Source organism: Garra rufa, chromosome 24 (assembly GCF_049309525.1).
Source record: "Garra rufa chromosome 24, GarRuf1.0, whole genome shotgun sequence".
In the NCBI taxonomy this organism is placed as follows: domain Eukaryota; kingdom Metazoa; phylum Chordata; class Actinopteri; order Cypriniformes; family Cyprinidae; genus Garra; species Garra rufa.
The window spans coordinates 31,286,897-31,358,985 of record NC_133384.1 but is presented as its reverse complement, the minus strand read 5'-3'; the positions used below and the strand labels follow the sequence as shown (position 1 = coordinate 31,358,985).

Sequence of the window (72,089 nt, the reverse complement as noted above, 5' to 3'; positions counted from 1 at the left end):
ATGCAATATTTACAGCAAAATCCAAATATTGCAAATAAAGTTGATTTTTCTATTTAAATTGGATATTTATGTCTTTTTTAACCTTCAGTTAAATTTTTTAATGATGCTGAAAATTCAGCTTTGCATCACAGAAATAAAATCAATTTTTAAATATTTAAAAATAGAAAATAGTTCTTTTAGATTATATTTTTGATTAAATAAAACTAAAAAAAAAAAGCTCAAACAAAAAAAACCTCATAACTACAGTGTTCTTATTTAGACCCTGGTTTGTACACACCATGCCAGGGCTGTGTATGGACAGTGAGCGTTTTAGAGAATGTTTAACCTGGTTTTTGGCTCAGCAGACATTTGCAGGAGTTGTTGAAGTGCGGACTAGTTAAAGATGGCTGTGCTGCTGTGGGTCGTGTTGTTCTCTGCTGGAGTGTCATTCAGTGAAGCGCAAGAATCCTTTAGCAAACTCCCAGATGTCTACAAGAAAGGAGTGGAGCTGGTTTTACATATGATCAACTCCCATGACACCATCCAGAACCATTTTCTCTTCTTGGAATCTATTCATCAGGCAGAAATCAAGGTAAATCCATTCTTCTCTCATTCTGATTTATTCTCTTTTCTGAAATTTGTTTATCTGTCATCTGTCATGCTATCCATCTATTTTTTGTCTTTCTGTTGTTCATATGTCTATCATTTGTCCATCTATCATTCCTCTGTCTGTCGTTCATCTATTTAATGTTCATCTGTCTGTCCACTGTCCATATATGTCTTTCATCTGTATATCTATCATTCCTCTGTATCATTCGTCTGTCTCCGTCTCTTTCATCTATCAATCATTCATCTATCAATCATGTATATCTATCATCCATATGTCTATTGTTCATCTGTCTCATTCTATCGTTTGTCTATCTGTCTTTCATCTGTCTATCAATCATTTGTCTGTTTATCTATCATTTGTTTATCTGTCTTTCGTCTGTTTATCTATCAATCATTCATCTGTCCCTGTTTATCTGTCAGACTATATATTTTTGTCTTTCTGTTGTTCATATGTCTATCTGTCAATCTATCATTCATGTCTATTTATCTTTCGTCTGTCTGTCTATCGTTCTTCTATTTATTGTTCGTCTGTCTGTCCATCTATCTCTTTCATGTCAATCATTTGTCTATCTATCATTCGTCTGTCTATCAATCGTTCATCATCTTTCATATGTCTGTCTATCACCTGTCTGTCAATCTATATTTCGTCTATCATTCATCCTTCTATTTTTCATCTGTTTGTATATCATCCACTTGTCTATCTATCGTTTATCTGTCATTCTATCATTCGTCTATCTGTCTTTCATCTATCAATCATTTATCTTTTGTTCGTCTGTCTATCATTCTCTTGTCTATCGTTCATCTGTCCATCTATCATTCATGTTTATCTATCAATCATTAGTGTGTCTCTTTATCTATCATTTGTCTGTATCAGTTGTTTGTCAATCACTCATCTGTTTATCTATTGTTAGTTTGTCTATGCATCTATTATTCATCTGTCATTTGTCTATCATCCGTCTGTCAATCTATCATTTGTCTGTCCATCTGTCTATCAATTGTGTTTCTGTCTACCATCTGTCTGTCAATCTATCATTTGTCTATAGTTCATCTGTCTATCATCAGTCGTATTGTATCAAATGTATTCTTTAATCGAGGAGATCATCATTATCTATCTCTTTTATCTGTCTGTCATTTGTCTATCTATCGTTCGTCTGTCTATCATTCATCTGTCTCATCTATCGTTCGTCTGTCTGTCATTCATCTGTCTCCATCTATCATTCGTCTGTCTCCATCTGTCGTTCATCTGTCTCCATCTATCGTTCGTCTGTCTATCATTCATCTGTCTCCATCTATCGTTCGTCTGTCTATCATTCGTCTGTCTATCATTCTTCTGTCTCCATCTATCATTTGTCTGCCTATCATTCTTCTGTCTCCATCTGTCGTTCATCTGTCTCCATCTATCGTTCGTCTGTCTGTCATTCATCTGTCTCATCTATCGTTCGTCTGTCTGTCATTCATCTGTCTCCATCTATCGTTCATCTGTCTGTCATTCATCTGTCTCCATCTATCGTACGTCTGTCTCCATCTATCGTTCGTCTGTCTATCATTCGTCTGTCTTCATCTGTTGTTCATGTCTCCATCTATCGTTCATCTGTCTGTCATTCATCTGTCTCCATCTATCATTCGTCTGTCTCCATCTGTCGTTCATCTGTCTCCATCTATCGTTCGTCTGTCTGTCATTCATCTGTCTCATCTATCGTTCGTCTGTCATTCATCTGTCTCCATCTATCGTTCATCTGTCTGTCGTTCATCTGTCTCCATCTATCGTACGTCTGTCTCCATCTATCGTTCGTCTGTCTATCATTCGTCTGTCTTCATCTGTTGTTCATGTCTCCATCTATCGCTCGTCTGTCTGTCATTCATCTGTCTCCATCTATCGTTCATCTGTCTGTCATTCATCTGTCTCCATCTATCGTTCATCTGTCTGTCATTCATCTGTCTCCATCTATCGTTCATCTGTCTGTCATTCATCTGTCTCCATCTATCGTTCATCTGTCTGTCATTCATCTGTCTCCATCTATCGTACGTCTGTCTCCATCTATCGTTCGTCTATCATTCGTCTGTCTTCATCTGTTGTTCATCTGTCTCCATCTATCGTTCATCTGTCTATCATTCATCTGTCTCATCTATCGTTCATCTGTCTGTCATTCATGTCTCCATCTATCATTCGTCTGTCTCCATCTGTCGTTCATCTGTCTCCATCTATCGTTCGTCTGTCTATCATCTGTCTTATCTATCGTTCATCTGTCTGTCATTCATCTGTCTCCATCTATCGTTCGTCTGTCTATCATTCGTCTGTTTCCATCTGTCGTTCATCTGTCTCCAACTTTCGTTCGTCTGTCTGTCATTCATCTGTCTCAATCTATCGTTCATCTGTCTATCATTCGTCTGTCTCCATCTGTCATTCATCTGTCTCCATCTATCGTTCATCTGTCTATCATTCATCTGTCTCATCTATCGTTCATCTGTCTGTCATTCATGTCTCCATCTATCATTCGTCTGTCTCCATCTGTCGTTCATCTGTCTCCATCTATCGTTCGTCTGTCTGTCATTCATCTGTCTCATCTATCGTTCGTCTGTCTGTCATTCATCTGTCTCCATCTATCGTTCATCTGTCTGTCATTCATCTGTCTCCATCTATCGTACGTCTGTCTCCATCTATCGTTCGTCTGTCTATCATTCGTCTGTCTTCATCTGTTGTTCATGTCTCCATCTATCGTTCATCTGTCTGTCATTCATGTCTCCATCTATCATTCGTCTGTCTCCATCTGTCGTTCATCTGTCTCCATCTATCGTCCGTCTGTCTGTCATTCATCTGTCTCATCTATCGTTCGTCTGTCTGTCATTCATCTGTCTCCATCTATCGTTCATCTGTCTGTCATTCATCTGTCTCCATCTATCGTACGTCTGTCTCCATCTATCGTTCGTCTGTCTATCATTCGTCTGTCTTCATCTGTTGTTCATGTCTCCATCTATCGTTCATCTGTCTGTCATTCATCTGTCTCCATCTATCATTCGTCTGTCTCCATCTGTCGTTCATCTGTCTCCATCTATCGTTCGTCTGTCTGTCATTCATCTGTCTCATCTATCGTTCATCTGTCTTATCTATCGTTCATCTGTCTGTCATTCATCTGTCTCCATCTATCGTTCGTCTGTCTATCATCTGTCTTATCTATCGTTCATCTGTCTTATCTATCGTTCATCTGTCTGTCATTCATCTGTCTCCATCTATCGTTCGTCTGTCTATCATTCGTCTGTTTCCATCTGTCGTTCATCTGTCTGTCGTTCATCTGTCTTATCTATCGTTCATCTGTCTGTCATTCATCTGTCTCCATCTATCGTTCGTCTGTCTATCATTCGTCTGTTTCCATCTGTCGTTCATCTGTCTCCACCTTTCGTTCGTCTGTCTGTCATTCATCTGTCTCCATCTATCGTTCGTCTGTCTATCATTCGTCTGTCTCCATCTGTCATTCATCTGTCTCCATCTATCGTTCGTCTGTCTATCATTCATCTGTCTCCATCTATCGTTTGTCTGTCTGTCATTCATCTGTCTCAATCTATCTTTCATCTGTCTGTCATTCATCTGTCTCCATCTGTCATTCATCTGTCTCCCTCTATCGTTCGTCTGTCTATCATTCGTCTGTCTCCATCTGTCATTCATCTGTCTCCATCTATCGTTCGTCTGTCTATCATTCATCTGTCTCCATCTATCGTTTGTCTGTCTATCATTCATCTGTCTCCATCTATCGTTTGTCTGTCTATCATTCATCTGTCTCCATCTATCGTTCGTCTGTCTATCATTCATCTGTCTCCATCTATCGTTCGTCTGTCTGTCATTCATCTGTCTCCATCTATCGTTCGTCTGTCTATCATTCATCTGTCTCCATCTATCGTTCGTCTGTCTATCATTCATCTGTCTCCATCTATCGTTCGTCTGTCTATCATTCGTCTGTCTATCATTCTTCTGTCTCCATCTATCGTTCGTCTGTCTATCATTCATCTGTCTCCATCTATCGTTCGTCTGTCTATCATTCGTCTGTCTCCATCTGTCATTCATCTGTCTCCATCTATCGTTCGTCTGTCTATCATTCATCTGTCTCCATCTATCGTTCGTCTGTCTATCATTCATCTGTCTCCATCTATCGTTCGTCTGTCTATCATTCATCTGTCTCCATCTATCGTTCGTCTGTCTGTCAAAGAAGATAGAAGTGAGTTGCAATGAGTTCTACGGAAATGTAGAAATGTTCTACACATTTAGATGAATATCTATCGTCTCTCTCTATAGGCAAAGTCTGATGTCACCCACATCTACCACAACTTTTATCTGAAAGCCACCAAGTGCAAAAGAGGAACTGAGAATGCAGATACGACCACATGTGTGTTCAGGAATGATCGGGTAGGTGTGAGTTATATGCCCTATCATGCACAATGTTACTAGGTTTAATACAGAAATTATATGTACATTATATTGGTGGAAATATTAAGATCTATAGTATATATCAAGTGGCCACATCGCAGATTTTTAATTTTTCTTAAACTTACCGTCTCAATTTCCGTATTTCTCCAGCCTCTTGTTGACTGTCTGATCTGCTACAAAATCTCTGCAGGAGAAATTGATGAGAAGTCTAAACCTTATTTAAACTGTATGCTTCCACGATTGCTGTCAAAGGTATTCCCTCGTCATTTTGATGACAGATTCATTTCATTACCTGGAAAAATACTTTAATAATTGCCATAAAAGTGTCTATTAAAATGAACATTTCATGAATTTACTCACCCTATTCAATATTTAGAGTGTTTCTTCATCAGAACAGATTTGGAAAAATAAAGCATTATACTTGCTCACCAAAACATCCTGTGCAGTGAATGGGTGCCATCAGAATCGGAGTACAAACTGCAGATAAAAACATCACAGTAATTAACAGGACTCATTTTTAATTTGTAATTACAATATAGTAATTGATGGACTAGAGCTGTGTGAATTATGATTTTTTTTTTATCGGCTGTTTGGACCAGAGTATGTGAGCGGAGTGGAGCGGCAACAATTTCCCCTCCGCGCTCTGTGCATTTAATAATCGCTCCGCTCCGGGTTCACAATTTCCCGCTCCCGCTCCACTCCTCACTCATTGATATCAGAAACACCGCTACGCCTCCGCGAAAAAAAAAAAATCAGAAATAATGTTTGAAATATAACGGTCCTGTTCATAACACATATTAAAATAAAAAATACTAAAATAAAATAACAGGAGAGTTTGGAAAACTAGTGTGCAAACTTTGTTCCAACCACATACCAAGCTAATAACATTGTCAGCATTAAAAGAGTATAACTGCTGCTTTATGCCGTGCAAAGTTTGTAATGAAAATAAAAATACATTTTCGTCAGTTATTTTACCTACGGATCGCTGCATTTCTTAACAATTTCTGCTCATTCGAAATCAGATACCATTACATTTGTTTTAAGGTATTATTGACAGAGCGATTGCGTGTGAACTAGTGTTGTACCTGTTTAAATCATACCTTCGCCTGAAAATATTCAGTATCTAGAAAGAACAAACTAATTTCTTGTGAACTATAATTTACCGCCCATCCATTGCCGTCGTCATAGTCTTCACATTCTTTCTGATTTGAGTGATCCATCTCTATCAAGCAAGCTAAATATGTTTAACATATGAATTCCTGCTTAATATGCAGTTATATTACGGACCGTTGGCATGAATTGTACTCATGATGGAGCAGTGGCGGAGCGCTCTTGGAGCAAGTGAAAACCACAACGCTATGACTTTTCAAAAATCCGCTCCTCCCTCCATTCAAAATTACTCCACTCCGCTCCGCTCACATACTCTGGTTTGGACTCTCATTCTGACGGCACCCATTTACCACAGATGATCCACTGGTGAGCAAGTGTTGTAATACTAAATCTCTCCAAATCTGTTCAGATTAAGAAACAAGCTCATCTCTATCTTGGATGCCCTGAGAGTGAGTCAACATAATCTTTGTGTAATTCTTTGAACACAAGGAAAGCAAGAGAGAGAGAGAGATCGGCTGTTTCCATGCTGGTTTTGGCCATCTGACCCCAACTCCTCTGCCATTGACCAGGTCCTAGAAAACAGCTGAGGAGAAGCATCATTTAACATCTGATGTTATGGAATCTACCAGCTTCACGATCTCAAAGATCTCTATGCCCAGTCAATTCTTCTCTCACATTTATCTGATTGTCAAGAACTAAAGAGAGCATTGCACAGTTGAGCTCACATTTAAATCACTTTAAATCAATACCTAATGTGTTGCATAAGAGTTCAATGTTTGCCCGGAAAGAAGAGTTATTTTCCACACAACACACAAGCAGAGCTCTATAAGCTCTTTAACTACTTTTAAATATGAATCAATTATAAATGAATGATATAAATGCAATTACATTATACAATGAATTAGTTTATCAGTGCAATAAAATACTTTACAAATAATACATTTTTCAGTATTGCTCTTTTTATTTACCATTAGAAAGTTATGGTATGTTTTTTTTTTGTACTCGCTCACCACTGTTTATCTTTGACATTCCTTCTTCTGTTCCAGATTTGTGTTGTGTCTAGGCATGTTTAGACCTGCAGAACAGATTAAAATCAAAGTAAATGGAGCAAAGGATCACTACAAGGAGAACTATATAATTCAAAAACATCATACTTTTTGCTTATTTGAGTTAATGTAAGAAAACAATCAAGCTAAGCAAGTTGTAGTACTAACGGTGTCGTGTAAACATGTCTGAAGATGTGAATAGAGGAACGGATTGAGTCATTTACGCTGGAACCGCTCCGACTGATTCAAACGCATGACTTCGATCATTCATTTCAAGCGATTTACTAGCAAAAACTAGATCAAATTAAAGGAGGCATTCATTTTCGAATTTCGACCTGGATTGGAGTGTCGAATCATTTGATTCAGGTGGTGACTTAGGGGCATGTATCGCAAATCATTTGATTTAGATTGGAAGAGTTTGTGAATCCTTAAGTGAATTGAATGATTTAGATCAAATGATTCACGATCGGTGATATGAAGTCCTGATCTAAATAAAATTCAGATTGGGACTTAAGAGCATGGATCGGGACTTGTTTGAATTACATTGGAACTTCGGAGCTGGTTCGTGAATCTTTTGCTTTAGATTGGAACTTCAGAGCGTGGATCGCGAACCACTCGGGACTTTGGTGAGGGTTGCAAATCATTTCTTTCATATCAGGAATTCGGATCGATGTCGCAAATCTTTTTTTCTGATTTTCTGACAAAACATCAAACCATTAAGGCAGTAGTTACAAAAACAAAGTATATAAAAATCCCTTAAGAAAATTAACTGTGGCTTTACTATAGTAAAAGTGTAGTATACTTTTTACACTTTAGTAGTACTACTTTGCATGTGATTCACTTTATTTTTTGCCATTTTGTATTGGTATATTTTTATTTATCTATTTCTCTTTTTAATGAGATAATCGAGACTCTGATTTAAGTCTTTGAGAAACAAAAATGTAGTGCTTGAAAATTCCTGGAATTTCATTTTACAGTATCTGTATGAACCCTGTTATCCACCTTATTCTTCAAATGTGGGCGTAAGCCTGTGGGCCAGACCAAAGATTGTTTAAACTGATTTAAAGCTAAAAGATTATATTTGCTTGCGCGAACTCATCCAGGACTGTTGAATATTCCCTTTCGGCGTTTGCGTATACCACGCCAGAGCATGTACACATACGCACCGGATGCTGAGCTCGTGCTCAGGACATTTCTGTGTATCAAAGGTAAAAAATTATATAAATACTGTTCAGTTTCTCGCAAAAACTGATGGTTTCATGTCTTAGGACATCAATGTATCGTCACAAGCCGCAGGGTGTAATTTGGATTTGTCTACATGTTTGTTTGTTTTTTTCTTTCAAAGGTTTGGTTCCCATCCACTGCCATTATATGACTAACAGACTGCACCGGTTTGAGTTAAAAATCTTCATTTGTGTTCTACTGAAGAAACAAAGTCACCTACATCTTGGATGCCTTTAGCCTGGCTAACGCCAGACCACGTTATGACTTTGTCATGATTCGTGGTCTGGGAACCACATGTTCATTTTCTCGTATTTGAGGCGTGGTTTACGAATGTCCAGAGCCGTTTATTGGGCGTTACGAATGTCTATCAAATGCGCCTGTGCGTAGTTCATCATAGCCAATCGTTTCAATTATACCGGATGACGTAGGTAGAGCGAACGCCAAAAGTTGCTCTTTTTTCAAAATAAACTTGCGTTCTAAACTACTACGAACACTACACCGTGTCTACACCGGACGCGACAGTTGCCGCGCCGCAACAGCTGAAGTCTGTCTACACTGGACGCGACAAGGCGACCGTTGCAAATAGGGGTGTGCGATATGACGATTTTTGATCGTGGACGATTAAAATGTCTCCACGATCTGCTTTTGAATAAATATCGTAGTATCGTGCTACAGTGTGCCTCCGTCTTAATATACTGTACATTCACTCACGGGACACTGCACTTATTCATATTCGCGATCACAAAAGTACATTATTTGAATGTGCTTCAAAGTCTTGCCGGTAAAATAACGCCATTTGGTCCGCGCGCTGTTCTGGCATGCGCTTCATGAGCGCGTAAACCTGAAGCACGTGCGCTAAAAGCCTGTCAAACAGCACCTGATTACTAAACTGAGCTATCTTTGGCGCTTAATTTGCTTATACTGTCAAAAACACGCAAGGATTACATTTAAACACAGTTGGTTGTCTAAAGTGAAAGTACACAGTTAAGAGAAAAACGGATGCGCGCCTGTATAGATGCGTGCAGCTCTGTGACAGAACTAAACATGCTGCCGATTGTCATTAAAGGGACAGTACACCCAAAAATGTTGTCACTCACATGTCCTAAATCTATATTAATTTTTTTCTTGTGCTTAACACAAAAGAAGATATTTTGAAGAATGTGGGTAACAGTAGCTGGTCCCCGCTGACTTAAAATAAATAAATAATATATATGGAAGTAACTGGGGACCCAGCAACTGTTTGGTTACCCACATTATTCAAAATAAGTTTTATGTTCAGCATGTTTTATGCTTAAAAAAATGCGAGAGTGAGTAAATGATGACAGAATTGTCATTTTTGGGTGATGATACGCTAATAAAACAAAACAAAGGAAAATCACTCACTGCTCTTGACTGAAGAACTTCAATAAAGTTGCTTTAAATGTTGCTTCTATGTATAATTTATGTATACAATGTATATAGTGTTTTATTTTTATATTTGTTAATTAAATTTCTTGAATGCTACTGATAAATACACCGACTGTACCTGAAAATTAAAGCACTGTTTGTTTTATTTGTATAGTATGTGTATTTGTAACATGTAGCTTATCTTTGTTCTTATTTTTTAAATACAAAGAAAATAATGACAAAGATTTTTTTGTCTTCGCCCACTTTGGCTTAAATATTTGCCATTCTTTTTATTTTATATTTTGTTACCTTGTAAGGTTTTGGTTTTAAAATAGAAAAAATAATTTAGCTGTACTACTCAGACAACTTGTAAAAAAGTAAAACCAACATGACAAAGAATCGGGATAAAATCGTGAATCGTGATATTTCTTGAAAAAATCGTGATATGATATTTTTACCATATCGCCCACCCCTAGTTGCAAATCATTTAAACTTTTGTGTGAGCACGTCATAAATAGAACGCGGCAGCAGATTACTGTCGGGATTTGCCATGTCTCGCCGCATCCAGTGTAGACCGCATAATAGGTTCTAATGTCATTTGTCGCGTCGGGTCACGCCGCTCGCGTCCGGTGTAGACACAAAAGATAACTTCGCGGCTGCTGCCATGCTGGATCCATAGTAACAAACTGCTTCGGTGAGTCGCATAGAAGGCGTCATCGTCTTGCTGCTCCCTCCCCGTTCTGTGATTGGTTCCCTATCTTAGGTGAAAATTAGGTCCATGGTTTCCAGACTAGACTAGAAGCGTGAATAAAATCGCGCTGCGCAAGGCAGGATGGGGAAACCCAGGCTAGGATGCCTTGGCAGTAAGCAGATAAACATCAAATTTTCATTTTTGAAAATCATGAACTATCCCTTTAAGACGCACCAATTTGCGATATCAAGGAGCAAAGAGAACTAAGGCCCATTTAGGTCAAATTATTTTATTTATTTAGTTTTTTTTTTTTATGTGTACAGTGCAACTGATCTGCAGTGTTTTAAACATTACAGATTTGGTAAATCATTTTATATCTGAAGTTAACAAATAAAAGCGACTAAACAAACAAACTAGTTCTTTTACCTCACTACCAGCCGTATTATTCACCGTTACACAACAACGGCACAAAAACAGTCCAGACTTCCTGGAATGAGGCTGTTTTTGAGCGCCTGCAGCGGGAGATCGTGCTCAGACTGGTTGAAGATGCCTCTCCTGCTGTTTGCTCTGCTGCTCGCCGCCGGAGTCTTCCTGGGCTCCGCCGAGGCTCAAACCTCCTTCAGCAAACTCCCAGACGCCTACAAGAGAGGAGTGGAGCTCGCGGTGCAAAATGTCAACTCTTTCGATGGCGTCCAGCATCATTTTCTCTTTTTTAAAACCATCCAGAAGTCGCAAATTGACGTAAGCCCTTCTATTTGTTTGTTTCTCTCTTCTCTCAGACTGATTTCTTCAAGTTGTGACTCTGTCTGACATCATACTAAGTTTCTTTTCTTATCTCTTATATTTTATTTCAGTTTATTTATGGTTTTAGTGTTAGCTAATGGTAATACCTTGCGTTTGTCTGTTTATTTGATGAATATATCTGCTGTTTCTCTATAGGCAGGGTTTGATGTTGTCTACATCTACCATAACTTTTTTCTGAAAGCCACCAAGTGCCAAAAAGGAACTGAGAAAGCAGATACAACCACTTGTGGGTTCAGGAACGATCGTGTAGGTGAAGTTTATAAAGTAACAGAAAATAATTTGCACATACCTGTATAATTAATAGAGCTTGAGGCTTGTTGAGCATTGCACAAACAAGTATGCGTTCATTTCTATAACATGCATGCAATGCCATAAGAGCAACATATTGTATCTTATTATGGAATGTAATTAAACTTGTGCTTATTTCTTCCTCCAGCCTCTGATAGATTGTGCCATCTGCTATAAAACCTTTGCTGGAGCGATTGAGGCCGATCCCATACCTTATGTGAGCTGTGTGCATAAACCCGCTCTCACTGAGGTGTGTCCTTCTCACAGACTTGCTCTGAACAAAATTTGAGTTTAAAATTTGTTTACCATTGCACATTGGCTAATGAATTTTACATAAGGTGCATTCAGCAAATGCATATTAAACATCTGTATTTTTGCTCAGATTCTAATGGATATACAGGTTTTGATTGTGTTTTTCGTAATAAACTAACACTGTCTATTTTTTTAACCCAAGGACATTAAGAAAATGAGAGTAGATCACTGTAATAAGATGGGCTATAGCAGCGGATCCCCCACCCTGCTGTCTGTCGTATCGTGAGCGGCTGGAGAAGACATCTGCTGTTTTTTTTGCTCTGAAGAGCACAATGTCAGTGACTTTAAATGTCATATTGTTCCCTTTCTGTGCCAAATCCACTCTATCTTTATGCATATTTTATTCACAAGAGCTAAAGTGACTAATTATCAAAAGTGTGCATCACTGTGACCCTGTAAGCTTAACTTTTTTCTAACCTATTATTTTTCATTTTTATACATGCATTTCCCATAGATTTGCCATTCATCATTTTTGAAACGTAAGATTTTTTTGTTTTTAAAATAAGTTTCTTCTGCTCGCCAAGCCTGCATTTATTTGATCCAAAGCACAGCCTGAAATATTTTTGTTATTTAAAATAGCTGTTTTCTATTTGAATATTTTTTGAAATGTAATTTATTCCTGTGATTTCAAAGCTGAATCTTAAGCACCATTACTCCAGTCACATGATCCTTCAGAAAGCATTTGTATTATTATTGATAATTCTTGAACAGCAAATCAGCATATTAGAATGAGTTCTGAAGGATCATGTGATACTGAAGACTGGAGTAATTATGCTGAAAAATCAGCTTTCGTCACAGGAATTAATTACATTTTAAAATATATTCAAATAGAAAGAGATAAAAAATCTAAATATTACTGTTTTGCTGTATTTTGGATCAAATAAATGCAGGCTTCATGAAAAAAAAAACATTAAAAATCTTACTGTTCAAAAACTTTTGACTGGTAGTGTATATTCTTAAAAGCTACAAACCATGTATAGGTAAATATTCAAATTATATCTATAGCTACATGTATTCAAAAGAACATACAAATGACTATAAGACATTGCAATAAGTATGACTTTATATGCAGCTTCAAATAAACTTACATTTTTTGTACAGGCTTTAATATTGTCTCACTAACATTTAAAAAGATAACACTTTACAATTATGTTTCACTGGTAAATATGAACTAGCAATAAACAATATGTATGCAGCATTTGCTAGTTCTACATTTGCAAATACATTTGGAAAATCAAAAGCTAGTGCTTTTATGAACTAACAAAAAGAAAGATTCATAAATAGGGTCAAAATATATTTCTGCATTAAAAAAAGAGAATCTTATGAGGTGATATCATTAAAAAATCATTGTATTTTCTAGACTTCTTTCTTAATAAATGCAATTTACAACAATATTAATGCTTGTTTTGTTTTCGGATGATTTCCAAATAATAAAATTATATCACTATAAATGATCTAAGATTTTGTTTTTTGGTTTAAAAAAGGTTATTGAATTTTCCTGGATCTTTGTACTTGCATAGATCAATTAATGGTAGTTTAGTAGCTCAAAATTATATATCTTAAGCATCACATCACTTGTACACCAATGGATCCTTTGCAGTAAATGGATGCCATCAGAATGAGAGTCCAAACAGCTGATAAAAACATCACAATTATCCACAAGTAATTCACACCACTCCAATCCATCAATTAATGTCTTGTGAAGTGAAAAGCTGCATGTTTGTATGAAACAAATCCATTATTAAGACATTTTTAACTTCAAACGTAGCTTTATATACAGTGTTTTGTTGCAGCATTATGTTAAACTGCTTTAAATTAGTTTTTCCCCACATCAATTTACACTCCATACACCATAATAATGACAAAGCAAAAACCAGATTTGCTAATTTTACAAATGTATTAAAAATAAAACACTGAAATAAGTACAATGCATAAGTATTCATACCCTTAACTCAGTACATAGTTGAAGCACCTTCAGTCTCAAGTCTTTTTGGGTATGATGTGACAAGCTTTGCACATCTGCATTTGGCAATTATCTGCCGTTCTTTGCCTCACCTTTTCACCTCTCAAGCTCTGTCAGCTTGGATGGGGGCTGGCTCACATTTTCTAGAGTCCTAGTTGTTCCAGTCGTCTTCCATTATGGATAATGGAGGCTATATGCTTCTGTGAACCTTCAATGCAGCAGATTTTTTTCTGAACTCTTCCCTAGATCATTGCCTTAACACAAGTCTGTCACTGAGCTCTACAGGCAGTTATCTTGACCTCAGGACTTGGTTTTTGCTCTGATATGCATTTTCAGCGGTTAGACCTTTTCTGAGAGGTGTGTGCCTTTCTAAATCACACTCATTTGCCACAGTTTATCTCCACTCGAAGTGTAGTAACATCTAGAAGCAATATAAATGCTCCTGAGCTAAATTTCGAGTGTCCCAGAAAAGGGTATGAATACTTATGCAACGGGATCTTTTCAGTTTTATTTCTAATACATTTTCAAAGTTGTTACAAACCTGTTTTGTGCTTGTCATTATGATGTATGAGATGTAGATTGATGTGGAAAAAATTAATTTAAAGCAGTTTAACATAATGCTGCAACAAAACAAAATGTGAAAAAAAAATGAAGGGGTATGAATACTTTTGCAAGGCACTGTATGAGTGCTCTATCTATAATACTGCTTTTGGCAGAAAAAAAAAAGTTGTCTCTGAATCAGGAGAGAAATCTGCACACATTAAGTTCCGTACCTAGATTTTTTTACTGGAGGAAGCTTATTATGGATTATGTAAGGGATAATGTACAGGCAGCCGGTAGTTATCGCAGAAATAAGCCCCGACAGTGTGATCAGGACCCGACGCCAAGCGGAGGGTCTTGTATCACACTGAAGGGGCTTATTTCGCGATAACTACAGGCTGCCTGTACATTATCCCGCTTATTACACGGCTACTTGCCACATAAGGAAGAAAACTGGGCATGAATATGAATTTGAAACCTTTTATTGACATATTTGTTTTAAATTAACATTTTTATCCTTCCGCGGAGCGATATAGTACCACGTGACTAACATTCAAACTATGTACGTTAGTAAGACAATTTAAATAGATTAATGTTGAAATTTTCCATTGTAAATTGTGGTTTTCCAGTGTTTGTCACAAGATGGCGCCAAACGGTTATCTTTGTTGGCACGGAGGGATTTTAAACATACAAGTAGTACCGGCTATGCGTTATTACTTTGGAGCGGTGATTATTTGAAAAGAACGAACCTGCAAATGTCTCAACTGACCAATCAGAATCAAGCATTCCAAAGAGCCGTGTAATAAGGGAACATAGCCAGAAGCAATGCTTTGACGTTAAAAATGTCTTAATAATAGTTTTATTTCTTACAAACACATTGCTTTTTGGAGTGGTGTGGATTACTTGTGGATTATTGTGATGTTTTTATCAGCTGTTTGGACTCTTATTCTGACGGCACCCATTCACTGCAGAGGATCCATTAGTGAGCAAGTGATGTAATGCTACATTTCTCCAAATCTGTTCTGATGAAGAAACAAACTCATCTACATCTTGAATGGCCTGATTGTGAGTAACTTATGTGAGAGAACTCTAATGAAGTCTCTTATGGGAAGGCAATTCTTCAACCTTTTGTTCATCATTTCATGACCCAACTAGTCAGTATGTGAAGCTGGATCACATCCAGTCCCATGTACGGAGTTCACTGACTTGTATTTAAGTTATGTTTGTCATTAAACTCAAGCTAGCATATTGTTTAAAGATTTTGACTGCCATAATTTAGTATTTTGTTTCATTAATCTTCAGTTTTTAGTGTTTGTTCTCCACTGGATGGCAGTCCGTTCGCTCAGACTGCCTGATTTCACATTCCCTCTGTATGTGAAAGCAAAAACACACAGACAAAAAGAAGACTCACCCCACAAAAACATCCCCTGATTGCGCAATCTCTCCCTCTATTCTCTCACTCCTTCAGCTACGCTGATTTAGACTCAACACATCCATCAGTGTTTACGTTCTTTTGAAGTTTTGCACTTTGTACCTCTGTATAATCTAAAGATAAGTCAGTTTGAGGAGTTTTCTGGATTGTGCAAAGATGGCTGTGTTTTTGTTCCTCGTCCTGATCAGTGCCGGAGTCTTTTTGGACTCAGCGGAGGCGCAGGAGGATCTCAGCAAGCTTTCTGAAAACCACAGGAAAGGTGTTGAACTGGCTTTGGAACAACTCAACTCGCACCAGACAATCAAAAACGTTTTTCTGTTCTTCAAGAGTCTGGACAAATCTGACATTGATGTAAGTATCTTACCTTCTTTTTTAGAAGTAGTTTTGTGATTCAAACTGCAATGTTTTACATTGTTAACCATTATGTTGTGCTTTGGGCTGGCCTTTTTTTTTTTTTAATATCTTGTAAATAATGTCATTAATGTGATATTCTCATCAAATTTTGGATTTAATATTTTGGTTAACTCGGTTTCTTTCACTTAGCACAGGTCTTGTATTTCTTTTTTAAAACTGATCGATCATACCTTATTGTTCTGCATTATTTGTGAATAATTATGCCAATTTTCACTCAAACGCTTAAATTTCTAAGCAACTTTAGTCATTTTTAATGAGGAGTAACAAGGTGGAAAAAGAAAATCCTAAAAAAAAATCCTGTGTGTTAGGAAGTTTCAGTCCAATGCGATATAACATAACCAGCATTTTCAGGAAGAAGAATATTCTTGCAGGTCAAAATGATCAAAAAGCAACATGAGGGTACAGTTAAATGCATTTTACTTTGGTGATATTCATATCTGAGTTATGTTTGATTTATGTTTTTGTTAATTGAAATAATGCTGAGTTTTAATGTGCCATAAAATTATGACCGGCCTTTTAAAAATAGCTTGTAAATCTCACATTAATGCGATATTACCACCAAATTTTGGATTCAATCTTTTGGTCAACTTGTTTTTTTTTTTTTGTGGAGCTGATTGTTCATAGTCCTTATTGATCTGCTCCTCAGTATTTTGAGTGAAAAAAGCATTGTTTGTGGTTAATTTTTCAAATTTTTACTCAAAAACTCAAATTTAAATAGCTTGTAAATTTCACATTAATGTGATATTATCACCAAATTTTGGATTCAATCTTTTGGTCAACTTGTTTTCTGTATTTTTTTTATTTTTATTTTATTTTTATTTATTTTTTTGAGCTGATTGTTCATAGTCCTTATTCATCTGCTCCTCAGTATTTTGAGTGAAAAGAGGATTATTTGTGGTTATTTTTTAAAATTTTCACTCAAAAATTCTAATTTCTAAGCAATATTTAGTTATTTTTGATAAGGATATTTTAACCCTCCCAACATGAGGGTTAAATTAAATGCATTTTACTTTGGTGATATTCATATCTGAGTTACAAAAACATTTAAACAAAGGGATGCACTGAAGTCGGATTTATCTTTTTGTTCACTGATATAATGCTGAGCTTTAATGTGCCTTAAAATTATGACCGGCCTTTTAAAAATAGCTTGTAATTAAGCAATAAGGTACGAGAGGCCGTGCTGTATCGTGAATAAATCACGGCTGAAGGGCGTTGTTAGGCACGACGCGAAGCGAAGCGGTATTAATTTATATATATTAAGTTGTATGTTTTCATAAAGTAAAATCATTACCTGCCTTCCGCTGTAAAAAGTAGTCCCTAATTGCTGCAGCTTTGTTTACGTTGCTAAGGGTGGTTGCTAAGGGGGTTCAATGATACACAAAACCGTTGAGTGAAGCGGTCATAGCAGTGCCGTATCATGAATACGACACCGCTGCTGACCAATCAGAATTGAGGAATGGAACTAACAGTTTTATAAATCTCTTGTAAATAATATTAACACCAATTTAATCTTTTGGATCAACTTGTATTCTTTCACTTAGAACAGGTTTTTTATTTATTTTTGGAGCTGATTGATCATAGTCCTTCTGCTAGATCTGCAAGTTTTTGAGTAAAAAAAAAGCATTATTTGTGAATAATTTTGACAATTTTCACTCATTTATAAGCATTTTTAGTCATTTTTGATAAGGAGTAGCAAGGTGAGAAAAGAAAATCCTAAAAGTCCAATGCAATATAACCTAAACCAGCATTTTCAGCAAAAAGAATGTTTTTTCCAGGTCAAAATAACCAGTACCATTTAACCAAAGGGGTGGACTGAGTCTGGTTTATCTTTTTGATCACTTAAAATTATGACTGGCCTTTATGACTGGTATTTATTTTTAGAGCTGATTGATCATAGTCCTTAATGATTTGCAACTCAGTTTTTGAGTAAAAAAAAGCATTCTTTGAAGATAATTTTGGCACTTTTCACTCAACTCACTTTAAGCAAAGTTTAGTCATTTTTGATGAGAAGTAACAAGGTGAGATAAGAAAATCATAAAAAATCCAATGCTATATAACACAAACTGGCATTTTCAGAATTTTTTTTTTTTTTTTTTAATTTTTCAGGTCAGAATGACCAGATCGCAACATGAAGGTTAAGTTAAATGCATTTTACTTTGGTGATATTCATATCTGAGTTACAAAAACATTTAAACAAAGGGATGCACTGAAGTCTGATTTATTTTGTTCATTAATATAATGCAGATCTTTAATGTGCCTTAAAATTATGACCGGCCTTTTAAAAATAGCTTGTAAATCTCACATTAATGTGATATTATCACCAATTTTTGGATTCAATCCTTTGGTCAACTTGTTTTCTTTCACTTAGGACAGGTTTTCTATTTATTTTCGGAGCTGATTGATCATTGTCCTTAATGATATGCAACTCTGCATCTTTTGTGAAAAAGGCACTATTTGTGGATAGGTTTGACAATTTTTACTCATTTATAAGCAATTTGTAGTCATTTTTGATAAGGAGTATAAAAGTAAAGGTGAAAAAAAAAAAAAAAGAAAATCCTAAAAGTCCAATGCAATATAACATAAACCAGCATTTTCAGCAAAAATAATATTTTTTTCCAGGTCAAAATGACCAAATTGCAACTTGAGGGTTACTTGAGGGTGATATTCATATCTGAGTTACAGAAACATTTAACCAAAGGGATGCACTGATGTCTGATTTATGATTTATTTTATTTTTTGTATTTTTTTTCTTGTAGGGCGGGTTTGGTGTCAGTTTTCTCTACCATCACTTCAACCTTAAACCCACCAGATGCCCTAAAGGAACTCTCAATGCAAACCCGACTAAATGTGCTTTCAGAAATGACAGAGTAAGTTGCTACAGAATTTCAAACTTCACACGAGTTTATTGCTTTATATTGCTCCTTTTTTACTACTTTATAAAAATGCATGATGTAAAGCTAAAATGCATTGATGTATATGTCAAATATATAATTATTAAACTAAATTAAATTACATTTCATCTTTACAGTCTCAAATTGAGCTAAAAAGTGATTGATTGATACAATGCTCCTCATTTGTCTGTTTTTAGCCTCTGATTGACTGTGGAATCTGCTATAAGACCTACGCTGGAGAGATCCAGAACGACCCGAAGCCTTACGTTCACTGTGTTCACAAACCGCAGCTCACACAGGTCATTCATCCCAAATGCATGTAAACATCACGTAGAATTTGTTCCAAAGTAAACATTGCAAACAGTCTGTGAACTCTTAGAGTTGATATACAGTTATATGTTGTTGATGTGAGCTCTTCTATGTTAAATCCATGGATATACTTTACCATAGACATAAAACTAGCTAAATTTGAACTTTTTTGGATTGTTTGGTTTAGTATTCCTGATTTTTTTTTTGGTACATATTAAGTGAAAGCAAAGAGAAACTAAAATCAGGCACGTTTGATGAAATAGTCCAATTTTCAAAGAAATGGCGTTGTGCAATATTGCAATGTCATTTCTAGGAAATCAGGTCCATCATCCCACCACAATGAAAGAAAATCAGATTCACTGTCCAACATTAGGAAAAGAAGAACTTGTATATTTTATTTTTTCAGATATTTAATTTTATTCTGTGATTTTATAAGGAAACTGTCCTAAAATGGTAAAAAAAAAAGAATTCTAATATTTGTATTTGTTTCTAATTGTAGTAAGTAGCAGGGGTATATTTGTATATAAAACTATAAAATTTTATTTTAAGCCAAAAATCATTAGGATATTCAATAAAGATCATGTTCCATGAATATATTTTGTATATTTCCTGCCATAAATGTATCAAAACTAATTTTTGATTAGTAATATGCATTGCTAAGGACTTCATTTGGTCAACTTTATAGTCGATTTCTCAATATTTAGATTTTTTTTGCACCCTCAGATTTTCACACAGTTGTATCTCGACCAAATATTGTCCTATCCTAACAAACCATACATCAATGGAAAGCTTATTTATTCAGTGTTCAGATGTATGAATCTCAATCAATTAAAAAAAAATGACTCCAATGACTGGTTTTGTAATCCAGGGTTAGATTTGTTCTCAACCTCTTGGAATTATTTAATATTAACTGCTCTTCTTATTTCAGGACTTGTTGAAATCGAGAGTTGAACACTGCAACAAAATGAGCTACGCTAATGGATCTCCATCTCTCCTGGCAGCAAAGAGACCATAGAGGATGAAACGTATCACATATCCTTATTATCACTGTTAATAATTGTATGAATTCATTAATAGCTATAGGGCAACCTGCAGAATATATGTGCACTGTTCTGTTAACTCTTATTTTTTGAGCATCTAAAATTAGTGTCAGATATTATGAGTGATGCTATTTGTTTATCATGTATCATTAAAAACAGAATTCTTAGAGTGAATTGTGAATATGATTTTTTTGCCGTATGCAAGGTCCAGTTAAAAGTTTTTGGACAGTATGATTTTCTCTTCTGCTCGTCAAGCCTGCATTTAGTTGATCCAAAAGCAGTACAGCAAAAGCAGTATTTTTTTAAAATATTTTTACTATTTAAAATATCTGCTTTCTATTTGAACATATTTTAAAATGTAATTTATTTCTGAGATGCAAAGCTGAATTTTCAGCATAATTACTCCAATATTCAGTGTCACATGATCCTTCAGAAACACTTCTAATATTCTGACTTGCTGTTCAAGAAACATTTTGTCTTATTATTATTAATATTTAAAACAGATGAGTACATTGTTTTCAGGATTTTTTGAACAGCAAGATTCAAAAATCAGCATTTATCTGAAATAAAAAGCCTCTTAACATTACACACTATTCCATTCGAAAGCTTGGAGTCCGTATAATTTTAATATATTTTTTAGAAATTAATATTTTTATTTAGCAAGGATGCTTTACATTGATCAGATGATATAGACATTTATAATTTAACAAAAGATTACTATTTTGGATGAATGCTGTTCTTCTGAATTTTCTATATATTTCTAACATATAATCTAACGTAACTAATAATAAATGTTTTTTGTGCAGCAAATCAGTATATTAGAATGATTTCTGAAGGATCATGTGACTGGAGTAATGAGGCTAAAAATTCAGCTTTGAAATCACAGAAATAAATTATATTTTAAAATATATTCAAATAGAAAGCAGTTACTTTAAATTGTAAAAATATTTCACAATTTTACCGTTTATACTGTACTCTAGATCAAATAAATGCAGGCTTGGTGAGAAGAAGAGACTTTACATTACAATGTACTGTTCAAAAACCTTTGACTGGTGTATACAGTAGGTGTGTGTTTTGATCATTTTTTAATATATTCATTACTGATCGTTGATTTGTTGGAAAAAGCTGATTTTAAAGAAAAAAAAAAAAGAAAAAAAAATAGCTGGTTATAGTTGAGGCCAAAATATGGCCTTATTTAGACACAAACTGTCTTTCAGCACTTCATTAATGCTAATGAGAGGAGACTGCTTTGACCCAGAAGTGCTTTGACAGTTCAGTTCATGGTTTATGAAATGTAACAATAACAAGTGCATTTTTTAGCACAGCATTTGTTTAGCCCTTGGCTGAACTGTTGCTCTTTTGTAACGATGTGCTGGCATCATGCAGGGTTTGTCTCTTTAGGGTCATTCTGTGCTCTAGATGCCGATTAGAAACTGGGTTTGTGTGTGCTGCTGTTGCATTCGTGACCTCAAGATTAGAAAAGAACAGGATGGGGAAAGTATAAATACAAATATTTCTAAAATATGACCAAAATAAATATATAACCTATACATATGTGTGTGTTTGTGTGTAGCTATTCTAATGCTATCTTTATTGTGCACATCTAGGAAATTTGATGCTTCTGTTGAATAACAGTAATCTTATAAAGGAAATGTAACATTGAATCTATCTCTGTCAGGGGTTGATCAGAACCATGGACAGCACCTGTCTGCAAACCTGTATGACACATTAAAAATGAACTTAATTATGCCTGTTAGAGATGCTGAAGGTGATTTCAGCCAATTTTGCTGGTTATGTTGAGATACTTTTTATTTCTTTGTCCTCAAACAGGCTTTGCTTTATTAGAGTGAATATAATTGACACAAAATATATTCTTGAAAATTCTCAAATCTCCAGTAGACAAGAGTGCAAAAATTTTAGCATCATTAAGATACAATTATCTATTAACTATTACATACCATTATAGTAAAAAAATTATAATGATAATATATATATGTATGTATTTGTAGTGTTTTAGTTAATGTTTTTTTTAAATATCAATATATTTTTATTGTTTTTTTTTAATATTGCTATATAATATATTTAAAACTAAGTTGAATATTTGTGGCAAAAATGTCCAATATTTTTGTCAGCTTTTTTTTTTTGTTGTAAATATTCACAAATAGTAAAATATTTGACAATAGGTATAGTAGATAAATCTCTGTGACAATGTTATTTTAGTAAGATACCATACATTAAGACATTTACATTAAGCTACTATTATCTATTAACTATTATAGACATTATAGTTTTTAAAATATGTTATTATATAATTTTTTGGTAGTTATTTTTTGTAGTTTTAGTTCAGATTTTAGTAATTTTGTTGTTTTTGTCAGTTTATTTCGTTTAAAAAAAGTTAATTTATTTTAAATATTTTTTTTAATTGTTGCGTATTGAATAAGATTTAAAAAATGTTGTGCACAAAAATTTCCAGTATTTGTGTCAGATATTTATTATAAATTTTAACAAAGATATTTGACAACAAGTACAGTAGTTGAATAAATAACCATAGTTTTTAAATATATACATTACTTTTATATTTAATTTTTTTATTGTTTTGTAGCTTTAGTTACTAAATTTTGTTGTATTTTACAACAAAATCACTAAAACCTTAGCTAAAACTACAAAACGATACATATATATATAATTGCATATTTAAAATTGAGTTGAATTGTTTTTTTTAAATTAGCTATTATTATAGAGTTTTAAATTATTTATTTATTTTAAATTTTGTATTTATTTGTTGTATTGTTTTGTAGTTTTAGCTAATGTTTTACTGATTTTGTTGTGTTTTTGTCAGTTTAGATTTAGGTTTTTTTTTTTAATTCATCAATATATTTTTAATTCCTTTTTAAATTATTGCATATTGGCTAATATTTAAGATTAAGTTGAAAATTTGTGCGCAAAAATGTAAAATTTTTGTGTCAGGTTTTTATTATAAATACTAACAAACAGAAAAATATTTGACGACATATAAAGTATTAAATCATTCTTAAATATAATTTTGCAATTTCTTTATTTTATTTGTTCACAGTCACGATCTTCAATAAGGTAAATTGGCTGTAAAAAAACAAAGAATAATAAATTTAAAACATTAAGTAACAAGTAGATTTTTTACCTATTCACTTAAGAAAAGGGGAGATAACTAACTATTAAAGGGGTTCATTAGTATTATCATTATAAAATTACAATTATGTAATGTTATGGCAAGCTTTTAAATCAATATTGTGGTAAGGGACAGCATGTCGGGATGGTTGCAACAGTGTGTTGCAACTGTCCCTACAATCATAGCCATGATAAAAATTGGTATATTAGCTTGACAACATATCATTGGCACATGCTAGCTATGCCTATTAGAAACTAAGAACGCACAGATTAAAATGTTATGTTTTTACAATTCGTCACACAAACAACTTAGACACTATGACCAAAAATCTAATCTTTAAAAGAATTACTTTTTTACCAAGAAAATGATTTTGGGTAGAAGGAATGATCACATGTGACTGATTTCTTCCAGGAAGTATGAGGGGCCAATAAAGCATGTGCAGTATGAATATTATCACTGTATCTTATTCCTGCTTGGAGAAATAAGCAATGTTGCAACTGTCCCCACTCTCCCCTAAGCTTATGGGTTCATTAGCCACTATAGGGAAATAATGAGAAGAATAACAACATGCAGTAAATGTTAAAACGATTTGAACTACAAACCAGTGTGTTCATAAATAAGACAATTCATTAAAATAATGGTAAAACACAGCAATTTGCAATATCAAGCTGGACGCCGATAAGACCGGAAGCCAAACCCATATATGGGTATACAATTTACAAACGACCGCGCCCACTCTTACCTGAGGAAAAATGTAGAGAAAAGAATATATATCATATAGATTGTGAGTATCTCTGAATCATTTCATAAAGTGAACGTGGTTTAGCACTGATGAATGTTGTGTAGTCGTGTTTTCTCCAATCATTACGGTAATCTCTGAGCCAACAGTTGCGCTCGATGTGTGTGTGTCGTTTTAAAGCGGTAAACTGCTGAATGAGAGGACGTTTATTTTTAACGGCTCTTATTTTCAATATGGAAACCATATTATTTTTTTTCCCCCATTACATCGGATTTAAAATTAACGACGCGCTTAGGGAACCGACATCAATTGTTGCTGACAGAAAATAATGTCCCTGGTCTGTGGCGTATTGAACATTGAGTCATCTCGCGTGGACGTCCACAAAGCAAAGCAGCGCGTCATTTCAACGCTGTTTTGAGGTGTTTCCTTCGCAACGGACAAGCGGCGTTTGTGCGACGGTCATTCCGTGACATATAATGACTATGTCAGTCCCGGAGAGAAACTCCGGTTCCGAGGAGAAAGAAGAAGAGAGCGAGGATGAGAGTGAGATCGTGGAGGAGAGTCCATGCGGCCGCTGGCAGAAGCGAAAAGAGCAGGTACTTACTGCAGACACGCATGACAATCAGTCACAGAGTTTATCGTTAACCTTCCCAGCCGCCTAAATTATCAGCTGGCGATCGCTAATGTGCATATTTTGGACGCGGTGCCCAGAAAAGCTGCCTAGGTAGGCAGCTCACTGAGATGCTGAAGTAGGCAGGGCGCTGTAGGCGATGTTGCCATGCTGTCTAGGCTCACTCTGATGCCAAAAACGCTGTCTAGGTAGGTGTTGAGCCCACCACTATGAGGGTTAAAAATTCTTCTTGAGCACCTACTAAGACCCCCACAAAGGAAGGACCCACACTAGTCTAGGTAGCAAAGGAGTAGTTCACTTTCAGAACAAAAAATTACAGATAATGTACTCATCCCTTGTCATCCAAGATGTTCATGTCTTTCTGTCTTCAGTCGTAAGGAAATTTTGTTTTTTGAGGAAAACATTTGTGACCCTGGACCACAAAACCAGTCATAAGGTAAAATTTTACAAAACTGAGAGATATACATCATATGAAAGCTCAATAAATAAGCTTTCTATTGATATATGGTTTGTTAGGATAGGACAATATTTGGCTGAGATGCATCTATTAAAAAATCTGGAATCTAAGGGTGCAAAAAAAATCAAAATACTGAGAGAATCACCTTTAAAGTTGTCCAAATTAAGTTCTTAACAATGCATATTACTAATCAAAAATTACATTTTGATATATTTACAGTAGGAATTTTACAAAAAAATCTTCATGGAACATGATCTTTATTTAATTTTCTAATGATTTTTGACATAAAAGAAAAATCAATAATTTTGACCCATACCATGTATTTTTGGCTATTGCTACAAATATACCCCAGCGACTTAAGACTGGTTTTGTGGTCCAGGGTCACATTTCAGGATTTCTCTCCATATAGTGGACTTCTATGGTGCCCCCGAGTTTGAACTTCCAAAATGCAGTTTCAAAGGGCTCTAAACAATCACAGCTGAGGAAAGAAGGTTCTTATCTAACAAAATGATTGGTTATTAAATAAATAAATAAATAAATAAAATTATATACTTGTTAACCTCAAATGACCATCCTGTCTAGCTCTGTGTGTACTCTGTGTAGAGAGTACACACAGAGATATTTTAGAAAATATTTTATATATATATATATATAGAGAGAGAGAGAGAGAGAGAGAGAGAATTTTGCTAGATAAGACCCTTCTTCCTCGGCTGGGATCATTTATAGCCCTTTGAAGCTGCATTTTGGAAGTTTAAACTCGGGGGCACCATAGAAGTCCACTATATGGGAAACATTCCTGAAATGTTTTCCTCAAAAAACATAATTTCTTTACGACTAAAGAAAGAAAGAAAGGAAAATCTTGCATGACAAAGGGGTGAGTACATTATCTGTATATTTTTGTTCTGAAAGTGAACTACTCCTTAAGTAGTCACTACGCTGCACAAAAGTGATGTTTAGTTAGTAGGCTCACTCTTAGGTATCTCTTTTTTGGATATATGGAGGCAACTTATCTCAAAATGATGGCCAAGAATGCAGCTTACTAGGGCTGCACGATTAATCGTTTTTAAACCGAAATCGCGATTTGAAAGGGTGCGATTTTCAAATCGCAAGAGCTGCGATTATTTCGATTGATTATCAAATGTGGTAACAAGCATATAAGTCATTTTTGACAGGTCGCTTCATGTGCATATTACGTCTTCATGCTTATATTACGTTTGATGCAGAGTTTAACCAATAGGGGGCATTTTAACACTGCATGTAGAGACATGCACGGGACGGATTTTTCAGTCCCGCATCCGCAGAAATATGTTTATCTCGTTCAGTTCCCGCCTCGACATTCATGTTTTGTCCCGCTCCTGCCCGCATAAAAGTAACCTATATAGTTTTTTTTCAGTACATCAAGTGAATTTACATGAAACAGTTTTGTAACATCTCGTAATTTCACAAAACCCCAGCATAAACGCTCCTGATAAAATATTTGTTATATAGGCTAAGCATCAACATTCACAAACCACTGTTATTCTTAACAGAAGAGCAAGCATGAGCTACTGTGTGTATCCATAGCAGAATGCAAGCAAACAAAGCTAAAGTTGACATCTCAGTTCATATGCGATCTCATAAAGCTCTAACACAATGAATATTATGCACAATGAATCTTTCACAATGTCTACACTTCGTGTGTTTTAATTCGCGAGCACGCAATATTCAGCACTGTGCAAGAATGTTTGAGCAGTGAGTGGATTCTAACTTAAACACCTCTGATGACTGCCTATCCTTGTGCTTACTAATCATAGTTGTAAGTTGTATACTAGTTGTTCTTGCTGCTTTTGTGCAATAGATGAATAACAATATTTTGCTTTTTAGATATTTCTATTTTGCGGGGGTCCCGCGAATCATTTTATTTTCCCGCGTCCCGAACAGCCGCACTCGCCCATCAAGTTTTGTCCCGCGCCGCAGTCGGTTGCCTCGGGTCCCGCTATACTCCCGTAGGAGTGCAGGTCTCTACTGCATGTACTGAGCAAATAACGTTAACGCCATTTGGAAAAGATGAGCGGGAGCAGCGGCTCAACTTCCCAACAAAGTGTCTCTTAATGTAGGTTATCATCAGTGTTTTACTGATGTAAAATTGTTTACAGTGTGTTTGGATTCCTAAAAGTTTAAGATTTTAATTATATTTTATTATAAAATTATATATATATATATATATATATATATATATATATATATATATATATATGTAATATTTATTTATTTTTATTATAAAAGATTTTAATAATATTTTATTATATAATTTTAATTGTTAATTTTATTTTATTTAAGATACTGTAGTTATTTTCTTAATTTGTCATGATAACTGACAACTTTATTTTAAAAAAAGGCAACAATGTTTAAGAGGTTTTAAATAAACTGTAGAACAGTGTAGCATACTTTGTGATTATGCTTGGTCTTTCTTTGGTGCTTTTAAAACCACCATATCAAACCTGTAGCTCTTTTATGAAATAGTAGTAAATCGCATTTTAAATCGCAAATCGCAATTTTGATCAGAAAAATCGCAATTAGATTTTTTCTCCAAATCGTGCAGCCCTACAGCTTACTCATGTAGACAGCTCCCTATGATGACCTAGAATGCTGTCTATGTAGGCAGCTGAAATGTTTACTGTGTTGGCAACTTGATGCCTTGGTAAGCTTGTTATGATGGCTGTAAATGCTGTGTATGTAGGCAGCTCAGTATTTGTTATGCATCTGACAAGGCTAACATGATTATTGGATAATTTTAGTGATGTCATGGTTTAGGTTTTAGAAAGACAGAAATGTTAATTTGAGACTGAAATTAACTGTTAAATTTGCAGAATTTTTATTAAATTAAAGGTACATGAAATATATGTATTTGAATGTTTTGTTTAGTTTGTGTCTTCATATACACAGTGTATATATATATATATAAGTGTATGACTATGTATATTATATGTATATTTTACATAGACATTATATATATATATTTTTATATGTCTGTGTATGTTAAAATATTTTTTAATTTCTATATTTAATGATTTAATAAGCTTTTAGAATGAAGAAAATATTTAACTCAAAATATTGTGTGTAATATAGGTTTTATTTCAAATGAATAATTATGTTAATTTAATTTTCAAATACATAATATACATACCTATATAAATATATAGTTTGCATAGTGCATTATTTTATTGATTTAATAATGTTTTAGAAACAATAAATAATTAAATTTAATTTATTTTATACACAATTAAAAAATAATAAAAAAATAAATACAATAAAACATTTGCAAATTCAGATTTTTTCAGATTTTTTTTTTTGCATGAAGACTGAAATAAATATAATTTGGGTTAAAATATGAGTAACAATTTTACCTGATTTGTATAATTTATGGTTAAATTATAATTTAGGATGATGTGTTTATTTCATTTTTAATACATAAATATAAAATTAATTAAATATACATATATATATATATATATATATATATATATATATATATTTAAATACAATAAATTATATTTCAGTCTTCATGCAATATAAAAAACAGAATAAATATGAATTAGCAATTTATTGTATTTTATTTATATATATATATATATAATATGAATAATTCATATTCTGATTTTTACAGTGCATGAAGACTGAAATATAATTTAGGTTAAAATATGAGTACTTTTTTGTTTATTTCATTTAATTTGTGTAATTTATAGTTTAATTTAATTTCTAATTATGTGTTAATTTATTTTTAAATACATAAATATAAATTAAATATATAAAATTATAAATATATATTATTTAATGATTTAATAAAGTTTTAGAAACAACAAAGTATTTAATTGAATTTATTTCACACACACACACACACACACACACACACACACACACACACATTAAAAATGAGTAAACATTTAAATTCTGGTTTAATTTTAATGTGTTCATTTAAATTTGAAATACTTTTTTTTTTCATTTTAAATATACATTATTTAATGATTTAATATGGTTTTAGAAAGAAGAAAATATTAAATTTATTATATATATATATATATGTACACACACACACACACACACACATACAAGTACGAAACAAGTAATAATAAATTCAATTAAATATTAGCAAATTCATATTTATTCAAATGTGTATATTGCATGAAGACTGAAATGTAACGTTGGTTAAAATTAAAAGAATAACACAAAAACACATACAAATTGAATGGGAATTCCACCTCATTAGTGTCAGAATAAATGTACTCTTTGTCTCTAAAGTTTAGTGCTGATAACAACATAAGAACTTACTGAAGTTTATCACAAGCTTCCACACGTTCTTATCAATTATATTGATGAGTGCATTATTTTGACACTCCCCAGTGTTGTTTTTTTTTTCATTCATCGGCAAGCAGATGTCATAAAAAACCATGCTTTGCTTGCAGTAGTTGAACTACTACTTTATTGGAAAAGTATGATTAATTTTACTTGTAAGATTTTTGATGGAAAAGCTTGTCTGGGTTTCTCCACAACAGTGAGCTTATAGATGCATAAAATTTTATTACAGTACTTATTTTAAAGCATCTTTGATTTCTTTGATGCTTCTAAAAAATCACATTTAAAGTAGGACAAATTTCCTCATTCTAAAAAAGAAAGAGGAAAAGTCTCTCGGAAAGACTTCTGCATACTAGATGCACTGGGTTTTGCTCAGGTATAGCATCAGGAGAAACCAAGGCATGATGAAACAACTTGTTTAATTATTAAATGATCAACTGGGCGTGAGCATGGAGCTCTGCACACACCGAAATGCACATTTTCCATCATGAAGATATTTTTAAGTCTTGTATCAGTGATCTAAAGAACATTTGCTGTCATCTACATTTATGAAGGATCAAATTCCTGCATAGACAGACAGTTTAGACCCAGTCGGACTAGTTTAAAGCTAGAGGAGCTTGTCAGTGGTGTTAGAAACTCACTGACACACTAATGCAGCAGCACTTAGATGTTCTGATAGCACATTATCTCGTCTGCTGGAGTGATGCTTTCTCATTACGCTGCTTGGCGCAGTAATCGGCCATGACCGGATACTTAGCATGAGGATGTCTGACTCTGTTAGTATTGATGGATCTTTCATGACATTACAGAAGCAACATATATCATATATGATGCAGTGTAGATGAGTGTATAGCACTCAAAAATTCCATAGTACAATTTAGACTCCTCTGTATAATAATATCTAGCACAGTAAGTGCCAACTAGTGGAAAATATATATAACTAGCATGATTTTTGTTTAGAAGGCAATTTTAAATCCATGGTGAAAGTTTCATATTCTTGCATGAAACTGGGAATGAAATTGCACTTAAATATTGTAAGGTCAAGATCAGTCAGACAGGTGCACAAGAGTGGATACTGTCGCCAACACACACCATGAGCTCTGATCCCGCTGGAGCTGTCAGCTGAACAAGCAGTGCTCTCGGCTGGTGTTAATTAAAGAATCAGCCCTTTCTCCGCTAATGCTATTGAAGATAGCAATTTAAACGTCTCTTATCGGCATTCCCAGTAGTGAATTAAACCCAGGGAGTTTTCAAAGCTTAAAGTGCTTAAACGTACAGCACAATTACAGAGATGGCAGAGTTTGCATTAGAAATCACCAGGAAGTAATTGTGTTATTGTATGCTTTGACATGCAACCAGCAGTAGCTTTTTCTACCACTGAGAAATGATTTGAAAGAAATTCATTTTGAAGTCAAGAGTTGCTCACAATTCAGACTTTTGTACTTGGAATTCCAAGTTTACATCTCACAATTCTGACTTTGTCCTTGGAATTCTGTGTTTATATCTTACAATTCTGACTTTTTCCTGGCAATTCCGTGTTTACATATCACAATTCTGACTTTTGTACTCATAATACCAAGTTTACATCTCGCAATTCTGACTTTTTCCTTGGAATTTTCAGAGTTCTGACTTTTTCCTGGGAATTCCAAGTTTACAGCTTGCAATTCTGACTTTGTCCTTGGAATTCTGTGTTTAGATCTCGCAATTTTGACTGTTTCCTCAGAATTCAGAGTTTACATTTTGGAATTCTGACTTTTTCCTTGGAATTCTAAGTTGACATTTCATAATTCTGACTTTTTTTTTTGGAATTCAGAGTTTACGTCTTGTAATTCTAACTTTTTTTCTTTTTGATTCTGACTTTTTCATCAGAATTCTGAGTTTACATCTCGCAATTCTGATTTTATCATTGGAATTTAGAGTTTAGATTTTATGTTTTTCTTACTTTACTTACGTTTTCTCAGAATTCCGAATTTCAGAGTTTATCTTGCAATTCTGTTTTTCCCCTCGAAATTCTGAGTTGTACATCTTGCAATACTGAGTGTACATCTCAAAATTCTGACGTTTTCCTTGGAATTTTCCGAGATCTGACTTTTTCCTGGTAATTTCGAGTTTACATCTCGCAATTCTGACTTTTTCTTAGAATTCTGAGTTTTACATCTTGTAATTCTGACTTTTCGTAGAATTCTGAGTTTACATCTTGTTATTCTAACTTTTTCTCAGAATTCTAACTTTTTCCTTGGAAATCTGAATTATGTCTTGCAATTTTGGGCTTTTCCTTGAAATTCTGAATTTACATCTTGCAATTTTTCCTTAGAATTCTGAGTTTACATTTCCCAATTCTGACTTTTTCTCATAATTCTGACTTTTTCTTTGGAATTCTGAGTTTACATCTAGTAGTTCTGATTTTTTCTCATAATTCGAAGTTTTTATAATGCAATTTTTCTCAAAATTCTATATTTTTTCCTCAGAATTCTGAGTTTACATCTCACAATTCTGACTTCTTATCTCACAATTTCGTTTCTGCCACGAAATTAAAAATTCCAACTTTTTATCTTACAATTCAGACTTATTTTCATTTCTGTGTTTACATTACAGTCTGTTTTGTTTCCACTACAGATTCAGAAATGTAAAAAAATAAAATATTAGCGACTTTCATTCTCAACATTTTTTAATTTTTCCCCTCACAATTGTGAGTTTTATATTAAACTGAAAATTGTAGATAAAAATGTCAGAATTGTGATATAAAATGCAAATACCTTTTTATTTTTCCTTATCCTGGGCCAGAAACAAGCTTTCAAACAGCAATACTAAGAATAAACATTTCAGTTACAGTTATTTCTACATCATGAGAGCAGACTGTCAGTGTTTTCCTTCACGAATATCTGTTGAGGACATGTTTGTATTTTTGCGGCCCGCAGCAGGAAATTTACAGACTTATGCACTTGGATTGTTTTCATTGTCTGAGTTCCTCCAGGGAAGTGGAGGAAATGTAACGTCAGAAACACGTTTACACTGTCTTTATTTATCTGCACTCCTAATACTAAAGCATAAGTCTTCACAATATCAGTAGTTTCAGAAGTACATTTCATGACCTTAACTATTTCCCACTGGTATTTATGGGCAACTTGTTCTCTTGTAACCTCATACAAACTCATTTACCTGGAAATCTTAGGCTTGGATGGGTAATTCAACTTTCCATCCAAAAGTATTTTCACTCCACTGTAACCCCGAATAAACAAGCAGTTTGTACAAATAGCATGTTTTCTCTTTTTCACATGTTTGGTTATGTAATGCACTGGGTAGTGATTAGTCTCTTTATAGAGCTTTTTATTAAAGGTATGTTTTGCCAGAACATATTAATGCTTCTTTTAGGAATAACGCAGCTGCAGATGCCTTTAATGACTGCTGGGATGGCTTCACATCATTATAATTACTAATTCTTGGTTTTGGCCACAACACGCTTTCAGTTGGCTGCTATATATTTCCTAACACCTCAGCCTGACTTTATTTACTTTCCAAATTCAGCTTTCAAATGTTTTGAATGATCTCTTTTTCCTAGAATGTGTTGCTCTGAATTCAAAGGAAAATTCCATGGATTTTATGTTACAGACCTTTTAGATGGTTCTACATATGTGACATGTGACCCTGGACCACAAAACCAGTCTTAAGTAGTACAGGTATATTTGTAGCAAAAGAAAAACAAATGGATTGTATGGGTCAAAATGATCAAAATTATGTATCATTTTTCCTTTATAACAAAAATCAGTATGATATTAAGTAAAGTTCATGTTGCATTAAGATATTTTGTAAATTTCCTACCGTTAATATATCAAAACTTAACTTTTGATAAGTAATATGCATTGCTAAGAACTTCATTTGAACACCTTTAAAGGCAATTTTCTCAGTATGTTGAACCACAGATTTTCAAATAGTTGTGTCTCAACCAAATTTGATCCTTTCCTACAATACCTATCAAACCATACATCAATAGAAAGCTTATTTATTCAGCTTTCGTGTGATGTATAAATCTCAATTTCAAAAAATTGACCCTTATGACTGGTTTTGTGGTCCAGGGTCACGTATTGGAGAAATCTGTAAAACAATAAATCAATAAATTCAATTAATCAATTTATCATGATCAAGATATATTGATAAAGGAGTTAAAATTGAAAATACAATATTTAGTCTAGCGATTAATAACGTAGAAACAATTATAAACTTCCAAAAAGCTATTTTTAACAAGGTATTATTAAATTAAAATTTTTAGGGGAAAAAATTTTAGAAATTTTGAAAATTTAGAAATATAAAAAAATCTATGTACAAATTAAACTTTTTTTTTTAATTTATAGATTTTTTTCTATCCAATTTTAATACCTAGTGTCTGGTTTCAATAAAGTACAATTTTTTTATTTTAATCTTTTATGATGACCATAACTTTGACAGTTTGATTAATCATTGCTTGATTTGTTGATGGTCGAGTTCAAAGAATTCAACCCTAATCTCTTGTTCACTGGGGTTATGTACAGTCCAGATAAACATAAGATAATCACTGACTGAACATGAAAGTTGACAGTATATTAGAATAAAAGCTTTGTGATATTCCCAATATTTAACATGCTAATCCACTAATTGCTTTCAATTTGTTTGTCTAAAAAGAAGAGAATACCCTAAAACTCCCTCCACTCAGTATTGCAATGCAATAACAATGACAATCTAATTGCATTTTATTGAATTCTTGTAGTGTTTAATGCAATAACACTGCAGTACTGTTTCTCTAATGAGTGGTTAAAGCAGACTAGTCAATATTTCTCAAAATGTGAGTTCTGTCAGATATTTGCCTGCTAGCTTTGAACGCAGACACATCGACCTTTGAGTCTTGCATAATGTCTACAATCAAATCTGTTCAGTGTAAGTTGTTTTATACTCTTGCTAGACTATGATATTGACTATTTTCAGTTTCCTTGCTTGTTTCAAAATAGTTTGTGAATATAGTAGTCTATTTTTTTGTATTACAGCATATCTCACTCCCGTGCATTTCACCAGAGACTCATTATTAGACGATGTTGATGTACCTGTGCATGCTTGAGGTGCAAACACAGTCCAAATGCCCCTTCAACACCTCTCCAATCGAGAAAATAAACACATGCCAAGCATGCCTCAGGATTTGCAAGACTTCTGCAACTCCTGGAACAACAGCGCTGCTTTCTTTTAATTCAGAACAATTCTTCCATTGTTTTAAAACTCTTTTTATCAAGTGGCTGGTCTATAACATGGTGTCCGCGGGGTCTTAAAAAGTATTAAAAGTTGATAAATCAATTATGAGAAAATTAAGGCCCTTAAACGGTATTAAAAAGTCTTAAAGGTCCCATATTGTCAAAATCGAAATTTCCTGGCTTTTTTGTGATAACTGAGGTCTAGGGGCTATGTAACTACCATATGAGTTTCAAAACAGTCAATCCACAGTAAACTGCACACAGCCTGCTTAAAGTAGCTGTTCATTTTCACGAGCCACTGTAACTTCCGCAAAGATGTGACGTCCGATCTACTCAGTCACCGCCTTCAGTCACCACCCCGAGCACCAATCACGTCCCACCCTCCTTTTGTCAAACCCAGACAATATCGTGTCCATAACATTGCTAAGCAACAACAACACGAAAACAAGTCGAGAAAACCCTGTTCAGTCGATAGATGTCGAAACTACATCATTGCACAGGCTTCAGAACAACGTGAATATAAGAGACCACTGGCACGTCAACTTCAGCCTCTTTCACACAGCAATTCTGGTAAATACACGGATAATATGTCCCATGATTTGTTCCGGAGTTGTTTAATTTGGCTCATTCACAGTTGTTTTCCGGAATCTGTGCGTGCTTTACACACAACCCATAAAGACATGTGACGTTTGGATGTGAGATGTAATGCGACGCTTACGTTTCACTAAACTGAAACTAACCTGAACAAACTGTGCTGATAGTGAGGAGCTGGCTCTGCCCAATCGCCACTTCATTCCACTTTGCACGTATTTTTTCATTGTGAAGAGTCGCATGATAATGTGCATCATCACTACAACACTGCCTTTATGGTTCTGGCTTTTGTTCACACAGCGCTCGTTCCCGTAATTTTCCAGAATCAGCGTGCATTGTGAAAGGGGCTTTACTAAAGCAACAGTTATGTAGCTTACTGCATTCGGTGTTTGAAAAAGAAAAAACATTAATGATCATTCTGAAATATCCTGTTGAGTATCAGCAGGCTAGGCTCTCTCTATGGCTCTGGGCTCGGCTAAAGCATACATGACCGTAGTTAACTGTGGTTGGCCTGGCTGTGCGTCACTCAGAAAACAACAGGCCAATCAGAAGAGAGGCTCATGAATATTAATTAGATGGGCCAAAATCGACCTGTTTTTGACAGAGCTCCTAAAAAAGGAGCTGTAAAAATATATTGAGATGGATTTTGGCACTTATACCGCAAATATATATTCTTAAGGACATCAACAACTAAAATAAACCTCCAGAAATGTGTACAATATGGGACCTTTAATCGCGTTTTTACAAGGTCTTAAATTTTGTTCAAGCGTTGTCCAAAGTGTTTGACTCCAAAAAAGCATAAATATATTTATTTTCCTCTTAATATTAACAACGGCGGGGCGCGTCCGGCTGATGTCAGGTAAATTGCGACAAACGTGGAAAGGTGATGTGACGCTCTCCACGTGTAGCGAAAGCATACCGCGAAACAGACGGCAAAATGGGAAAATGTAATTTGGGGAATCCTGGTTGGAGAAAGACGAGTTTAAACAGTGGCTGTCGCTGAAAACAACCACGAGGCCTACTGTACGTATTTTAAAAAGAAAATTAGTATATCGTTGATGGGCATAAACGCTGTAAAGTCCCACATGCAGGGTGCTAGCCACAAGGCTGCTGTTGGCCGCAGATAACAGCTGCAGCCGTCCATTGCCGGTTATTATGCACCACCAGCCACCAACTGTTTATTAACAACTGTTGCATTAAGTTAAAGCAGTGGTTCTCAAACAGGGGTACGTGAGGTGACGGATGCCATTCATTTAATTCTACCCCAATTTAAAGTAACATTAAAACCGAGCATATATTTCTGACAAGCAAAATGACGCTTTTATTATCAAACAGGAACATGGGAGTGCCATAAAAAAACAACATCAAATTACCTCATCTCTTGTGCTCAAAACTGACTGTATTCACACAAGCAGCGCGAGTATAATAGGATACCAGAGTATGTTGCTTTAGAAAATCGCGCTGCTGTTCATTGTGTCTTTAAAGCATATTTGTAGCACTTAATAGCAAAGAACAAATACTGACAGACTGTACATAAAGATCGATTTAAGAAACTCTCTTCAATACAGAAACATGCCCTGTGCGAGTTTAAAATACGAGCAAGAACGCCGTTTTCTCTGAATATCCAAACAATTGCAATTGTTGATTTTATATAACAGTTCAACAAAAAGGTATCATTAAGTGAGCATTTTACATTTTAAATGTTGCCTATATTTTAAACACAATATTGTCAATATTGTTTTTCAACAAATCAATAGTTGCAACCAGTGGTGTAGTGGAGTACCCACTTCTTTATCAGGCGGCTTTGCGCATATCCACTTCAATCCTTCTGATGCATTAGCCAAAATCATGACAGTCCACCACATCCAGTCATATGTGAATAAATGCAAATAATTGCTAAAAACACTCAGTAAAGACAGTGATGATGCGGTCAGGACCGTGGCGCGGCTTGCTTTGAATATGTTTGGCGATTGCGACCGTGTCTCGCGCCAGAGCATGTCAAGTCAAGTCAAGTCACCTTTATTTATATAGCGCCTTTTACAATACAGATTGTGTCAAAGCAACTGCACAGTATTTAAACAGCACAATAGTGTGTAAGTAACGCATTATTGTAACAATCAATTTTCAGTTAAAGGCAGTTCATCAATGAATTCAGTGATATCATCGTCAGTTCAGTTCAAATAGTATACGATATCGCTGGAAAGTGTCCCCAACTAAGCAAGCCAGAGGCGACAGCGGCAAGGAACCAAAACTCCACAGGTGACAGAAATGGAGAAAAAAACCTTGGGAGAAACCAGGCTCAGTCGGGGGACCAGTTCTCCTCTGGCCAGACCAAACAACAGTTTGTACCAATGTCTGATTGTAGAGAACTCATCAGGATCCTGTGGTGTAGCGCCGATGGCCGTCAAGGTTGGCGAGGTCTTTATTGATGATCCGCCTTGGAGCTCATCTGGTTGACATCCACGGCTATTGAAGTCATCTCCAGGTGGTGATCCATGATCTAAGCTGGGTACGGACTGGATCCGGGGGACTGCAGTGACCATCTGATCCGGATACAGGCTGGGTCTGGAGGCTACGGTGACCTCGGAATAAGAATGAAACAGACTAATATTAGCGTAGATGCCATTCTTTTTACGATGCAACGAGTGCATCAGGTGTTATGGGAGGTGTTTTCGGTTCCGGTTGACCTAATTAATGCAGCCTAACAATCCTTTAACGGATTTGAATTATAGGAATGTGTTAATGATTTTATGTGTAAGCCAGGTTAAAGAGATGTGTCTTTAATCTAGATTTAAACTGACAGAGTGTGTCTGCCTCCCGAACAGTGTTAGGTAGATTGTTCCAGAGTTTAGGCGCTAGATAAGAAAATGATCTGCCGCCGGCAGTTGATTTTGATATTCTAGGTATTATCAGATTGCCAGAATTTTGAGAACGCAGCGGACGTGAAGGACTATAATACGATAGGAGCTCGTTCAAGTACTGAGGAGCTAAACCATTGAGGGCTTTATAAGTAATTAGCAAGATTTTAAAATCTATACGATGTTTAATAGGGAGCCAATGCAGTGCTGACAGAACCGGGCTAATATGGTCATACTTTCTGGTTCTAGTAAGAACTCTAGCTGCTGCATTTTGGACCAGCTGGAGTTTGTTTATTAAGCGTGCAGAACAACCACCCAATAAAGCATTACAATAATCTATCCTTGAGGTCATGAACGCATGAATTAATGTTTCAGCATTTGACATTGATAGCATAGGTCGTAATTTCGATATATTTTTAAGATGGAAAAATGCGGTTTTGCAGATGCTAGAAATGTGGCTTTCAAAGGAGAGATTGCTATCGAATAGGACGCCTAGGTTCCTAACTGATGACGACGAATTTACAGAGCAGCCATCTAGTATTAGACTGTGTTTTAGGTCATTACTTGTGGAGGTTTTAGGTCCAATAATTAATACCTCTGTTTTTTCAGAATTTAACAGTAAGAAGTTATTCGCCATCCAGTTTTTAATATCAGCTATGCATTCTGTTAGTTTTTCGAATGGATATGTTTTGCCGGGCTGCGAAGAAATATAGAGCTGAGTATCATCAGCGTAACAATGAAAGCTAACACCATGTTTCCTGATGATATCTCCCAAGGGTAACATGTAAAGCGTAAAAAGTAATGGCCCTAGTACTGAGCCTTGAGGTACTCCATACTGCACTTGCGATCTAAATGATACCTCTTCATTTATTGCCACAAACTGATGACGGTCAGATAAGTACGATTTGAACCATGCCAGTGCACTACCACTAATGCCTACATAATTTTCAAGTCTATTTAAAAGAATGTTGTGGTCAATAGTATCAAATGCGGCACTAAGATCCAGTAGCACTAATAGAGAGATGCAACCACGATCGCTTGACAAGAGCAGGTCGTTTGTAACTCTAATTAGAGCAGTCTCAGTGCTATGATATGGCCTAAAACCTGACTGGAAATCCTCGCAGATACCATTTTTCTCTAAGAAGGAGCATAATTGTGAGGATACTACCTTTTCTAGTACCTTTGACAGAAAAGGGAGATTCGAAATTGGTCTGTAGTTAATTAATTCATAGGGGTCAAGTTGTGGTTTTTTAATGAGTGGCTTAATAACAGCTATTTTGAAGGTTTTGGGGACATATCCTAATGATAGTGACGAATTAATAATATTCAGAAGAGGATCTATGACTTCTGGAAGTACCTCCTTTAGTAGCTTAGATGGAATAGGGTCTAACATACATGTTGTGGGTTTAGATGATTTAACAAGTTTATACAATTCCTCCTCTCCTATAATAGAGAATGAATGGAATTGTTCCTCAGGAGATCTACAACGCACTATCTGATGCGATACTGTAGCGGGCGGCTGTATGGTTACAATTTTATCTCTAATAGTGTCTATCTTGGAGGTAAAGTACGTCATAAAGTCATTACTGCTGTGCTTTTGGGAAATGTCTAAACCTGTTGCTGCTATATTTTTAGTTAATTTAACCACAGTATTGAACAAATACCTAGGGTTATGTTTGTTTTCTTCTAAGAGAGATGAAAAGTAATCCGATCTGGCAGTTTTTAATGCTTTCCTATAAGATAAATTACATTCACGCCAAGCAATACGAAAAACCTCTAGTTTTGTTTTCCTCCAGCTGCGTTCCATTTTTCGTGCTTTTCTCTTTAGGGCGCGGGTATGATCGTTATACCACGGTGTTAGACTGTTTTTCTTAATCTTTTTTAGGCGCACTGGAGCAACTGTATCTAAAGTGCTAGAAAAGAGAGAGTCCATAGTTTCTATTACATCATCAAGTTTTTCTGAGCTATTGGATATGCTGAGGAATTCAGATAAGTCAGGAAGATTACTTACAAAGCTGTCTTTTGTAGTAGAAGTGATGGTTCTACCGTATTTGTAGCAAGGAATTGAATTAACAGTTTTAGCTATCTGGATTATACAAGAGACTAGATAATGATCTGAGATATCATCGCTTTGCTGCAGAATTTCAACGCCATTAACATCAATTCCATGTGACAGTATTAAATCTAGAGTATGATTTCGGCAATGAGTAGGACCTGACACGTGTTGTCTAACCCCAATCGAGTTCAAAATATCTATAAATGCTGTTCCTAATGCATCTTTTTCATTATCAACATGGATGTTAAAATCACCCACTATTAAGACTTTATCTGCGGCCAGCACTAATTCGGATAGAAAATCAGCAAATTCTTTAATAAAGTCTGTATGGTGCCCTGGTGGCCTGTATACAGTAGCTAACACAAACGTCACAGGGGATTTATCATTAGTACTTGTTTCTCTGGATAATGCTATATGAAGCACCATAACTTCAAACGAGTTATATTTGAAGCCCTTTCTCTGAGAGACATTGAGAATATTGCTATAAATAGTAGAAACACCTCCTCCTTTACCTTTTAGACGCGGTTCATGTTTATAACAGTAATCTTGGGGGGTGGACTCGTTTAAAATAATGTAATCGTCTGGTTTTAGCCAGGTTATCAGCCAAATTCCATGTCAGGAAGGGCACGCAAAGTAAAGTAATGGTAAAGTTATAATTATTATCGATTACTGATTTAAATGAGTATATAACAAAACAATACCTTACAAATAAAAAGAAGCAGGTGAATGAAGCGTATACCCACTTCTTTAGGCACCGCTACACCACTGGTTGCAACGAAATCCGCAACAGAACTGGTGTGTGTCTCCAAGCATCCGCGGTGTTTCGTTAATGAAGAAATCTGCAGCTTTGAACGATTCGGAGAGCTGTTTGCTTCCTTACTGAATGAATGAAATACGTGACGCCTCACTCATTAAGACAGTGACTGCTGCCACCTACTGGCGATATTAGCTATAAATCTAGTCACTTAATTTTGTCTTTATTTATTGCTTTTTTGTGACCTTGGACCACAAAACCAGTCATAAGGGTATTTTTTTTTTAATTGAGATCTATAGATAGTATGAAATGGTGTATTCCACCATTTCCATTGATGTATGGTTTGTTAGGATAGGACAATATTTGGCTGATATACTATTTGAAAATCTGGAATCTGAGGGTGAAAAAAATATCAAAATATTTAGAAAATCACATTTAAAGCTAAAAAATTAAGTTATTAGCAATGCATATAATTATTAATAAAATAAAGTTTTGATATATTCACAGGAAATTTACAAAATACATTCATGGAACATGATCTTTACTTAATATCCTAATGATTTTTGGCACCAAAAAAAAAAAAAAAATCTATAATTTTGACCCATACAATGTATTTTTGGCCACTGCTACAAATATACCCATCCTACTTAGGACTGGTTTTGTGCTCCAGGATCACATATTAATAATACACTTAATGGAATGTTAAGAATATGACATAAAAGATGCCTCTATAAAAAGTAAAAATTCATGTGTAAATCAATTTAAAGGGGGAAATTTTATCCCTTAAATACTGTGGGGGTACTCGGAAGAATGTTAAATGCCCCAGGGGGTACGCCACTGTAAAAAGTTTGAGAACTACTGAGTTAAAGGTTGGATACTGATTAGAACTTGAAGTGGCGATGAGGTCTTAAAATATTCTGAGAAGGTCTTTAAAAAGTCTTAAAAAGGTATTGAAATTACTTTTAGGATTCCTGCATATACCCTGTATAAAGCCTGGTAAAATACAGTCACATTTCCTGTGACATTAGACAGAGTGACCTTGGAGGTCACTGGAGCAAGGAGTTATGGTGAGAGGTTTACAACTTCCAGCTGGTGATTATTTTTTTACTGATATATTACTGTACAGTTTAACATGAGGAAAGAAATGCTTGTTACAAAAATGCATTTTAATTTCAATCTAAGCTTCTGTAAACTTAACCCTGTAGTCATTTGTGACCCTAGACGGCAAAACAAGTCATAAGGGAATTTTTTTTTTAGTTTGCTTGTTAGGATAGGACAATATTTGGCTGAGATGCAACTATTTGAAAATCTGGAATCTGAGGATGCAAAAAAAAAAAATCTAAATATTGAGAAAATCAAATCAAAACCTTTAAAGTTGTCTAAATGAAGTTCTTAGTAATGCATATTACTAATCAAAAATTACATATATATATTTACATATTTACGGTAGGAAATTTTCTAAATATCTTCACAGAGCATAATCTTTACTTTAATGTCCTAATGATTTTTGGCATAAAAGAAGAAATTATAATTTTGACCCATACAATGTATTTTTGGCTACTGCTACAAATATACCCGTGCTGCTTGTAGTCCAGGGTCACATTTAATTTTAAAATTCACTAAAGGCTTATATCATAAAAAGGAAATGCTGCACATATGCTATATTTTTGGTCTGTGCTTAGGTTCAAATCAAGTCACGCATGATCCTGATTTAACCCAGACTAACCTCTCGGGTTCAGGGACGAGCCCAGGGCTGTTTTTCTGTTGAAAGCAGGACAGACCCAGTTGGAGCTTAGTGTCTGGATATAGAGGTCATTGTGAGGACACTGTCCCTCATCCACAAGCTTTATCACCTTTTCACACACACACACACACACACACACACACACACACACACACACACACACACACACACACACACACACACACACACACACACACACACACACACACACACACACACACACACATACATCAGACGTGACAAAGATGGAAAATGGCCTGCATGACAGGAGCTGTGAATGTGAGATTACACTGAGCTATTTTTAACTTCATCCATCTGTGAATTTTAAAGCTGAAAATGAAAGGTAAAATGCATGTTTGCCACAGCTACAGAAAAAGTGGATAAAGAAACATTCTTACCTTGATGATACATTGAGGTGTCCAATTATGTAAAGGATAATGTATAGTCAGACAGTTATTATTGCAGAATAAGCCCAGACAGAATGATTATGACCTTAAAACTAAGCAGAAAAAAAGTTTGCAACTTCTTACATACTGTAGCTGTTTAACAGATACCTAAAGAAATGTACATTAAATATTTGAGTTTAAATTCTCTTGTGTTAGTAGAAAGACCCTGTGATACCAGAGACTTGCAACTAGTACAGATATCTAAGAATATGATTTATCTACTTAAATTTACCTTTTTCTTTAACACGCAAGTAAGCCTATGGGCTAGGCTTCCAGTTCATTAGCCGCTATAGGGAAATAACGAGAAGAATAACAACATGCAATAAACGTAAAACTATTTGCACTACAAACACAGAGTGTTCATAATTAATATAATAAATTACAATAACATGTTAAGGCACACCAATTTGCAATATCAAGCAGCAAAACAAGCTGTTTTGTACAGCTGAAAATAGACACAGATGAGACCGGAAGGCAGACCCTTAAAATGAATGACTGCAACCACTCTTATGGGAAAAGTGATGCTAACATTCAGATTAAAAGCCGGCATGTGATTGTGATTTTTCTTTTATACAACAGTTAAATATACAACAGTGTTTTATTGCCATGTTGAAATAGAAAAAAATCTAAAATTACAAGATTAAAATTGCAATATTTTGAGAATAAAGTCGATATATTTTGAGAATAAAGTCAAAATATTGCGAGAATAAAGTTAAAATTAGAGAATAAAGTCAAAATGTTTTGAGGTTAAAGTGGAAATTACGAGAATAAAGTCAAAGTTAGCAGAATAAAGTCGAAGTTATGAGAATAAAGTTGAAATTACAAGAATAAAGTCAAAATTACGAGAATAAAGTCCAAATTGCGAGAATAATGTCCAAAGGTTTCGAGAATAAAGTCAAAATGTTTTGAGAATAAAGTCAAAATATTGCGAGAATAAAGTTAAAATTAGAGAATAAAGTCAAAATGTTTTGAGGTTAAAGTGGAAATTACGAGAATAAAGTCAAAGTTAGCAGAATAAAGTCGAAGTTATGAGAATAAAGTTGAAATTACAAGAATAAAGTCAAAATTACGAGAATAAAGTCCAAATTGCGAGAATAATGTCCAAAGGTTTCGAGAATAAAGTCAAAATGTTTTGAGAATAAAGTCAAAATTATGAGAATAAAGTCAAAATTACAAGAATAATGTCCAAAGGTTTCGAGAATAAAGTCAAAATTATGAGAATAAAGTCAAAATTACAAGAATAATGTCCAAAGGTTTCGAGAATAAAGTCAAAATTATGAGAATAAAGTCAAAATTACAAGAATAATGTCCAAAGGTTTCGAGAATAAAGTCAAAATTATGAGAATAAAGTCAAAATTACAAGAATAATGTCCAAAGGTTTCGAGAATAAAGTCAAAATTATGAGAATAAAGTCAAAATTACAAGAATAATGTCCAAAGGTTTCGAGAATAAAGTCAAAATTATGAGAATAAAGTCAAAATTACAAGAATAATGTCCAAAGGTTTCGAGAATAAAGTCAAAATGTTTTGAGAATAAAGTCGAAATTAGAGAATAAATTTGAAATGTTTTCAGAGTAAAGAAAAAATTATGAGAATAATGTTGAAATGTTTCGAGAATAAAGTCAAAATTACGAGAATAATGTCAAAATGTTTTGAGAATAAAGTAAAATGTTTTGTGAATGAAGTCGAAATTAGAGAATAAATTTGAAATGTTTTGAGAATAAAGGCAAAATTACGAGAATAATGTCGAAATTACGAGAATAAAGTCAAAATTATAAGAATAAAGTTGAAATGTTTCAAAATTAAAGTCAAAATTACAAGAATAATGTTGAAATTACAAGAATTAAATTGTAGCAATTAAAATTATAATATTTTGAGAGTATAGGACTCGCGAATGCAAATGGCCAGGATTGGGAGCACCGGGAGAAGTTGCCAGGCCACCGGAATTGATTTGAATATGTGTGCAGGGACAGTATGCTTGGAAATAATATTTCATGTCTTTGATTGCATTCATTAGGCCTATTTGTAGTGTTCTAGCCACCTAATAATAGCAATAAGCTTTGTGCTTTTAGTACTTTTAATATGAAACAAAGTCTCAGCTTACAAAATTGTAGTTTTATAGTAAATTTGAGTCAGTTTTATAGCAAAATACAAACAATGTGTCTTGGAATAATGTGTTTGTCTTGCTCTTTAATGTGGCAGGACACGATTCAATGACTCGCTCTTAATGACAGGCACTGGTTTCATTCCTGAGTGAAACAGTGTTTCTAAACAAATCAGTTGAATGAATGAATCCATTGACTCACTTGTAAAATAGTCATTTGTAATTGTAAATGTAACCACAGAAACAATCACTGAAAATCCCTGTGTGAAACGAGTGGAGTGATACAAACAGATAAAAGATCTTAGTGCAATAAATAATCTTTTCACACTGCTTTTTTATAAACTAATGCACATCTTTGATGTCTGTTTCTGTTTATTTTGCTTTACTTAGCTCCTTATAAATCTTTATCAAATACTGTACTGCATTAAATATGTTAGTGCAGAAACAAACTGAAACAGTGAGAATATAAAGACTTAATGCCTTTATTACTCTAAGAATAGATTTGTGTGGGCTAATGTGTTAAAGACAACAGGTATAATTACAGCTAAAATTATACAGTTGTATTGAAGAACAGCACAATAGAGAACTTTTCTCATACACTCCAACAATTATCTTTATGCTTTTTGTGCATGACGTCTGTTTTAGCAATGACAGCTTCTTGAAAAAGCAGCTTGACATTTCTGTTTAATTGTGAATTTGGCTGCTGTACAAATGATGATTTATTTAGTGTTTTGCAGAGTGGAGCTTTCTGCTAATTGCATTTATTTTAATGTCTGTTTGGCTTTTAAAGACTTCATCAAAGTTTCTGTAAATCCTCTATTGCTGCTGTTGCAATCCAACATGCATAAAATGGGTCATCGGATGCAAAACTCACTTCACATGTTGTTTGAACATTAATGTGTGTTGGTAGTTTGTGTACACAACCCCCCTACAATGATAAAAATCCACCCAGTGGTATTTTTTTTTTAAATATATTTGTAATATCCGCTTTTTAAAATCAGGTCATTCTCAGCTTCTTGTTGGTGTGACAGAGGCCATTCCCACGATGGTTGATTGACATGAGCACCTTTCCTTAGACCGCTGAAGACGCAGAGGATTTTCGTTACTTTCCTTTTTAAAAAGGAAAGCGCCGATCCCGATTTATTATATGCGTCTATGTTCATGCAAATCACTCCTGATGCAGCTTCACCCACAGCAGAAGTGAGTATAGGGTTTTTTTATGCATCTTTGCTAATGGCCTTTCTTAATTATGTGCTTGTTGGCAAGTTTTGCCAATAAACGTGGCTAAAATAAACATTACGGCTCATAATCCCCCAGTGGAGAGGGGCGGGGCGAGCAGAGCTAATTTGCATTTAAAGGTCCATGCAATAAAATGAGCTGAGTTGAATTTGACAAGGTAAAAGGGTGCTTTTCTTATACTACTATTGAGAATTTTTAACCAAAGTGTATTAGAGACTTTTCATCAAGACCCTAAAGTAGGGCTGGGCGGTACACCGGTGTCATAGTCAGCACCGGTGTGACATTGCGCCACGACAAACACTGATAAACAAACAGTGTTCCAACCAATCAGCGTCAGGGGTTTGGTGTTGTGGACTTTCGCTCCACCTCCCTCACATCCCTGCACCAGTAGGAAAGTCCACAACACCAAACCCCTGACGCTGATTGGTTGGAACACTGTTTGTTTATCTGTGGAAAGGTTGGTAGTGCCGATTGTTTTTTTGGCATATCTCGGACCCTAGGCTGACCAGAGAGACGCGTTTTTTTCACAGACAATTTATGGGGCAAGCAGCGAGCGGATCGTGAAGAAAGGTCAGCTGAAATTGACACTTTATGTTTTAGGATAGAAATCGCTGATACAACCTTTAACTCCAGCAGCTCGTGTTGGATGCAGGGTTGCCAAGTCCGCGATTTTCCCCACAGAATTGGTCTACTTTTAAACTGTTGCCATGGGTTGATTTCCCCCAGTTATTTAAAGGTTTTGAATATAATATTGCAGAAATTAAATTTCAATAAAAAATCATTTTTGTTTTGTTGGACACTGTTAAGTAAGATCTTTAGGTTTTTTGCAAAATAAATATGTTAAGAATGCATACTCTCCCATGTCTCTTTTTGAAAAGGATACCTACCATTTACTTATTATATTATAAAAATATTAACTTTATTCACATACTAAAGGGACAGGACAGGCTACTCCTCCCAAAATGTACCAAAAAAAGTAATACCGTGATATTATACCGTCACCGTTCAAAAGATGAAAAATACCGTGATATTAATTTTAGGTCATATCGCCCACCCCTACCCTAAAGAATCATATGAACTTGAAAAATGGGCATCTGATGACCCCTTTAAACCCACCAGCTCCTGTGAGCATGTGAGATGAAACCCTATTGCGGGCAACATGCCATACATGCAAACAAGAGCAAAGGATTGTGGGTAATCCATACAAATCAGGGCTCAGACTGGCGGTTAGTGCTGTAGGTCCTTTCATGGTGGTTTAGGATCAGCCCAGTTGCACCCAAAAGGCATTTAAGGTTAATAACAAATGACAAAGCAGCTCTTTGAGCTACAAGTTTAGTGATTCTGCCTGGTTCCAAAGGGTTAAACCCACAACATCTTGATCACCACCTCCAGAAAACTACAGCACGTCAGTAGCCTTATTTATTTAGTGAGGCTGATATATGCTGGTCTTTTGACTAGTGCTGGGCTAGATTCCCAGTTGATGACTCAGTGGCTCTGTATCTGAATGCTGCAGTTCCTCCACGTAATCACATTATTGAGCAAAACAAGTGTATGTAGCTGAGAGGGACGTATTTGATCACCTGTTTCTAGAATACAAATATGCATCATCCTCTGCATATTAATAAACCTAATATCTTGAATAAATAAAATGACTCTGAATTCATGCATATGGTCTGTTAAGATACCCAGAGGTTCTGCTATGTGCATGCAAAAGACACTTTTGTTCCCAGTCCATATCTCTACAAACAGCTTGGCTCAGAGTGCCAACCAGAAACATGTGTACCGTAAAACATCTAAGATAGGTGACCGTTTTTTGTTTGTTTTTTTGGCTCAGGATTGCAACATACATGTATTTCCATCCAAGTCTCGACCTTGATTTGAATTTAAATACCCCTATCATATTATGTGACAGTGGATTGTGTGTTGAGGCTGGAAATGTTTACTATTAAAAGCCTAGCTGTGTCTAAACAAAGCAGATGAATGTATTTATTAGTCATACAAGTGTAGACACTTGCAGATGGCCACATATTGTATATTTGTCTGCTCACATGCACAGGCAAAGCTTATGTGTGAGACATGCATGACTCGGCAAAGACGTGTGTACTCGTCCTCACGATTTGCTGTCTCTCTCTTTCGTCTCGTCTCTTTAGTCATTATCCCCCTCTCAGCATGATCCTCAGCTCTGTTTCTCTGGCATCATGTCTAATTTCTCTCTCTCTGTCTCTTTCTCTCTCACAGGCTCTAATCCAAATTCAAATGTAACATTTTCTCTCTGCAAATCACAAAATGTGCCTTTGAATTAAATTAGATAAATTATACTTTCAAATTTTGATTTGAAAAGAGGTTAATAAATGAAATGGATGTGAAAAGAAATAGTGGTCAATATATGTTGGTTTTTAATGGTTTGATGATGTTGATTAATGTAATGTGATAATGTGATAATCTAATGTTATATATTAAAGTACATTACAAATAATTGTGTTGTATAAAATATAAAATCATTTATTAAAAATAAAATTTTTATTACTCAAAATTAATTTTAAAATATTTAAAAACAACATGTTATATTTTTTCAAAGTAGATTGTTTATACTTCTTGATTTGAAAAGAGCGTAAAAGAAAGAGTCATGTCAGTTTTTAATGTCAAATTAAATTAAACAAATAAGATGTAAATAAAATTTATAAAAATCTTTAAAAATGTATATTTATTTTTTTAAATATAGAATTGTTAAAAATACATTTCAAATAATTTTTGAATCAGTTAGATAAATTATACTTTCTAATTTAAAATTGAAAAGAGGTTATTAAAAGAAATTGATGTCCAAACAAACAGTGGTTAATAAATGTCAGTTTTTAATGGCTGAAATTAAATTAAATTAAATTAAATTAAATTAAATGATTTAGCCTAACTTAATTTAGATAAGATGTAAACTAAACTGGTAAAAAAAAATATTCAATAAAATGTTATATATTAAAATACGTTATAAATATAAATCAATTTTGAATACATATAAAATACATTATTAAAAATAAAACAAATTTTACATATTTTTATTTTTTACTCAAAATTAATTTTAAAATATTTTACAACAGCATGTTATATTTTTTGAAGATAAATTTTTTTAATTATTTATAAATGATTGTTAAAGTCTTTAAGTTCCTTACCCTAACGCAACTTTCAAATATTGATTTGAAAAGAGGTTAATGAAAGAAATGGATGTCCAAACAAATAATGGTCAATAAATGTTGTTTAATGGCTAGCATCAGATTTATATTTAGATTTAATTTAATTAACAAAAATATATTCAAATTTATTACAAATATATATTAATTTTATAAAATTGTAAATAATTTATTAAAAATAAAACAAATTTTACATACTTTTTTACTCAAAGTTAATTTAAAAAATGCATAAAGAGCATGTTGTATTTTTTTGAAAATATATTATAGAATTTATTGTAAATTATTATTAAAGTCTTCTAATTAAAAACAACAAAAACAAAAACAAAAAAAGTATGTCCAAACACATTGTGATCAATAAATGTCAAATGAATTTAATTGCATGTTTCATTAAAAAAATTAAATCACCTTTTAAATTGCCCAAATGAAGTTCTTAGCAATGCACATGTACATTACATATTTACGGTAAGAAATTTACAAAATATCTTCATGGAACATGATCTTTACTTAATATCCTAATGACACATCATTCTCAAAACATTTGATTCCAGTACTCATAAGAGGTTATGATGACTTTTTAGGGTACTTGAGAAATATTCGAAGTGAAATGAACTGGTAAGACAAATGAAATGGATTGTGGAGGTTAAAAGTGATTGTTTGTCTCCCCCTGCAGGTGAGTCAGGGCAATGTTCCTGGAGTGGAGAGCGCCTCTCTGGCCATGGACACTGAGGAGGGTGTTGAGGTGGTCTGGAACGAGGTTCTCTTTCAAGACAAGAAAGTCTTCAAGACAGTGGAGGTGAAGTCTCAAACAGACCATTTCTGTTTACATTACCATTCAAAACCCTGATAGCGAAAATGATTAACGTGTTTGATTTTGTGTATTTGTGTGTCTTGTATTCATGTAGGACAAAATGAAGGAGATGTTTGAGAACCTGATGCAGGTGGATCATCCAAACATTGTCAAATTTCACAAATATTGGCTGGATATCGGAGACAATCATGCTCGGGTAACACACACACACATGTTGGGTTTACATGTTTTATGGGGACATTCCATAGGCGTAATAGTTTTCATACTGTACAAACCGTATTTTCTATGGCCCTACACCTAAACCTAGCCCTCACAAGAGATTGTGCACACTTTTACTTCCTCATAAAAACTCCTTGTGCATGATTTATAAGCCTGTTTCCTCATGGGGACCTAAGAAATGTCCCCACAAGGTCAAAATCTACTGGTATTACTATCCTTGTGGGGACATTTGGTCCCCATAACATGATGAATACCAGGTACACATACAGTGCCTTGCAAAAGTATTCATACCCCTTCATTTTTTTCATGTTTTGTTGCAGCATTATGTTAAACTGCTTTAAATGACCTTTTTTTCCCATATCAATCTACATCTCATACACCATAATGACAAAGCACAAAACAGGTTTGTAACAACTTTGCAAATTTATTAGAAATAAAAAACTGAAAAGATCCCGTTGCATAAGTATTCATACCCTTTTCTGGGACACTCGAAATTTAGCTCAGGAGCATTTATATTGCTTCTAGATGTTACTACACTTGGAGTGGAGTTAAACTGTGGCAAATTCATTTGAATGAGTGTGATTTAGAAAGGCACACACCTCTCAGAAAAGGTCTAACAGCTGAAAATGCATATCAGAGCAAAACCAAGTCCTGAGGTCAAGATAACTGCCTGTAGAGCTCAGTGACAGACTTGCGTTAAGGCAATGATCTAGGGAAGAGTTCAGAAAAAAATCTGCTCCATTGAAGGTTCACAGAAGCATGTAGCCTCCATTATCCATAATGGAAGACGACTGGAACAACTAGGACCCTAGAAAATGTCTGCCAGCCCCCATCCAAACTGACAGAGCTTGAGAGGTGAAAAGGTGAGGCAAAGAACGGCAGATAATTGCCAAATGCAGATGTGCAAAGCTTGTCACATCATACCCAAAAAGGCTGTAAATGTGCTTCAACTATGTACTGAGTTAAGGGTATGAATACTTATGCAGTCTACTTATTTCAGTGTTTTATTTTTAATAAATTTGTAAAATTTGCAAATCTGATTTTTGCTTTGTCATTATTATGGTGTATGGAGTGTAAATTGATGTGGGGAAAACTAATTTAGAGCAGTTTCACATAAACAAACAAAACAAAATGTGAAAAAAAATGAATACTTTTGCAAGGCACTGTATGTATAATATGTCCATTGTAGTGACAATGTAAAACTAGATAAAAGTTTGTCAAGACACAGCACAAGTTGGCTTGAAAAAGCCTGATCAGAAAGTGTGAAAAAGGTTTAAATATTGGAAACTGTAGAAATGTTATGGTTTTCAGTTCGAAAAAGATTGAAGTTTAATGTAGTTTTAAAGCTTGAATGTTTTGAAGGCAATAGTCTGTAAGATGGATGGATGGATAAATGGATAGATAGCATGTTGCTAGGATGTTTCTAACCTATTTAACATGCTAATATCATGTAGCTGGCATGATTAACAAGTTACTAGCATGTTGCCAGCATGTTTCTAGGATGTTTGTAACATGATTAACGTCAATAGCGTGTTTCTAGCATTTTGTTAGCATCATTAACATGTTACTAACATGTTTATAACTTGATTAGCAAGGCACTAGCATGTTTGTAGCATAATTAGCATGTTGTTAGCATGTTTCTAAAATGATTAGCATGTTACTAACCTTTAGCTACCCTGATTAACATATTGTTAGCATGTTTTTTAACATGCTTAGCATGTTGTCAGCATTTCTGTAGCCTAATTAGCATGTCTTAGCATGATTAACAAGTTATAAGCATGTTACTAGCATTATTAGCATGTTGTTAGCATGTTTCTAGCCTAATTATCATGTTATTAACATGTTTAGCATGTTTTAACATGATTAACAAGTTATTAGCATGTTACTAGCATGATTAGCATGTTACCAACCTGTAGCTACCCTGATTAACATGCTAGCAATTTTTTTAACATGCTTAGCATGTTGTAGCATTTTTGTAGCCTAATTAGCATGTTTTAACATGATTAACAAGTTATAAGCATGTTACTAGCATTGTTAGCATGTTTCTAGCCTAATTATCATGTTATTAACATGATTAGCATGTTTTAACATGATTAACAAGTTATTAGCATGTTACTAGCATGATTAGCATGTTACCAACCTGTAGCTACCCTGATTAACATGTTGTTAGCATGTTTTTTTAACATGCTTAGCATGTTGTCAGCATTTTTGTAGCCTAATTAGCATGTTTTAACATGATTAACAAGTTATAAGCATGTTACTAGCATTATTAGCATGTTGTTAGCATGTTTCTAGAATGATTAACATGTTTCTAGCATGTTTGTAACATGATTAGCATGTTGTCAGCATGTTTCTAGCCTAATTATCATGTTATTAACATGATTAGCATGTTTTAACATGATTAACAAGTTATTAGCATGTTACTAGCATGATTAGCATGTTGCTAGCGCATTGCTAGCATGTTGTCGGCATTTCTGTAGCCTAATTAGCATGTCCTAGCATGATTAACAAGTTATAATGTTACTAGCATTATTAGCATGTTGTCAGCATGTTTCTAGAATGATTAACATGTTTCTAGCATGTTTGTAACATGATTATCATGTTGATAGCATGTTTCTAGCCTAATTATCATGTTGTTAACATGATTAGCATGTTTTAACATGATTAACAAGTTATTAGCATGTTACTAGCATGATTAGCATGTTGATAGCACATTGCTAGCATGTTGTTAGCATCATCCACATAATGCTAGCCTGTTTCCAGCATGATTAACATGTTAGCATGTTTCTAAAATGATTATCCTGTTACTAGCATTATTAGAATGTTGCTAGCATGATGTTAGCATTACTAGCATGATTAACATGTTGTTAACATGTTTCTAGCCTGATTAGCATGTCGTTAGAATGTTTCTAACATGATTATCCTGTTACTAGCATGTTGCTAGCATGATTAGAATGTCACTAGGATTATGTTAGCATTAGTAGCCTGTTTCTAGCATGATTAGCAAATTATTAGCATGATTAGCATGTTGTTAACATTTTTCTCAAGCCAACTTAATAACTACATCTAAGTATCTCTTAAAGCAGAGGTTCTCAACTCTGAGAACATATGTCTTAAAGGAACACTCCACTTTTTTTGGAAATAGGCTCATTCTCCAACTCCCCCCGAGTTAATAAGTTGATTTTTACCGTTTTGAAATCCATTCAGCCGTTCTCCTGTTCTGGCGATATCACTTTTAGCATAGCTTAGCATAGAATCATTGAATCCTATTAGACCAGTAGCATCACGTTTAAAAATGACCAACGAGTTTCAATATTTGTCCTATTTAAAATTTGACTCTTCTGTAGTTATATTGTGTACTAATACCAGCGGAAAATGTAAAGCTGTGATTTTCTAGGCCGATAAGATTAGGAACTACACTTCCATTCCGGCGTAATAGTCAAGGAAGTTTGTTGATTCAATGATTCTATGCTAAGCTATGCTAAAAGTGATATCGCCTGAACAGGAGAACGGCTGAATGGATTTCAAAATGGTAAAACTCAACTTATTAACTCGGGGGGAGTTGGAGAATGAGCCTATTTCCAAAAAAAAGCGGAGTGTTCCTTTAACAATTCATACTAAGTAAGACAGAGTCTAAACAGAAAACACATCAGATATGGCTACATAAACTTGCAGATATGTGAAGTGTGAGCTTAAAAAGTCCAAGATTATTTTTTTTCTAAAATAACAGTTATTTTTTGGTATAAAGCTGAAGTGGCCATTATATAGAAATAGCTTTTCTTTTTATATCCGTCACAGGTTGTATTCATCACAGAGTACATGTCGTCTGGCAGCTTGAAACAGTTCCTTAAAAAGACCAAGAAAAACCACAAGACCATGAATGTCAAGGTCAGTCTTTCATAAGCATTTTTAACCCCAGACTGATGTCTAAATATATGATGCACATGATTATTACTGTGCAGTGCTGTGATTTTTGAGTTTATGTGATGCATTACTGTATTTCAGGCCTGGAAACGCTGGTGCACGCAGATCCTGTCTGCCCTCAGGTGACACACTCCTGTTTTTCTGTGTGTGTGTGTGCTTGTGGTTAAGGTTGTGTGTGTTTTTGGACATAGAAATGTGTTAACAAGCATGCAACTTCTTCCACTCATCAGTTACCTGCACTCCTGTGACCCTCCCATAATTCACGGCAACATCACATGCGACACCATCTTCATTCAACACAACGGCCTCATTAAAATTGGATCAGGTATATTTCCGCCCCGCACTTTCAGCTTTTTTATTTCTCCTGTAATCGACTTTTCACTCTCAGTTTTGACTGAGAAAGCTATTTATGTGCATTTATTGTTTAAAAGAATTATGAAAAAAGGTTTATGCAAACATTTAGAGCCTATAAAAAACAAATGTGTCCAGACTGAAAGGTAAATCAGTATTTATGGAGCACTTATGCTCACAAAAATGAAGGTAATGAAATAAAATCTGTGTAATCATCATCCATTGTCTTCTTTCAATTCTGTTTTTTTTTTTCCCTTTGTAGTTTGGCATCGACTTTTTGTAAATGGTAAGAGCCACTTTAACACTTCACTTAATATGCAATATGTACAAATTTACCACTTTGTAAGCAACTCAGATTTAAGAAATCAGATTTCTTTTTATTAGGGGTTAAAACGCGTAGTCTAAAAGCGAAATATTGCGGTATTTTGGATTTTTTTAAAAACCTACTTTTGCAAAACAGTCCTAGGTTTTCACCTGATCGGAACCAAACCAGTGCAGAAATATTCTCTGTAGAGTGAGTATCAATAATTATAAAAAAAATATAACTCACGAATGGAATGAGATAACTTCACCAAATTTAGAACACATATGTTAGAGCTTAATCTGAAGACAAAAATTGCAGACCACTTGGTGGCGCTATGAGTTAAAAAAAAACATGAAAATGTTTAATATCTAATTTTTCGATAAACAATTGCATTGTGTGGTATTTCACACATACATGCAATATTCATATCATACGATAAAACTCCTAATTCCTGACAACTTTGTCTCTAGAACCACTGCTGTCAATCAAATCGTTTGTTAAATGCTGAGATGATGTAAAAAACCTTTTGCAAAGTAATCCTAGGTTTTTTGCTCAATCTGATCTGAACTCTCTAGGTCAATAATTATCAAAAAATGTTGAAATTTAACCTTTATAAGTTATAACGTTTAGAAAAGGGGCTTGTTTAAATTGACCAAAAAGCCTATAAAGCCTAAAGGAAAACTTAAAACTTCACAAATTCTGCTGAACACATGCAACAGGTGATTCTAAACAAGCATGCAAAGTTTTAATAAGATTGGACCATGCTATAACAGTCATAAACATTACAAAACATAATATTTTTATGGTAAATTAACTGGATTTGCCAAAAATAATTTTTCAAATCATAATTGCTAAATAATATATTTGTTCATATGTGGTTAAATGCCTTAAAGCGCTTGAACCCCAATAATCACCGCTTGCAGCTGTATTTCATTTATTTATTTTGCACAGTTTAATGAACTTTTAGACAAACTACTTTGAAAACTACTATTCAAAAATTGGCTTTTTATTTTTATTTGCAAAAAAGGCTTTTAAAGCTCATATAGTATGAAATAGGGGAATGTAAAGATCTTACTCGGTGAGTAAAAAACACCTACATTTTATTCAGAGGCCCAAATTGAGCAAAAATAGACAAATTTAGTACAGTTGTTGATATTTATATGGTCAAAAAGTAAATTTTATATGGTTAAAAAAGACATTTCAATAGCTCGTAATGTAAATTAATGAGATCTTTATAATGGTATAGCAGACTAATTACATAAAATGAATATAAATATATTATCTTCCAATAATATGTCTTATAATGAATGGATAATCAACTAAAGCTTCTTTAAGAATTAGTTTTGAAGTATTACAAACTGTAAAATGTACTTTCATGTTTAAAAATTATTACAAATTTCACAGCAAAGAAATGTGAACCACAACCTGAAGGAGGATGTTATTAAAATTATATAAAAAGTCAATCAGATAAACTATCAATCAGCTGACAGAAGGCATGTTGTAGATTGTGTGCATGATACACAATAGGCTTTATAGGGTTAAAGTAATTATGTAACCCTTGACCGCAAAAGCATACAAAAGGGTTAATTTTTTAAGATTTGTACATGATCTGAACAAATAAGCTGTCCACTGATGTAATGTTTGGCCGAGATACAACTATTTGAAAATCTGGAATCTGAGGGTGCCAAATAAAATAAAATAAATAATAATAGTAATTTCTAAATATTGAGAAAATCGCTTTTTAAAGTTGTCCAAATGAAATTCTTATCAATGCATACTACTAATTCATAATAGTTTATATATATTTATGGTAGGAAATGTACAAAATATCTTCATAGAACATGATCTTTACTTAATATCCTCATGATTTTTGGCATAAAAGAAAAATCTGTAATTTTGACTCATACAGTGTATTTTTGGTTATTGTTACAAATATACCAGTGCTACTTAAGACAGATTTTGTGATTCAGGGTCACATACATGTATAGTTTGTTCCCACCTTTATTTTCAAAATTGCATGAAAGAAATGTAGTCTCTAATTTAGAGACTTTGACCCACACTGATCATGTGCTTTTACCTAGTGTTTCCAGAAGGGGGTGTCCATGGTAAACTACACCAACATCGAGATGATAAGAGAAACCTGCACTTCTTCAGTCCGGAGTATGGCTGTGAGTCTGACCACATCTTCACTGTATTTTCCACTCGATATTTGTGTAGACCGGACGTACAAGTATTTTTGGGTTTATAAATTGTATATTTTCTTCTCTATTCTCAGCATGTGAAGATGACTATGCCATTGACATCTTTTCCTTTGGGATTTGTGCTTTGGAGGTGAGATAACAACAAAGCATGGCCTTGCAGTGTTATATATAACATGCAGGTCTTTACTGCACTGAATTGTGACAAGTTCCTTATGAAATAATATATAAACTATCCTTTATCATTTAGATGGCTGTGTTGGAGATCCAGGCAAATGGAGATTCAGTTGTGTCCAAAGAGGCTATATCCAATGCGGGCCAGTCATTAGAAGACCCACTTATGAGGGTATGTGTGCATGCTTGGGTTGTTTAATAAACATGATAAATGCTCTTCTAAGCAGTCAGACGTATGATTTTCACTTGGCAGATGATAAAGCAGGTAAACGAACACGATACCAAAGACTTAGAGTTAAGAAGGAACCCATATTAGATCTAGTCACTCATACTTTCTATAGAAAATGTAAACATTTGTGTATCAAATATGCTATAGCAGTCTTTCTAGGATTAAAATTAATGTGACCCTGGACCACAAAACCAGTCATAAGGGTATATTTTTTTGAAATTGAGATTTATACATCATCTGAAAGCTGAATAAATAAGCTTTCCGTATAGGATATCATTTGGTCGAGATACAACTATGGGAAAATCTGGAATCTGAGAAAATCATTAAACTAAACTTTTAAAGTTGTCCAAATGAAGTTCTTAGCAATGCATATTACTAATCAAAAATATGTTTTGATATATTTAAGGTAAGAAATTTACAAAATACCTTCATGGAACACAATCTTTATTAAAAATCCTAATGATTTTTGGCATAAATAAAAATCAATCATTCTGACCCATGCAATGTATTTTTGGCTATTGCTACAAAGTGTCACATATAGATTGTTAATGAAAATGCCTGAAACCTAAGAACCCACATTTCTTTATTAAAATTGCATAAAAGAAATGCATTTTTATGAGAGTTTGACCCACTCTTATCATCTGCTCTTACGCAGTGTTCCCAGAAGGGGGAGTCCATGGTATATTTTCTTTAGAAAATGTACAATTTTTTCCTTTTATATTAAACCTGAATTTTCCTGTTACTGACTCAGTGGGGTTATTATCATTAACTGAAACTAAAACTATAAAGAAAACATTTTCATTATGTGAAATAAAATAAAATTTACTTAAGTAAAATATAAAAAAACTTCTTTTAATTCTGATGAATTCTGTAAAACTAGCCTTGTCAACTAGCCTTGTCAAAAAAAATCTTATTTTTCTCATTGCACTTAAATATTGTTACTAAGACAGTTTAAAAACTAGATTTTTTTTTTTTTACAAAAAATTACTAAAACTTTAACTAAAATGAAAAGAAAATCTAAAAAAAAAAAAGGTTTAAAAAAATCACTCTGAAATTGCTAGTGAATTTTATAAACAGTTACAAAGAAACAGCAAGTAACACATTAAATTAAACATGAAATTTTGAAGTAGAAAAAAACTAAAATGTGACCCTGGACCACAAAACCAGTCATAATGGTCTTTTTTTAAAATTGTGATTCATACATCATCTGAAAGTTAAATAAATAAGCTTAGGTTCCAAAAAAAAATTTAAATACTGAGAAAATCGCCTTTAAAATTGTCCAAATTAAGTTCCTAGCAATGCATATTACATATCTTATCTTCATGGAAAATGATCTTTACTTAATACCCTAATGATTTTTGGCACAAAAGGAAAATTAATAGTTTTGACCCATACAGTGTATTTTTGGCTATTGCTACAAATATACCCGTGCTACCTAAGACTGGTTTTATTGTCCAGATACACAAATAGTATGTTCTTCTAAAGCATACTCCAGTAATCTTTGTTGTGTTCACAACTTTCACACGAAAATAACACAGTGTTCTTTCATGTTTAGGAGTTCACCCAGATGTGTGTGCGTCACAATCCCAGACTCCGGCCGACGGCGCATGACCTGCTGTTTCACCGTGTGCTGTTTGAAGTGCACTCACTGAAGCTGCTCGCTGCACACTGCCTCATCAATAACCAGTGTAAGCATGCTTCAAAATAGATGAAAAATAAGAATGTATTGATTCTAACTGCACAGAAAAAAATGAATGGTCTGTGACTATACATTACTGGAGAGAAAGATTGGTTTGAGTTAGAATTATTTTATTAGACTGATGTGTTGGAACAGTTGTACAATTTAGCAGTCAGTGTACAAAATAATATTTGTGTGTTCTAACTGACCAATCACAATCAAGTATTTCAAGCCATGTAATAAAAAAATCATTTTATTTATGATAATTTCTTGTGAAGGATTACATAAATGACACATTGGGATTTTTAAAATCGATTTTTATTACTATTAAAATAATACAATTTATTTATCTGGCTTTAAAGACATGCTTCCAGAGAACTGTGTGGAGGAAAAGACCAAATCATTCGACCCAAATGGAGTCATGGCAGAGATTATTCTCAAAGATCGTCCTCGCGTTCAGCTCAAGTAAGTCTCACCCTCACATCTTACACTATTGTTCTAAAGTTCGGGTTACTAAGATTCTATTTGTTATAAAAAAATAAAATAAAATAAACAATTGTATGAAGCAAGCATCCAAATAGAAAGTAAAAACAATTACAACAAACAATTCATATTTCTATTTCAAATATATCCTGCCCTTTTTAACATTCTATTCATCAAAGAATCCTAACAAATGTAATTTTTGGGTAAACTTCAACTTGGGTTTTCATCACTGATAATAATAAATGTTTCTTGCGTAACAAATTAGCATATTAAAATGATTTCTGAAGGATCATGTGACAATGAAGACTGGAGTAATGATACTGAAAATTCAGCTTTGCGTCACAGGAATAAATTACATTTTAAAATATATTCAAATAGAAAACTGTTATTTTAAATTGCAATAATATTTATTTTTTTTACTGTATTTTTTGTTCAAATAATTGCAGGCTTGGTAAGCATAAGAGGCTTCTTTGAAAAATGTTAACTTTTAAACAATATGTGACCCTGGACCACAAAACCAGTCTTAAGTCGCTGGGGTATATTTGTAGCAATGGCCAAAAATACATTGTATGGGTCAAAATTATTGATTTTTCTTTTATGTCAAAAATCATTAGGAAATTAAGTAAAGATCATGTTACATTAAGATTTTTTGTAAAATTCCTACTGTAAACCTATCAAAATGTAATTTTTGATTAGTAATATGCATTGTTAAGAACTTAATTTGGACAACTTTAAAGGTGATTTTCTCAGTATTTGGATTTTTTTGCACCCTCAGATTCCAGATTTTCAAATAGTTGTATCTCGGCCAAATATTGTCCGATCCTAACAAACTATACATCAATAGAAAGCTTATTTATTGAGCTTTTATATGATGTATATATCTCAGTTTTGTAAAATTTAACCTTATGACTGGTTTTGTGGTCCAGGGTCACATATTATAATAGTACTATGACATCTGATCTGACATGATTTGATATATGATATGATATGTAATATAGTACAGTGATGTAAGTTTGATCAATTATTTTGTTTGCTTTCTACTGTCCTGCAGGTATTCTCATGTTTCTCCTCTGGAGCTGGATAAGTTTCTGGAGGATGTGAAGTAAGTATTGCCAGATAAAAGTAATAATGGTAAAAAGTAGGCTGTGGTTTTGTAGTTTATAATGTTTACTTGCATTTCCCATTCAGGAATGGCATTTACCCACTGATGAATTTCGCATCTGTTCGACCCCATCCTGTACCTCGTGCCATCTCCATGTCCCAAGAACAGGTGGAGGCAGTGAAGACCCCCACGCCCGAGCCACAAGAAGCTGAAACCAGGAAGGTGTGTGTTCTCATCAATACACATTTAAGATATTTAAGTGCAGTTCAAGTTATTTCCTGTTTAATCTTAAATTGTTATTGTTCTAGGTGGTGCAGATGCATTGTAACCTGGAGTCTAATGAAGAAACCACTAAAACCCATGTGAGTTGGTCACAGTTTAGTACACAGGCTATTTTGCTTGAATAGCAATTAATATCTCAGAAAGATTCACTTAAAGAGTTAGTTCACTCTAAAATGAAAATTCTGTTAATAATTACCCATCCTCGTGTCCAAACATGTAAGACCTTTGTTCATCTTCAGAACACAAATTAAGATGAAAGCTGTCATGGCACTCTCATTAATGGCAGCAAACTCCCAGAGGAGAGGAGAAATCATTTGCTGTGAAGGGTCAGAAAGCTCTCAGATTTCATCTAAAATGTCTTGATTTGTGTTCTGAAGATGAACGAAGTTCATCAACGGTTTGGGAATGACATGAGGGTGAGTAATTTTTATTTTTGGGTGAACTATCTCTTTAAGATTGCTCTTCATCAGTGACACAATGGTATTAGAATGGGATTGGGATTCTCAGTTTAGTCCTTTGTGTCTTTTGATTTATCTACATTTGTTTTAATTGTTATTAATGATAATCTAGACCAGAGGTTCTCAACTCTGGCCCTCGAGGTCCACTTTCCTGCAGAGTTTACCTCCAACCTTGATCAAACTCACCTGCCTGTAACTTTCTAGTAATGATGAAGAGCTTGATTAGCTTGTTCAGGTGTGTTTGAATAGGGTTGGAGCTAAACTCTGCAGGAAAATGGACCTCGAGGGCCAGAGTTGAGAACTCCTGATCTAGACTATTGTACTCATGTTAAAGGCAACATATTTTGAATCAGAGGCAATTAAATTGATATCTGTTTTCACAGCTCACTCTTTTCTTGAAACTGGATGATAAACTTCATCGGCAGCTCAGCTGTGATATTATGCCACGTAAGTGTATCTTTTTTTTTCCAATTATATTTTCCAAATATTTTCATCTCTTCGCCATGTAAGTGCAATGGTGGCTAAAATTGAATGCCACTCAAACAATACTGCATTGTAGGGTGCCATAAAATTTTTAATTTAAATTGTGATATTTCAGTGAAGGTATAATTCATACAATTTTTTTTTAATTCAAACTAAGTTAAACCTTAGTGCTTAGTACTTAGAACTTAGTAATACTTATTGTTGATGTTGTTAACTAAAACTATTAAATTTAATTTATTGGTTTTTTTTAGTACATGAAATAAAGCTGGAATAAAATAAAATATAAATATTAGATGAAGAAATGTTGCTTTGGCAACTCACTTATTTTTTTTACTAAACAGTTCTAAAACCGAAATACAACTAAATAAAAGCTAAATAAAAATAAAATGAAATAATAAATGATTGCACTTAAGTTTTAGTAATTCTGTGGTGCTTTTGTCTTTTTTTTTTATATACATATTACTACATTTTATAATAGTATATTCAAACAACACTGGTTTGGAACAAAAATTATGTATTGTATTAAACTACCAGTCAAAAGTTTTTGAAGAGTAGGATTTTTTAATGTTTTTTTAAAGAAGTCTCTTCTGCTCTCCAAGCCTGCATTTATTCGATCCAAAATACAGAAAAATCAGTTATAGTGTGAAATATTTTTACTATTTAAAATAACCGCTTTCTATTTGAATATATTTTCAAATATAATTTATTTCTGTGATCAAAGCTGAATTTTCAGCATCATCATTCCAGTCTTCAGTGTCACATGATTCTTCTGAAATCATTCTAATATGCTGATTTGCTGCTCAAGAAACATTTTATTATTATTATTATTATTATTATTATTAATATTTACAAACAGTTGAGTACATTCAGGATTCATTAATGAATAGAAAGATCCAAAGATAGCATTTATCTGAAATGCTGTTCTTCTGAACTTTCTATTCATCAAAGAAATCTGAAAAAATTCTACTGAGCTGTTAACTAACATAATAATAATAATAATAGAAATTAATACTTTTATTTAGCAAGGATGCTTTGAATTTATCAAAAGTGATGTTAAAGACATTTATAATGTTGCAAAAGATTTCAATTTCAGATAAATGCTGTTCTTCTAATCTTTCTTTTCATCAAAGAAACCTGAAAAAAAAAATCTACTCAGCTGTTTACAACATCATAATAAAAAAAATATTTCCGATGAATCATGTGACTGGGGTAATGATGCTAAAAATTAAGCTATTAAAACACATTTTAAAATATATTAAAATAGAAACAGTTTTTCTAAATAGCAATATATTTTGCAATTTTGCCATTTTTGCTGTACTTTGGATCAAATGAATACAGGCTTGGTGAGTAGAAAAAACATTGACATTATTTCTTTAAAAAACATTAAAAATCTTACTGTTCAAAAACGTTCGACTAATGATGTAGCTTTGAAATTAGTTTTCAAATATTCAAACATGCTAATCAGTGTTCAACTATAATGACTATAATTTGAAGTTACAGTTTTCTGGGATTGGTAAAATATCATGTACTAAATCCTGTGTATGTGGACATTTCAGATGACAGTTCCAGAGATTTGGTCAACGAACTTATCCATCATTCTTTCATCAGTGAGGTGAGACTAAAACCAGACTGATTCACTTTACATACTGCAGAATTCTTATTTTCAATATGGTCAACAACTTCTTGTTCAACTTCTTGTTCTATGCCCGTATTTTGCTATATTCCTTTTCACAGGAGGATGGCGACAAGATAGTGGCGTTTCTGGAGGACGCTTTGAACCGACACCGTGGGTCCGCTAGTGCCATAACAACCATATGAATGACAATGGTCTGTTGCCATGGCGATGGACATTTACATGCCAGTGGAACCTGAGAGGGAGGCCTGCCAACAGAAGGAGAAGGACAATGGAAACGAATGATCCAGTTTGTCAGTTAGCACGGATGGTTGAAATTAAGGTCTAAATGGCAATATTGGCCAGGTTAGGAGGCACCAGAAACCTCCCTGAGTCTCCGTCCAGCATCTCCAGGTGTCACTGTAGGAACCGTCCTTCCCACAATCCCATGGGATGCTTAAGGGCAATTCTGCATATGTGGTGTTGGAGGTGTCTGCTTGGTAGAGCTCAAAAGATGTTTAGAAAAAACTAATTTGCTAAAGTTCAATATTGCCAATTGTTTTGTGGCTTAAACACAGTTCTAGGCCAGAAACATACTCTACGCAAGTATATAAACATACGTTATGCTTAACAAGTTTCTCTTCAAACTGTTGCCTTGCCATTAAAACAGTTTACACTAATGCTAATGCTCTTATATTGTAAATGCCTATTTGTGTTATGATTTGCATTTGGACACATTTTTTTAATCTGAGGTAGCATAGGTAGAAGCATTAACACTGACTTACTTGCGTAGATGATGTTACTGTCCCGAGGAAATACTAAACTTAGCGTTGCTATGGCATGATTGGATTGAAGGGTCAATTATGATGTACATTTTCTTGAGAGTTCTCTGTCGTTTAGCTTGTCAAATGCTATCTTCCAAATGTATCGTATGTGGTTAAGGCCAATCAAATGAATGTGAGTCCCTGTCAGCTATCACAAGAATGTCTTAATATGCAGCTGGAGTGTTTCGCATATACAGGAATGTATTGCCTTATATAAACATCGCTGTTTGCTGGAGTCTAATAACACTAATTGAAAATAAAACAGTAACAAACCACATTTTATACAGATCACACATGTGAGAAATGAGATGGATACTGGTTAGTCAACCAGCTAACCAACTGACTACATGGTTTCGGTGATGACTTTTGTGGAATGCATTAAGATGTACATTTCTGTGGGATACACTAAGAAGTTCTTTGTCATGAGCATTTACTTAAGCGAATAAAGTTAAACTGTCTCTATTAAAATGACTGAATTTATTTTCACGTTTTTATGTTATCACAATGTTATCACTTTTTTGTGCTATCATGTGAACCAACTACAAATTTTAGATTGCTTTCACGACGTCATCAATCGGCCATATTGGCGAGACTGAACGTAAAGAATGCCACTGAACCAAACAAAACTTGCATATTTAGTTGATTATTGCTACTAAAATTGGTCAGTTATTGTCATGTTTTGGGGTGTACTAATCTGTCGGACCAGTAAAAACATTTGGAGTACTATAGACTGCCAAAAGTTATAACAAATCAAGGAGAAGAGTGCAAAAAAACTGATTTAGCAGCTTCCACAATTTTTTTTCCATGGTTTAGAATAGATAGCATAAATTAGCAGAACAATGTATTTAGTAGTACATTAACCACGCAATCCATGTTGTTGACTACATCCAAGTATCGCCAAAATGGCTGAGCATCTGTATATATAACGTTATAACGTTAAGCGACCAAATCATGATACAAAATCGTGTAAGCCCTCTATTAGGAAATAACAAGAATAACACGCAGTAAACAGTAAAACTGTTTGCACTACAAACCAGTGTGCTCATAATTAAGGTGATACATTAAAATAATATGGTAAGACATACCAATTTGCAATATGAAGCAACAAAGCCAACTGTTTTGTACAGCTAAAAAAATCTGGATGTGGATGAGACCTGAAGCCAGACCCATAAAATTTATAAATGGCGGTGTCTGCTTTTACAGGAAGAAAAGTTGCACAGCGGGTATGGGAAAACCCATCTTGCAACCAGTGTTGAGGGTAACGCATTACAAGTAACGCAAGTTACATAATAATATTACTTTTCCATTCCAAGTAACTAGTAAAGTAACTCATTACTTTTTAATTGACATGAGTTTTTTGTTGAGAGAAATCAAGAGTAATTAAGATGTTACCTTAGTTAGTTCTAGAATAAATGTAAACATACATTAATTCATCTCACTCACAAAAAAAAAACAGATATAGTATTCCTCAAAATGAACAAAAACAGTAAAATTCAACGCAAACCTGCAATAATTAAATATTTTAAATAACACAAATATGCTTTATGTATTTAATCCAATTTTATTAACCAATGTCTTTGCTGCCGACCTTCGATGTTCCAATACATCCATACTAATAAGCAAAAATGACTCAAAATGATAATTTGTTTTTCTTTTTTCTTTTATTGCTGAAAAGTTGTCATCTTTTCTTCTGCAGTCTACTGTACAGACGTAAATTTACTTTTCTCTAAGCCTGGGACTTTTGGTGTGAAAACGCAACTTTCCATAAAAAGTAACTACTCTTGTAGTTCTCTTACGAGAGGTCTCTCGTACTGCGTAAGCGTAAGCTTACGCTTGGGGAAAATCCTTTCCGCGAGAGATATTGAAGCCAAAAAATTATCCTTAATTTTGTATTAATGTAAAACGCGTTGCCGCAGTGAGCAGACATAGGCGAGGCGTATTGCGTGCCTATTGGCTGCTCTGCAGCAACTGCAGCACCTATCGAGCGAGGCTTGGCGCGAAACCAGCTCCAATGAGGGCATTTCGCGCCTAATACGTCATCTCCCGCCGAAAGTGGCGTGATCCAAGCCTATAAATATCGCTCGAAGGCAGCTACACTCTGATTTTTTCATCCTTCAAGCGAAGCTCACGCATCGCTGGAGCCGGAGAAGAAGCCGCCGTCGACTGCAAGCATCTCAGCGGGACGAGCCATTGGAACTGCTGGCCACGCCGCCTTCCGTGCCTTCCTGCTGCGCTTTCCGGCGCCTATATCCTTTATAATCCTTTATAATCTACAGTGTGTGTCGCCGCTGCGATACACACTGTTTCTCTAAGAGAGCAAAGTGTCTTTTTAAAGATGCTTTCATACGGCTCGTGCAGATGCCAATGGCGACTCTGAGGACTTGCCTTGCCTTCTTCACTGAGACTGCTCCCCCGCCCGCGCGGTGTCGCGCCGTAAAAAGCGCTGTGCCCAGCGGGCCCCGGACCCTTCCTCCAGATGACAAAGCTCGCCGGTTCGCCCGCCTGCTTCATCGACCTCGTCAGCCTCTGTTCCGGACGTAAAGCGGCCGCTGTATGCCACCGCTTCCATCGACGCCGCTGACGAGGGGGGCCATGAAGGAGGAAGAGGATTTCCGTTTCCCGCCAAAGCGGGAACGCGCATGCTGCTCAGAAGAGGCGATAGCAGCCCACTTATGTCTGCCCTCCGCTGGACGGCGTGCTAAGTCGGCCCTCCCCTCTAAAGCTTGCCGTCAGACGTCAAACCTGCTTCGCCGCGCTCTCGCCGCCGCCTAGCCGCGTCAGCGCTGCGTAACATGGTCTCTCACCGTTGCTGAGAGGCACCCGTGGTTAACGCTTTCTGACGTTTTTCTCGTCTGGCCGCCGCCCCGCCAGACGCGGCCCGCGGCCCAGGATTGAGTTGAAACCTGAGCCTCCGAAATCGTCCTAGCACATCTGGGAAAACGACAGTGTACGAGTCCCGCGGTTGCCGGACCCCCACCAAAGTTATTCGCTCGTCCAGTTCCAGGAAATGTGACTGTTCCAGTGTTTTCTGCAGCCAACAAACCGGCTCCGTCGCCCGTTTGCCTGCACACAAAAGTCGTTCCCACGGCTACACAGATAAACCCCCAATAAAGTGTATTATCTGGTGTCCCGGCCACGGCCGATGGTGTTTCATGTGTCGTATGAATATGCCCACTAACCAGTGCTCATCTCTACACACAAACACAGCGCACATAAAATCGACTCAGATCGATTGCGCGTCACACGTGGTAAATGTGCCCGCTTCACAGTGCCCACAGACACCACATTATGCACTGTTGGTTTCTGTAAAAACGAAACCAACAGTGCATTAACTCTATGCTTTGGGATGTTAAATGTGCCCGCTTCACAGTGCTCACAGACACCTCATTATGCACGTCAACCGGTTTCTGTTAAAACGAAACCAACAGTGCATCCGCTCTATGCAGGCGAACGTTGTTTTGGAGTGTTAAATGTGCCCGCTTCACAGTGCTCACAGACACCTCATTATGCACGTCAACCGGTTTCTGTAAAAACGAAACCAGGAGTGCGTTCGCTCTATGCAGGCGAACGCTGTTTGGAGTGTTGAACGCCGGTGCGCGAGTCCCGCGGCTGCCAGACTCCCACCGAAAGTATTCGCTCGCTCAGCTCCAAGAAATGTGGCTGTTCCAGCGTTATCCGCAGTCATCAAGCCGGCGCTGCAGCCTGCTTGTCTGCACTCAAGAGCCGTTCTCACGGCTACCCAATTAAATCCTCAAAGGAGTGTATTTTCGGGTGTTCCGGCCATAGCCGAAGGTGTTTTGTGTGTAGCTCGCATGCACATACACATGAGCACATCCTGTCATACAAAACCCGCGCACATAAAGTCGACCCGAATCGGCTGCGCTTCACATGTGATAAATGTGCCCACCCCAGAGTGCCCACACATATCACATCAGGCAGGTCTTACGGTTTCTGTAAAAACGAACCGGACGACGCCCCGTTTACACGGCTAAAGGCTGCGCTGAGTGTGTTGAATGTGCCCGTTACTACGCAACCACATATACACACAAAGATAGCAGTCCCCGCGGTCAGTGTACCCCGAGCCTCGAATGTCACAGTCACTCGTGCGTCACAACGCACCGAAGCGACTCCGTTATTGACAGATCGGAGCGCGCTTCGCACCTACCCCCTTGCGTTACAGGTAAATGCATGGGAAAAGCTCCCAGGGGTTTCACAATGGGTGCTGGACATTATTAAAGGAGGCTATTCGCTACAGTTTCACCGACTTCGCATGTGGTATATGTGCCCACCCCAGAGTGCCCACACATATTACATCAGGCAGGTCTTACGGTTTCTGTAAACCGGACGACGCCCAGTATACGCGGCTTAAAGCTGCATCGAGTGTGTTAAATGTGCCGTTATCACGCAACCACATATACACACAGAGAAAGCAGTCCCCGCGGTCAGCGTACCCCGAGCCTTGCATGTCACAGACACCGAAGCGGCTCCGTTAGTAACAGATCGGAGCGCGCTTCGCACCCACCCCTCGCATTACATGATAGATGCATGGGAAAAACTCCCAGGGGTCTCAAAATGGGTGCTGGACATTATAAAGAGAGGCTATTCGCTCCAGTTTCGACGACGCCCTCGCCGTTACACGGCGCGCGTCGAGACCACGATAAAGGCAGATGCAGCACACCTGCTACGAGCCGAAGTGACCACTAGATCTAAGGCAACTGAACAAAGCGCTAGTGAAGCGAAAGTTCAGAATGCTCACAACCAAGAAAATCCTCGCACAAGTGTGCCGAGGAGACTGGTTTGTGTCAGTGGATCTGAAAGACGCGTATTTTCAAATACAGATAGCGTCGCGTCACAGGCGATTTTTGAGATTCGCCTTCGAGGGCCAAGCTTATCAGTACACAGTCCTGCCATTCGGTTTGTCCCTAGCACCCCGTACATTTACAAAGTGCATGGACGCAGCGCTCGCCCCGCTCAGACAGAAAGGCGTGCGAATACTGAATTATTTGGACGATTGGCTGATTTTAGCGCAATCTCACTCAATGCTCAGGGAACACACGACCATGTTACTCGATCACCTCGAGAACTTGGGTTTGAAAGTCAATTGGGAGAAAAGCTCGCTGAACCCCAGCCAGAATATCTCCTTCCTGGGCATAGAAGTGGACTCGCTGGCAATGACAGCTGACGAAGCTTTCGTCAGTGCGCGCGCTGAACGTTCAGAGCGCAGTGAGCGCGCTCTGCCGCAGCAAGTCTGCCCCGCTCAAGACCTTTCAAAGAGTGTTAGGTCTTATGGCCTCAGCATCATCAGTTCTACAGTTAGGGATGCTCTGCATGCGCCCACTGCAGTTCTGGCTGAGAGCGCGAGTGCCGCGCCGAGCGTGGGCGTCCGGTCGACTCCGTCTCACGATCAATCAGAGATGCGTTACAGCCCTGATGCCGTGGAGAACAGCCGGCTGGTACCAAACAGGTGTCACTCTAGAGAGACCCTCGAAGGTGAAAGTAGTGTCCACGGATGCGTCCACCTCGGGATGGGGAGCGCTGCTAGACGGCAGACCGTCGTTCGGCCAGTGGTCAGAACGCGAGAAATCGCTGCATATCAACTGCCTCGAAATGATGGCAGTGGAGAATGCGCTGACATATTTTCTTCCCTTATTGAAGGGAAGTCATGTATTAGTCCGCTCCGACAACATATCGGTAGTGGCTTACATAAATCGCCAGGGCGGTCTCAGGTCCAGAAAACTACATGCACTTGCAGAACGCCTTCTGGTATGGGCTCATCGCAACCTGTGCTCGCTGAGGGCAGCGCACGTGCGGGGGACCCTAAATGTAGGACCAGACAGACTGTCCAGGAACAATGTTCCGGCGGGCGAATGGTCGCTGCACCCTCAGACGGTGCAACTATTATGGAAAACATTCGGCAGAGCGGAGATAGATCTATTTGCATCTCAGGACAACGCTCATTGTCTAGAATTCTTTTCCAAAGCCAAGGACGCGCTAGCCCATGCGCGGCCCCGCCGTCCTCTTTATGCTTTTCCCCCAGTCTCTCTCCTACCTCAGGTGATAGAGAGGGTGAAGGAGGAAGGGTGTGCAATACTGCTAATAGCGCCGTTTTGGGGGAACCAGCCTTGGTTCCCAGCGCTGATGCAGATGACGAGCATCGCACCGTGGCCAATACCTGTGAGGAGAGACCTCCTCTCGCAGGCGGGCGGCGCGATTTGGCACCCTCACCCCGAGCTGTGGTCCCTTCATGTATGGGTCACCAGGGAATATATGATGAACTCCCCACAGGAGTGATATCAACGATCACACAGGCTAGGGCTCCATCTACTAGACGGCTCTATGCCTCGAAGTGGTCGATATTTGCGGACTGGTGCACAGCCCGCGGATCTTCACCCACAGACTGTGGAGTGACAGATGTACTTTCCTTCCTACAAGAGCTGCTGGACAAGGGCAGGTCCCCGTCCACGCTCAAAGTTTATGTGGCGGCCATAGCAGCGTTCTCGAGGACAACGCTAGGTCAGTCAATAGGGAGGAACGATTTAATCATATGCTTCCTTAGAGGAGCTAAGAGATTAAATCCACCCAGACCGCCTTCAGTCCCAACGTGGGACCTTTCTGTGGTGCTGGACGCTATGAAGGGCGGACCATTCGAACCACTACAGGCGGCTGAATTAAAATATCTGTCTCTTAAGGCTATATTCCTCCTAGCGCTCGCTTCAGTAAAGCGCGTAGGAGACTTGCACGCGCTCTCCGTGGGCGCGACATGCATGGAGTTTGGACCTAACGACTCTAAAGTTATACTCAAACCCAAGCATGGATATGTGCCGAAGTCTATTAACACACCGTTTCGAGCACAGGTCATTGCACTGTCTGCTCTGCCGGTTGTGGATGAAGAGGCTGACGCGAGACTCTTATGTCCAGTGAGAGCGCTAAGAGTCTATGTGTCTCGCACGTCTGCTTTTAGACAGACAGAACAGCTGTTTGTCTCGTTTTACGGGCATTCTAAAGGAATGGCTGC

General features: G+C 35.6%; 2 protein-coding genes across 2 annotated transcripts in view; both read left to right on the top strand.

The window, feature by feature from the left end:
- LOC141300885 (anion exchange protein 2-like) overlaps window positions 1-20 on the top strand; it is a 17,710-nt gene extending 17,690 nt beyond the window's left edge. Inside the window, exon 15 of the mRNA XM_073831170.1 lies at window positions 1-20. This exon is cut by the window's left edge and continues 2,030 nt beyond it. The gene's annotated coding sequence lies outside the window, so the exon portion shown is untranslated.
- A 24,480-nt stretch (window positions 21-24,500) lies between these two features.
- On the top strand, window positions 24,501-65,542 carry LOC141300106 (nuclear receptor-binding protein 2-like). Its single transcript, XM_073830417.1, has 18 exons — window positions 24,501-24,935; window positions 50,616-50,738; window positions 50,848-50,949; window positions 54,771-54,860; window positions 54,978-55,018; window positions 55,127-55,221; window positions 55,510-55,533; window positions 57,633-57,719; window positions 57,827-57,882; window positions 58,000-58,095; window positions 59,708-59,840; window positions 60,193-60,295; window positions 61,365-61,415; window positions 61,502-61,637; window positions 61,724-61,777; window positions 62,539-62,602; window positions 64,195-64,250; window positions 64,373-65,542. Exons 1-18 carry the CDS (start codon window positions 24,816-24,818, stop codon window positions 64,454-64,456), a joined length of 1,515 nt encoding a protein of 504 aa, XP_073686518.1. The 5' UTR covers window positions 24,501-24,815; the 3' UTR covers window positions 64,457-65,542.
- Window positions 65,543-72,089: the final 6,547 nt, after the last annotated feature.

What these genes read in the sequence shown, in the direction of transcription:
- LOC141300106 (XM_073830417.1), top strand. Translation starts at nt 24,816, where the DNA reads ATGACTATGTCAGTCCCGGAGAGAAACTCCGGTTCCGAGGAGAAAGAA. An exon ending in CAGATCCTGTCTGCCCTCAG is followed by an intron (nt 55,019 to 55,126) that starts GTGACACACTCC and finishes TCCACTCATCAG; the next exon opens with TTACCTGCACTCCTGTGACC. An exon ending in GCATCGACTTTTTGTAAATG is followed by an intron (nt 55,534 to 57,632) that starts GTAAGAGCCACT and finishes GCTTTTACCTAG; the next exon opens with TGTTTCCAGAAGGGGGTGTC.